Here is a 72,089-nt window from a genome sequence, read left to right on the forward strand (position 1 = left end):
TTTTTACCATAATATATTTGAGCACGTTACGCACTTTATGGGTACACCCATCTAGATAAGTGTTTCACCATATTGTTGTATTTGCATTGTATATTTTACACATTGAAGCACTTAAAAATCAACATAGTGCAACTAGCAGTGGGGTTATCCAACCCCCCACATACCAGAGGTTAGCGCAGTTATTTATCCTACCCATATGCATATAACCAAACCCATAGTTATTTGAACTTGTAGCTTACCAATTGAGTTAATATCCATACATAAAACAGTTAAGATTTGCTGAAAGTTTAGTAAAGAAGAGCACATACCTTGAGCAGGACTGTAAACAGAACAGGCTGGTTGGTACTTGTAGTGTACTACTGCAGATGGGTGTGGATCAGCAAGAGACTGGTGTGTAGCAGGAGCAGGTCTGGACAGCCTGTTGTAGTGATGTAGTGATGAGTCTGGAAAGATTGAGAGGTTAGGCGAAAGCATTGTGGAGACAAACCAGGTCACACACGCGTAGCTCAATGTTCAAACAGTACCGAATCAGCAACAAGGTACAGCAGAGTCAAGACAAGCTAGCTCACACACAAGTAGATCAGAGTTTAAGCAGTACTGAGTCGATAGCAAGGAATAGCAGGTCAGAACATGTCAGGTCATAGACAAGTAGATCAGAAAAGATATCAGCTTGGTCAAGCAGGTGCACACAAAGGTTGCTACGCTATCACAAGCACTGGTGGTGTGTTGGAACAGGTGATTTAAAGGTAGTGATGATCTCATTCACTGTCACTTCCCAGGTGCTATCTCAGGTGAGTTTTCTCAGTCTTAAAGGAACAACCCAAATCCTAGTACTGACACAGTCGTTGTCTTACCCTGTCAGTTAAACAACAATGATATTCTTTCTGTGCATGGCTTTAAAGTGGAACTTAAAGTGTTACTAAACCCACAACAGTAAAATCAGCCTGTATATGCAGCAAAGTGTGCTTCTTATTAGGGATGATCGAACGGTTCGGGTCCACCATCGGTTCGGCCCGAACATTGGGTGTTCGAGGTTCGGCCGAATTTAGAACTTTTTGCCCAAAAAGTTTGGAATTCGGCAACCAGAACCGACCAAAATGCAATGCTTCAGGAAATGGGCTTTAAAGGGCCGTGATTGGACCAGAACCATTAGAAAAAGATAATTGAGGGGGCAGGAGAATGCTAGGAATGTGATTGGAGTGACTAGGGGGTCCCTAGATCAATCATTAGTGAATACGCCCCCCAGTATATAAGATAGCCCCCGCCATATTCCTAGCATTGTTATACTGGACATGGAAGAGAGTGGAAGCAGTTCTGTTAATTTTACTTTAAAAGTGTCATTTAGCATTTATTAGTGTGAGGAAAGGGATATCTAGTGTAGTTAGAGTGCTCCTTTACACTTAAGTTAGCTTCAAAAATTTAGTTTCTGTAGGGAAAGTGTTAAGTGTAAGGGGACCGTAGTGTAGTGTAGGGTTAACTGACAGTGACTGCTATGGAAGGGTGACAAAACCCTTCCATAGCAGGGTGACCGCTATAGAGAAATTATCATTTCTCTGAGTTGCTTCGGGACAGGAATATGGCTTCTCACCAGCAAGCATTTTTCATGCTGCAGGGGTTGCCACTGCTAGTGCTTTTTTGAGGACATGTTTGATGTCAGACATGACATCTGAACATGTGTATAGGGGGTATATATACACATATATGTCTGTATATATACCCCTAGACATATATAGGTGTGATAGTAGCAGAAATATATGCTTGCGCTAATGAAATCATTTACAGTAATATATTTCTGCTACTATCACACCTATATATGGCTAGGTGTCTATATACATATAATTATGTGTGTATATATACCACTATACACAAGTTCAGATGTTTTGCCTGCCTCAAAAGAACCCAAAAAAATGCCAAAAAAACGCTAGCATCAAAAAAAATGCCCAGGTGTGTTTTTGCTGGCATTTTTTGGGGGGTTTTGGAGGCAGGCAAAACATCTGAACTTGTGTATAGTGGTGTATATACACACATACATATATTTATATACACACCTAGACATAAAATAGGTGTGATAGTAGCAGAAATATATGCTTGCGCTAATGAAATCATTTACAGTACTATATTTCTGCTACTATCACACCTATATATGGCTAGGTGTCTATATACATATAATTATGTGTGTATATATACCACTATACACAAGTTCAGATGTTTTGCCTGCCTCAAAAGAACCCAAAAAAATGCCAAAAAAACGCTAGCGTCAAAAAAAAAATGCCCAGGTGTGTTTTTGCTGGCATTTTTTGGGGTGTTTTGGAGGCAGGCAAAACATCTGAACTTGTGTATAGTGGTGTATATACACACATACATATATTTATATACACACCTAGACATATATAGGTGTGATAGTAGCAGAAATATATGCTTGCGCTAATGAAATCATTTACAGTAATATATTTCTGCTATTATCACACCTATATATGGCTAGGTGTCTATATACATATAATTATGTGTGTATATATACCACTATACACAAGTTCAGATGTTTTGCCTGCCTCAAAAGAACCCCAAAAAATGCCAAAAAAAACGCTAGCGTCAAAAAAAAATGCCCAGGTGTGTTTTTGCTGGCATTTTTTGGGGGTTTTTGGAGGCAGGCAAAACATCTGAACTTGTGCACAGTACCACTATACACAAGTTCAGATGTTTTTCCTGACTGCAAAAAATCTCTTTTTTTTTTTTTTAATTTTTCAATAATTGGCTTTTTTATCAAAAATGACAATGTTTAAGAACTTTTTTTGTGTGATTTTGTGTCTGGGGGGTCTAAAAGGTGTACTTGTGAAGTTTCAGCTCTGTAGCATGTCCAGAACCAGAAAAAAAAGATCATAAAAGTTTAAAAGGAGGGTCCCACATCCCTGTTCTACTGAAAAATTATCTTTTTTTTTCATGGTTCTGGACATGCTACAGAGCTGAAACTTCACATGCACACCTTTTAGACCCCCCAGATACTAAATCCAAAGTCAAAATAAAAAAATCTCTCTTTTTTTTCAATAATTGGCTTTTTTATCCAAAATGACAATTTTTAAGAACTTTTTTTGTGTGATTAATAGTTAATGGGGCATGACCCAGAACCCTAGGGACTTTTTAGGGGCATTTATTGGGTTTTAGGGCTTAAAAATTGTGTTTTTTGATTACCGAAGTTCGGGTCTCATTGATTTCAATGTGGTTCTGAAATCCGGGCCGAACTTTCGGGAAGTTCGGATGTTCTGGCCGAACCGAACTTTTCAAAAGTTCGATCATCCCTACTTCTTATACTCACTGGGGAACCAAAGGTGTTAATCCTCTGCATTGTGTATAAAGGCTGTGTGATCCTGTTTCTGATCCTTCTCTTCTTTAACTGATTACAACCCACTCCTGATAGAACAGAGCATTAGGAGCCAGGCTGCACATGCTCAGTTTGGTGTGTATTGCTAGAAAGTGTTTTTTTTTTGTCTTGGGAGAGTGCATGTGATCAGCACATGGCCAATCAGCACTGTCCAGACAGAGCATCGGGGAAGAATGAAAACTCCTCCTACAAGCTTTACTAGGAACTGATACAAGTCACAAGGCTGCTATTTACTGCTGATGAGAAAAGGTATTTAGCAGTTTATATTTACTAAGATAATTGCATTTCCATATTCTGTGTACTGTGGGAGCCCAGATATAGTGAATGCAGGTTCTGGGTTTAGTAACACTTTAACTCTATCTGGGAACCACAAACCAAAAACAATATTTAATTTATTTTTTAATATTCAAAGCAAACTAGCCCATCCATCCCTGTCTCCATGCTTTATTTTGTTAAGAAATGACTTTGAAAAACACCTCCCTAACATTTCCAGCCAGAGTAAGGGCGGATGATTCATGTATCATTTACTTCCTGGAATCTATCTGCCCTTACCTCAAGCATGCAGACAGGAGGGTGTGCTTACTTGAGAAAGCCCATCATCTCATCCTCCAGATGAATGGAAAAAAATGCCCATGAAGTCTCCTGGGATTTTGGCCAGAAACCAGGAAGTAAGTGAATAAATGCACAAAAAAGGAAATATAATGTACCTTCCTATCTATTTATTGATGCTAGCAGCAGCATAAGGATTAAAAATTGTAAATGTTGATCAAGAGAGTTTAGTTCTGCTTTAAAGGAAACCTTTTAGTTAAATAAATATGTATATCAAAGTCACTGTAATCTGACTTCACTTAAAGGACTTTATAACATTTTTATTTGACTTATTTAGAAGAAGAATGCAGATCAGGAGAATGACAGTGAAGTCAGAATAAATTCATTATTCTTATCTGTGTTCCTGATTTAAATAAGTCAATGAAATATATTGCATAATTAAATAAATATGTAGACTGCCATTGTTGTTTTCATTTTGATGATACTTGTTTTCTAGATGTCAAACTAATCTAATTATTTTAATACTTTCTGAGTCACAGACCCAACAAAGTTGCATAAGTGAAGTCAGATTAAAGTCAATCTTCTGATCTGCATTCTTCTTCTAAATAAGTGATTAAGTTGTTGGAAAATATTAGATTAGTAAAGCGGCCAGGAAAGTAGCATTTTAGGCGGATGGCTCAGCTTTAGCAGCTTATATTTTTATGCATATAGCTTTCCTTTAAACCTAAAGCACTTTCATTTTTTATGAGTCACTCTATTGCTGTCAAGTGAGTCTGAGTAGTACTAAGCCATTTAGAAGTGCTTACAATATTGTAATATCTCAATGATGAATTGCATTTAACTATATAGATTGTTGTTGCTACAACCTTTGATTACATTGAAAATCTATCCCAGCTTCATCCATACAATTTGAATGAAGTTATTTGGAGTGAAATACATGATATATTTGTATGAACAATCATGTCAAAGTGATATATGTTGCATAATAAATATTTTATTTTCAATTCCATTGCAGGGCAATATACCAGAAAAGCAATGGATTGAACATAAAATGCAATAGGGTAAAATGGAAAAAAAAATATAAACATAGCTGAGTTAGTGTAACCGCATATGTTGTTTTGTGGTTTTCTTGCGCTGCTATAAATCAGTGCGACTTAATACATTCATTTTGTATATGCTTGCTAAAAAGTTACTGATTAAAAAAAATAAGCCTGGTTTTCCCTTCACATCTGAATTAGAAGCCTGAGTCAGCTGAAATCCTGCTTTGCAAGCAATTTAGAAATTGGAATACATAGCGGTCATCTGTAGAGGTATGTTTACATTTTTACTTTAATCTTTCATGCTAATTTACATTTTTAGAATCCGGACATTAAGCAAAGTTTCATACTCAGCATTTGCATCATTTTATTGGGTTGACACTAACACATATCTTTCAATAAGGTGTTACCTATTACAGTAATTTCCTTATTGAATTTGTTGATGGGTCCAATCAATTTTTTTCTTTCAAGTCAATACTGTATATATATATATTTATATATATACATATACATAAATATATATATATATATATATATATATATATATATATATATATATATATATATATATTATAACAATATAGAAATATATTTAAAAAAAATTGAATATCATCAAAAAGTTAAATGTATTTCAGTAATTCAATTCAATAAGTGAAACACATATACACTACTCAAAAAAATGAATGGAACACTTTTTAGTCAAAGCATAGCATCAAGTCAATTAAACTCCTGGGATATTGATCTGGTCAGTTAAGTAGCAGAGGGGGTTGTTAATCATTTTCAGCTGCTTTGGTGTTAATTAAATAAACAACAGGTGCACTAGATGGGCAACAATGAGACGACTTCCAAAACAGAAATGGTTTTACAGGTGTAAAATGTGCCAATATGTGCCATTGCAAGAAGGTTTGCTGTGTCTCCCAGCACAGTCTCAAAAGGATGGAGGAGATTCCAGGAGACAAGCAGTTACTCTAGGAATGCTGAACAGGGCCATAGAAGGTCCTTAACCCATCAGCAGGACCAGTATCTGCTCCTTTGTGCAAGGAGGAACAGGATGAGCACTGCCAGAGTCCTACAAAATGACCTCCAGCAGGCCACTGGTGTGAGTCTCTCTGACCAAACAATCAGAAACAGACTTCATGATGGTGGCCTAAGGGCCCGAAATCCTCTAGTGGGCCCTGTGTTCACTGCCTGATACCATGGCGCTCGACTGGCGTTTGCCATTGAACACCATAATTGGCAGGTCCGCCACTGGCGCCCTGTGCTTTTCACAGATGAGAGCAGGTTCACTCTGAGCACATGTGACAGACATGAAAGGGTCTGGAGAAGCTGCTGAGAATGTTGTGCTGTCTGTAACATTGTTCAGCATGATAAGTTTGGTGGTGGGTCAGTGATGGTCAGGGGAGGCATATCCATGGAGGGATGCACAGACCTTTACAGTCTACAATGGCACCCTGACTGCAATTAGGTATCAGGATGAAATCCTTGGACCCATTGTCAGATTTTACACTGGTGTAGTGGGTCCTGGGCTCCTCCTGGTGCACAACAATGCCCGGCCTCATGTGGCGAGAATATGCAGGTAGTTCCTGGAGGATGAAGGAATTGACACCATTGAATGGCCCCCACGCTCGCCTGACCTAAATCTAATAGTACACCTCTGCGATATTATGTTTTGGTCCATCTGACGCTACCAGGTTGCACCTCATTCTGTTCAGGAGCTCACTGATGCCCTGATCCAGATCTCGGAGGAAATATCCCAGGACATCATCCGTCATCTCATTAGGAGCATGCCCCAATGTTGTCAGGCATGCATACAAGCATGGCGGGGCCATACAAACTACTGAGCACCATTTTGAGTTGCTGCAATGAAATTTCAGCAAAATGGACTAGCCTGCTGCATCATTTTTTCACTTTGATTTTCAGGGTGTCTTTGAATTCAGCCCTCTGTAGGTTGATACATTTAATTTCCATTAAACGATGTGGCATCCTTTCATTCCTAACACATTACTTAGTCCATATCAGTATAGATATCCAGCATGATATTTTTCCCTATTGAGATCTAATGTGTTTTCAAAGTGTTCCTTTACATTTTTGAGGCACTGTATTGTATAGCTTAATTACTGACAGAGTGATATATTACAAGCATTTCTTTCTTTAAATTTAGATAATTATGGCTTACAGCTAGTGAAAACCCAAAATTCAGTATCTCAGAAAATTAGAATATTACATAAGACCAATTATAAAAAAAGGATTTTTAATAGAGAAATGTTGACAACTATGCATATGGACAGTGTAGTATGCACTCAATACTTGGTCGGGGCTCCTTTTGCATGAATTACTGCATCAATGTGGCGTAGCACGTAGGCGATCAGCCTGTGGCACTGCTGAGGTGTTATGGAAGCCCAGGTTGCTTTCAGCTCGTCTGCATTGTTTGGTCTGGTGTCTCTCATCCTCCTCTTGAAAATACCCCACAGATTCTCTATGGGGTTTAGGTCAGGTGAGTTTGCTGGCCAATCAAGCACAGTGATGCCATGATCATTAAACCAGGTGTCAGTGTGGGCAGGTGCTAAGTCCTGCTGGAAAATGAAATCAGCATCTCCATAAAGCTGGTCAGCAGAGGGAAGCATGAAGTGCTCTGGAATTTCCTGGTAGAGGGCTGCGCTAACTTTGGACTTGATAAAACACAGTGGACCAACACCAGCAGATGACATGGCTCCCCAAATCATCACTGACTGTGGAAACTTCACACTGGACCTCGTGCAATTTGGATTCTGTGCCTCTCCACTCTTCTTTCAGACTCTGGGACCTTGATCTCCAAATGAAATGCAAAATTTACTTTCATCCGAAAGGTGGACTTCGGACCACTGAACAACAGTCCAGTCCTTTTTCTCCTTAGCCCAGGTAGGACGCTTCTTAAGTTGTCTCTTGTTCAGGAGTGGTTGAGACAAGGAATGCGACAGTTGTAGTCCATGTCCTGGATACCTCTGTCTGGTACCTCTTTGTGAATCTCCCGCTAAATGTTTGAATGGCCTTTGCCAATCCTCTCAAGGCTGTGGTTATCCCTGTTGCTTGTGCATCTTTTTCTACCACACCTTTTCCTTCCACTCAACCTTCCATTAATATGCTTGGATACAGCACTCTGTAAACAGCCAACTTCTTTAGCAATAACCTTTTGTGACTTACCCTTCTTGTGGAGGGTGTCAATGACTGTCTTCTGAACAACTGTCAAGTCTGCAGTCATTTCCACTATTGTATAACCTACTGAACCAGACTATGAGACCATTTAAAGGCCCAGGAAAACTTTACAAGTGTTTTGAGTTACTTTGCTGATCAGAGTGTGACACCATGAGTCTACAATACTGAACTTTTTCACAATATTCTAATTTTCTGAGATACTGAATTTTTGGGTTTTCACTAGCTGTAAGCCATAATCATCCAAATTAAAAGAAAGAAATGCTTGATATTTTTTATATATATATATATATATACACTTTATATATATATATATATATATATATATATATATATATATATATATATATATATATATATATATATATATATATATACTGTGTGTATATATTTATATATATATATATATATATATATATATATATATATATATATATATACAGTGGGTATAGATAAGAATCACCCCCCTTTAAAATGTTCACATTTTGATGCTTTGCAGCTTTAAATGAAGACAGACGCATTTTTTTGTTTTATCCAGCTGTATGTACTAGTGCAACTTAAAACATCCAAGTGAAAGATATAACACCGACATGTCAGGAGAAAAAAATAAAAAACAGAATAACGGAGTTGGAAAAAGGATTACTCCCCTTATGTCAGTCTTTTGTTGGACCACCTTTTGCTATAATTACAGCCTTTAGTCTGTTGGGATATGTCTCTACTAACTTTGCACATCTAGACTTTGCAATATTTGGCCACTCTTCTTTGCAGAACTGCTTAAGTTCAGTTAAATTTGATGGTGACCGTTTGTTGACTGCAGTCTTCAAGTCATTCCACAGATTTTCAATGGGGTTTAAGTCTTGGCTCTGGGTATGCCATGCAAGGAGATTCACCTTTTTCTCCTTCAACCACGGTGTGGTCTTTTTTGCTGTGTGCTTTGGGTCATTGTCATGTGGGAAGGTAAACCTTTTTCCCATTGACAACTTTCTGTCAGAGGGCAACAGATTTTCCTCAAGAATTTGACGGTATTTTGCCTCATCAATTTTTCCTTCTATTCTGACAAGTACTCCAGTCCCTGCTGCAGAGAAACACCCCCATAATAAGATAATACCATCTTCATGTTTTACTGTAGGGATTTTTAAAAACAAAAAAGCTTTTGAAAAAAATGTTTTTTACAGGAGCAGTGACTTTCATGATGCTTAATAAGAAACAATAAAAATGAAAAATTTCTTTAAACATCATGCCTGGGGAGTCCCCTTAATGTGCCTGTAAAGTGGTGCATCTGTACGATGTATGGAGCCTGCTGCAACAATACTGACATTACTAAAGGAAAAAATGTAATTTAAACTTGCTTGCGGCTGTAATGTATTGCCAGCTCCATGCAATACAGATAAAAAGAAAAAGAAAATAAAAGGAGGGAGCCCCTGATCCCACCCCCCATGTGAATGGGAATCGGGTACTTGGTACCCTTACCCATTCACCAAAAAAGTGTAAAAAAAAGTGACATCAGAATGGAGCGGTTTTTTTTTTCCTATTTTTCGGGTCCGGCGGGCGGCATCATTGACGATGGATTTACACCAAACTTGTCAAAAACCGTGTTCTGTGGTTTTTACTTTTTTACACTTTTTTGGTTAATGGGTAGGGGTACTATGTACCCAATACCCATTTACATAGGGAGGGTGCCTGGACCCCGATTCTGATAACCCTGCCTTTGGCCAAACATGGCTCTGACAGGACATTGTGTGTGATTGACCAAAGCATACAGGTCAGGTGCATGCTTTGGCCAATCAATGCACTGCAACAGTGCAGTACATTATGGGGCGCTCACCGGCGGGTGAACTCCCCACCAAGCGCCCTATTTGTTTGTGTGTTTTGCGAACACACGAACAGCTAATATTCGAGTTGAACATATATTCAACTCGAACACAGAGCCCATCCCTACTTGCATGGCCTAGTCAGAGCCCAGACTTAAACCCCATTGAAAATCTGTGAAACTACTTGAAGACTGCAGTCCACAAACGGTCACCATCAAATCTAACTTAACTTTAACAGTTCTGCAAAGAAGAGTGGGCAAATATAGCAAAGTCTAGATGTACAAAGTTAGTAGAGACATATCCCAACAAACTAAAGACTGTAATTAAAACAAAGGGTGGACTACCAAAAATGACATAAGGGGATGATTCTTTTTCCAACTCAGTGATTTTGTTTTTTATTTTATTTATTTTTTCTGACATGTTGGTGTTATATCTTTCACTTGGATGTTAACCACTTTACTACCGGAGGATTTTGCTGTCTTACGTCTGGGCCACTGTTTGCGATTTGGCACTGTGCTACTTTAACTGACAATTGCACGGTCGTGCGACGCCGTACCCAAATGAAATTGAGGTCCTTTTTTTCCCACAAACAGAGCTTTCTTTTGGTGGTATTTGATCACCTGTGCGATTTTTACTTTTTGCGCTATAAACAAAAAAAGAGCATACATTTTGAAAAAATAATATTTTTCACATTTTTTATATGAAATTCCCCCCAAAAAAATGTAAAAATCAAATTTTTTTTACATTTTTAGCCAATTTTTTTTCTGCTACCTATGTTTGGTAAAAAAAAATCGCAATAAGCGTATTTTGATTGGTTTGCGCAAAAGTTATTGCGTTTACTAACTAAGGGAAAGATTTATGTCATTTTTGGTGATGGCGGCGATCTGCGATTTTTTTTGCGGGACTGCGACATTGCGGCGGACAGATCGGACCCCTGACTGACATTTTTGACACTTTTGGGGGTACCAGTGACATTACTACAGTAATCAGTGCTATAAATATGCACTTTTACTGTAAAAATTACACTGGCAGTGAAGGGGTTAATTTTATTGGAGAGGGAGGGGTTAATGTATGCCTGGTGCTTACTGACGTGTGTGGGGGGAGGTGACTGTGTGACACAAGGACAGATCGAGGGTTCAGCTATGCTGAACCCTGCAATCTGACCCTGCCTGTCACTTCGGAGATCCGCCCGCTTGTGTTTACACAAGCGGGCAGATCTCCACACTCGATTCCCCGACGATCGGGGAAGAGCAGCGGCGATCGCCGCTGCTCCTCCCCTGGCCCGACTCCCGCTGTGACAGAATACAGCGGGATCGAGCCTCCGGCGGCGCGCGCGCGCCGCCTAGAAGAGGGGGGTCTGCTGATGTAGGTCTACGTCGTCAGACCTACAAGAGCCACTTTGCCGCAGTACAGCTCTAGTGAGCAGCGGCAAAGTGGTTAAAAGTTGCCCTAGAAAATAAAGCACTAAGTGTCTATTCTCTCTGCTGTTTCATTTCTCATGCTATCTGCATGAGTTACTTTTAACATGTTTTCCTGACACTGAGGGAAAAAAAGTCACAGGGAAGGGAGCTCAATATTTTATCCTGTGATTGACAGCCTCAGCTTTGTTCCTGTGTGTTGTGTGGGGGTGTGCCCCATCTCTCCAATCAGCTCTCACTGAGCTCTGCAGAATGTAACTTTAGCTGCCTGGCCCCTGCTTTCTATACAGACAAGCTGTATATATTCTGCACTTTGAAAGGCTGTAGAGGACAGGTGGAGGAAGATAAACAGGTATAACATATTAACTTATGTAGGAAGATTTGGTTCATCGAGGAGTCTAGTCACTTCACTGGGTATATGTGAGGTTTTACAATCACTGTAACATTAACCCTTGATCTTTATCCATACCTAGCCTTTAAAGAGGAAGTAAACTTCCTCGATATGCTTTTGTTACATGCCTCATGAGATTATTTTGAGAGAGGTCAAAAGTGGAAGTCTATATTATAATAAATATGATTTAAATATGAAAAAATATAACTTTTTTAAAATTATACAAGTTTATCAATCTCTCTTTCCTTCCCTCTAAATCTCCCTCTCCCCCCTCTCCCTCTCTTCCTATCCCCTTCTCTCCTCTCCTCTCTCTCTCCCTCTCTTCCTATTCCTCTCTCTCTCCCCCCTCTCTCCTCTCTCTCTCTCTCCCCTCTCTCTCCTCTCTCTTTCCCCCTCTCCCCTCTCTCTCTCCCCCCCTCTCCTCTCTCTCTCTCTCCCCCCTCTCATCTCTCTCTCTCCCCCCTCTCTCTCTCTCTTTCCCTCTCTCTCCCCTCTCTCTTCCCTCCTCTCTCTCTCCCCCCTCTCTCCCTCTCTTCCCCCTCTTTCTCTCTCTATCTCCCTCTCTCTCTCCCCCCTCTCTCTTTCCCTCTCTCTCTCCCCCACTCTCTTCATCTCCCTCCCCTCTCTCTCTCGCTCCCTCTCTCTCCCTCTCTCTCTCTTCCCTCTCTCCCCCCCCCCTCTCTCTCCCTCTTTCTCCCCCCCCCCTCTCTCTCTTTCTCTCCCCCCCTCTCTTTCTCTCTCTCTCCCCCCACTCTCTCCTCTCTCTCTCTCTCTCTCTCTCTCTCTCTCTCTCTCTCTCTCTCTCTCACACTTTCTCTCTGCTCTCTCTCTCTCTCTTCCTCTCTCTCCTTCTCTCTCTCTCATTCTTTCTCGATTTCTATCCCTTTTTTTATTGCATAAAACATTTGTGGTGCCTTTAAAGCAGTATAAAATCGCTATACTTAGGAATCTCCATGGGAAGGTACACACTGAGCCTGCAGCCACAACACTCTATACAGTGATAAATTGTTCCCTGTATTCTTTTCTGGCTGGAAGGAGATGTCAAGCCACTTAATGACTTTCATGAAAAATCAACACTAAATATAAGCCAATAAAATTAACCCTAAATTGTAACTTAACCAATATTGATTTATTTTAAGGTTACACTGCAGAAATCAATAGGTTTGTTGACAACATAAGTCTTGCAAAGAACATAGATGAAGCAAGCACAGCATGTGGCCTGTCGATGGACATTCTGACATGAGTACTGAACATCAGGTAGCTTCCTACCAGTTGAAAAAGTCATTAAAAAACTAAGAGATAAATAATGTTTACTCAAAACTGCTTTTAGAGGAAAGGAAAGAGAAAAGAAAAACTTTTCAAGGAATTTATACTGGGAAAAATGTGTAGATTGACATTGATGGCATCTTCTTTTGAAAATGCTAATTGTCAGGCTGTCAAGTTGACTTTAGTGTGGCTTCTGTTGCTAAGTCATTGTGAGTCAAAGTATCAAATTCACGGGATGAACCTGGCAACCAGGCAGCACCATACCCTTATATCAAGAATGCCAGAATGTGGATATATATATATATATATATATATATATATATACACACAGACACACGCTATATTATCAAAAGTATTGGAATGCCATAATCCCCCTTCCACCAAATGAGTTGGACCAGTGCAACAAGCAGGTCCATAAGGACATGGATGAGTTTGGGATGGAGAAACTTGACTGGCCTGCTTTGTGCACTGCTCCAAATCATTTGGTGGAGGGGGGATTATGGTGTGGGGTTTTTTTTTAGGAGTCAGGCTTGGCCCCTTAGTTTCAGTGAAGGGAACTCTTAAGGTGTCAGCATACCAAGGCATTTTGGACAATTTCATGTTCCCAACTTTGTGGGAACAGTTTGGGGATGGCCCTTCCTGTTCCAACGTGAACAGGTGTCTGGGCACCAGTGCAAAAAACCAAGGTCCATAAAGACATGGATGAGCGAGTTTGGGGTGGAGGAACTTGACTGACCTGCACAGAGTCCTGACCTCAACCCGATAGAACACCTTTGGGATAAATTAGAGAGAAGACTGCGAGCCAGGCCTTCTCATCCAACATCAGTGCCTGACCTCACAAATGCGCTTCTGCAAGAATGGTCAAACATTCCCATAGACACGCTCCTAAACCTTGTGGACAGCCTTCCCAGAAGAGTTGAAGCTGTTATAGCTGCAAAGTGTGTGCCAACTCAGTCTTAAACCCTACAAACTAAGACTGGGATGCCATTAAAGTTCAAGTGGGAAATAGAAAAAGATGGTAAAGTATGGCCTTTTGCTTATAGAATTTTGGCTAACCATGCGTAATCAGATATGTTACAGATTGTTTTTTGAACCCATAATCCTCTTTCTCGTTAGCACTGCAGCAGAAAACTAAGAATTCTTGCAAGAGTAGACATGGACATTGTGGGCTTAAGCAGCATCAGATGAGTCCTATTTTGGCTATCGTATTATGTATGCCTTTACCTGACAGTATGAAGTCATGGTAAGGTAAAATGAAATGTAATCTAAAGTAGGATTAATACACTTTGTTCTTTTACATTACAGCAGAGGGAATTGAATAGTTATAATTTCATGCCAGCTTAATTACATTTTCTTTTTACACATTTTTTTAAGGCCATAGAAACAGCGGATTGAAATCATGATAGTAACTATTATCACTCTTCAGGCCGAATATGAAATACATTTTAATAACAAAAAAAACATAATATAGTACTTCTACAGCACATTTAAATGCATTATCTGTGCATTATCAAGGCTGAAATGCTTATAACTTGCAATTATACTCTCAAATAATATACAATAATGAATATATATATATATATATATATATACTGATTGTCTATACTAATATTTTTAAAGTGGAACTCCAGCAAAAGCATCTTATATAGTTTTGAATAAAGAGATTCAAATCTTTATTAAGTTTTGATTACTTTCTATACCCAATATTAGGGAGATTTCTTCTTGCTTCCTGTCCCAGTTACTGGTGCCTTCCTATGGTTCCTAGGACTCTCATTCACAGTAATTAAATTGGGTAAAAAATTAAAGTATTTGTTATGCCACTTTATACCATCCTGTCTGTTTCATAATCATGTGTGCCCCTGTATCTGTGTTTTATAAAAATAAGCCCTTCCTTCGAGACACACCCCTATCAGACCACTCCATGCTGACACTTTCCCTCCGACGCCCTTTACGGGACGAAGGCCCACTCAAATGGCGTCTCAATGAGGCCCTCCTGAGTGACCCTATACAATGTACAATCCTACAATCCTGGAAAAAGCCCTTAAGGAATACTTTACAGACAATGACAATAACAGCATTTCTGACAACACTTTGGGCAGCCCACAAAGCAGTGCTGAGAGGGAAACTCGTTCAAATTTCTTTCCAGCTGAAATGTGAACGCAAAGCCGAAATCTAGAAACTGAATGAGGAATTCCTTGATCTGAGCAAATGTCACAAAGGTAATCCTACCCCTTCTACCCTGGCTCAGCTAGACTCTGCCAAGGTGAAATTAAATCTAGCTCTGACTACAGCAGAAGAAAAGCACATTAGATGGACTGGTGCTAAATTCTACTCAACGAAGGACAAGATACAAACTACGCCTTAGACCATAAACCTTATCCTTCCCCAAAATTTGCATTTCATCAGGGGACTTAACCAGTGGTGGGATTCAAAAATTTTAGTAACCAGTTCCGACTTTCCCAGCAGAATGACCAGCGTGCCCCCTTTCAATGCACAGTGACCAGCGTTCCCCCTTTCAATGCAGAGATACCAGCGTGCCCCCTTTCAATGCACAGTGACCAGCGTTCCCCCTTTCAATGCAGAGAGACCAGCGTGCCCCCTTTCAATGCACAGTGACCAGCGTGCCCCCTTTCAATGCACAGTGACCAGTGTACATGCCCCCTTTAATGCACAGTGACCAGCGTGCCCCCCTTTCAATGCAGAGAGACCAGCGTGCCCCCTTTCAATGCACAGTGACCAGCATGCCCCCCTTTCAATGCAGAGAGACCAGCGTGCCCCCTTTCAATGCACAGTGACCAGCGTGCCCCCCTTTCAATGCACAGTGACCAGCGTGCCCCCCTTTCAATGCACAGTGACCAGCATGCCCCCTTTCAATGCACAGTGACCAGCGCTGCGTGCCCCCCTTTCAATGCACAGTGACCAGTGCTGCGTGCCCCCCTTTCAATGCACAGTGACCAGCGTGCCCCCCTTTCAATGCAGAGAGACCAGCGTGCCCCCCTTTCAATGCACAGTGACCACAGCATTGCCCCCAATCATTGCAGAGCGCCAGCCACAACATTGCCCCAATTGCAGAGTGCCAGCCACAACATTGCCCCCAATTGCAGAGCGCCAGCCACAACATTGCCCCCAATTGCAGAGCGCCAGCCACAGCATTGCCCCCAATTGCAGAGCGCCAGCCACAACATTGCCCCCAATTGCAGAGCGCCAGCCACAGCATTGCCCCCAATTGCAGAGCGCCAGCCACAACATTGCCCCCAATTGCAGAGCGCCAGCCACAACATTGCCCCCAATTGCAGAGCGCCAGCCACAACATTGCCCCCAATTGCAGAGCGCCAACCACAACATTGCCCCCAATTGCAGAGTGCCAGCCACAACATTGCCCCCAATTGCAGAGCGCCAGCCACAGCATTGCCCCCAATTGCAGAGTGCCAGCCACAACATTGCCCCCAATTGCAGAGCGCCAGCCACAACATTGCCCCCAATTGCAGAGCGCCAACCACAACATTGCCCCCAATTGCAGAGTGCCAGCCACAACATTGCCCCCAATTGCAGAGCGCCAGCCACAGCATTGCCCCCAATTGCAGAGTGCCAGCCACAACATTGCCCCCAATTGCAGAGCGCCAGCCACAGCATTGCTCCCAATTGCAGAGCGCCAGCCACAACATTGCCCCCAATTGCAGAGCGCCAGCCACAACATTGCCCCCAATTGCAGAGCGCCAGCCACAGCATTGCCCCCAATTGCAGAGCGCCAGCCACAGCATTGCCCCCAATTGCAGAGTGCCAGCCACAACATTGCCCCCAATTGCAGAGCGCCAGCCACAACATTGCCCCCAATTGCAGAGCGCCAGCCACAACATTGCCCCCAATTGCAGAGTGCCAGCGATCCCCCCCGCGAGACCCATGCACTTACCTCACGGAAGGTCTCGCAGTCGGCTCCCCGCGTCTCCGAGTCCTCCCGCGGAGCCTCCTTCTCGTCCAACGGCACGGTGTTTGTCTTTCGGCCAATCAGGAAGCGGGAGGACCCGCTCCCTGATTGGCCAGGAGGAGGATCATGTGACAATAGCGAATTCTCATTCGCTATTGTCACAGAATGGGCGGGCCGTGGCCCGAGGGATTCAGCCGGTTCTGCAAACTTGCAGAAAGTTAGCAACTGGTTCTATGGAACCGGTGCGAACCGGCTGAATCCCACCACTGGACTTAACCCAAAACCCTTTCCGTATAATGGAAAACTTTCAGACTTTCTAATCTAATTTGTGTAACTCGCAATCTTCTCTTGCCCCATATAAATTGGAGACTTTCCTTAGGGATCTCCCCCTACCCAAAATCACATAAACCCATAGGAAACTCCTCAATAAACCTTTCACACCAGAGGAGACATTGGAGGCCATTAGATCGCTCAAACAATGCTCAGTGCCTGGGCCTGACGTTTTTTTGGTCGCCTATTATAAGAAATTTGGCTCCTCCTTGTCCCCCTACATGGCTCGATTCCTTTTTATATCCCTCTGAGATGGAAACCCCCTAGGCAGTGATTTAACCACTTTAAGACTGGAAGGATTTGCCCCTTAATGACCAGGCCACTTTTTTCAACTTGGCACTGCGTGATTTTAACTGACAATTGCGCAGTCATGCAATGAGGTACCCAAACGAACTTTACGTACTTTTTTTTCACAAATAGAACTTTCTTTTGGTGGTATTTGATCACCTGTGCGATTTAAATTTTTTGTGATATACACAAAAAAAGAGAGACAAGTCTGAAAAAATCAATATTTTTCACATTTTGCTATACAACATTCCCAAAAAAAGAAAATTAAAAATCTAAATGCTTTAACATTTTATGCCAATTTGTTTTCTGCTACATATTTTTGGTAAAAAAAAATAACAATAAGCATATTTTGATTGATTTGCTCAAAAGTTATTGCATCTACTAACTACGGTAAAGATTTATGTCATTTTTATTGTTTTTCTTTTACTAGTAATGGCGGCGAGCTGCGATTTTTAGCGGGACTGCGACATTGCGGCAGACAGATTGGACCCCTGACTGACATTTTTTACACTTTTGGGGGGAACAGTGACATTACTACAGTAATCAGTGCTAAAAATATGCACTGTTACTGTAATAATGACACTTTCAGGGAAAGGGTTAACATTGTGGGTGATCAAGGGGTTAAATGTGAGCCCAGGGGAGTGATTCTAACTGTGGTTGGGTGTGGCTGGTGGAATGACTATAGAGACCTGCAATGCTAAATAGAAGGATTACAGAGGCTCTATGATCATTTCAGGGAGAAGAATGGTCAGCTATGTTTACAACATCTCTCTCAGCGGGGAACGATTGTGGGTGTCAGGCGGCAATCAGAGCCACCTGCCCACTGCATCGGCTTCCCCACTGGTGGCACGCGCTCGCCCCCTAGCTTCCTACTCGCAAACCGCCGTACAGTTACGGCGATTCGTGCAGGAGCGGCTGCCTGCCGCAGTACATCTGCGGCGGGCGGTCGTAAAGAGGTTAAACTTAGCATATATCGCTTATTCCCAAACCTGGGAAAGATGTAAGTAATGTTAGTAACTATCATCCAATATCACTTATTAATAATGACCTCAAACTTATGATGAAAATTCTTGCATCGAGAAGGTTGAGCGTTATAGCTAAACATATTTACAAGAACCATGTGGGTTTCATCCCTGGGAGGCAGGCTCCAGACCAAGTTAGGAGAGCCATAGATATAATTTAATTGCTACACTCATTGGGATGAGGGGCCCCGCAGGATGCCTTTCTTTTGTCCATTAACCTCCAGAAGGCCTGGGCCCTACCTTTTTGAAATTCTAGGAAGTTTTGACTTTACTTTCGACTTTTGACTCTAAATTCTTGGGAATCATTCAGTCTCTTTACTCTGCTCTGAAAGCACAGGTCCATTTGATGGGACATTATTCTAACTCCCATTGATATCAGAAAAGGGACCAGACAGGGCTGTTCCTTATCTCCTCTAATTTTCACAATAGCTATTGAAACCTTAGCAATCGACATTAGATCGCACCCTGATATTATGGGGGTCTTGTGTTGTCCCCAGGAACATAAATGCACGTTGTTCACGGATGACCTACTGCTCTTCATCACACCCCCCCCCCCCCCTGATCTCCCCTCTAATGTATTTCAACTACTCCAATACATTGGTTCCATCCCTGGCTTAAAAGTAAATGTCTCCAAGTCTGTAGCACTGAACATCTCGGTTCCTCTGCAGCTAGTAGAACAATTGAGGCACCACTTCCCCTTCTTCTGGTCCTCTGACTCCATTCCCTATTTGGGTATTAATCTACCCCACAACATTGACAAACTGTTCTCTGTTAATTTTACCCCCATGAAACTAGAGGAGGATTTAAAACAATGGACAAAATGTAATCTATCCTGGCTGGGAAGGATCAACTCCCTATCTTGAAATACTACTTCTCAAATTTCAATTGAAAATCATCCTGCTTTCGGATGTAGGAAGGGTTACCGCTGCCCTAAAAGAAGTCCTCTACCGACTGAAAAGTCATGCCCCTGTGTCTGTGTTTTATAAAAATAAGCCGTTCTTTACCAGTTTTCAGAGTGCCGATTGCCGATCTGCCTCTCTCCTCCCCTCCCGACTGACGTCAATGGGGAATTCTTGGCCCCGCCCGCTGCAGCTTGTCAGATGGGGAGAGGAGAGAGTCGGCTGGTCACATGAGCGGTGATTGGCACTCTGAAAAATGGTAAAGAATGGCTTATTTTTATAAAACACAGACACACAGGCATGCACACAGACAGGATGGTATAAAGTGCATAAAGTGGCTTAACAACCAGGCCAGTCAAGTTCCTCCACCCCAAACTCGTTCATCCATGTCTTTATGGACCTTGCTTTGTTGAATGGTTCAAAAAAGTATTGGGACCCCATAATCCCCCCTCCACCAAATGAGTTGGACTAGTGCAATAAGCAGAAGGGTTGAAGCTGTTATAGCTGCAAAGGGTGGGCTTACTCAATCTTGAACCCTACGGACTAAGACTGGGATGCCCTTAAAGTTCATGTGCGTGTAAAGGCAGGCATCCCAATACTTTTGGTAATATAGTGTATATTACAAGGAGGTATATGTATACATAATTTACCCATTTGTATGGCCATACATGTATCTGTATTTTCTCATATACATCATTCATTTTATATATTGCTAGTCCTATAAGCCCGGTGCAGCCAGTATTTGGCAGCCAGAAACAACATTTAAGGACTGGCAAAACTCAAAGTATGACTAACACTCTTAGAGAAATATTTGTTAGTCATTGTAACCTGCATGAAGCAGGTTCTCAAAATATTTTATCTACAGCAAGTTGAAAGTTTCATGAAAATTAGGTTTCTCAATTGCTCCTCTGAGATCTACTTCATATACAGGTCTAGCATCCTCCTAGGTAGGTGCTAGTGAGAGAGTATATTTTTGAGCTCTGTCTGCTTACCAGAGGGGCTGCAGGTAAATCTATATTGCTTTCTGCCTACCATAGAGCAGGATCTGTTAGTGAGTTCTGCTGGTTGTGCTCAGTATGCGATTCATTCAGTCTAGAGAGTGTTTCACGCTGGTCCAATAGGGAGGCATGTTGGACCGTGGGAGGAAACCTTACAAATGGGTGCATAGGCTTTTGATACAGTCCTAGTGATTGGCAGAGGGCAGGTCGGTGTATTCTGGGATACTGTATAAAAGCCAGGAGCACATGTGCTGCAGGGTCTTTTGCTGGAGAGCAGAGTCCTGGAGGGAGAGACTGCTTCCTCCTCTGAAGAGGTGCCATGCGGTCGCAGGACGTCATCCTGAGGGCCTGAGGAATGGATGAGAGGAGCTGTACCTTGAGGTCCAGGAGAGCTGACTGAGAGTTGAGACACTGGAGACACAGTATCATGAGTACAGGGACTCATGTCAAGGGGCCTGACCTGAGGGGGGCCACCCCTAAGTGTAGGATAGTCAGTGGACGGGTGTCAGCAGTGGAGACAAAAATAGGATGCTAGTGATAGTGTCCTGAAGATAATTATCAGTTCACCAAGTCGTCTTAAGGAAAGAGACTCAATCCAAGTCCATCCATAGTGGCAGGGTGAATCAACAGCCTGGCTGTATCGTACGATAGGAGTCCTCAAGCATTGTCTGTCTATAGTTCATATTGGAGTATCCCACTATTCCTTTCTATCCCCATTTAAAATAAAACAAAAACAACAACCAAATACCCCATGGACTGATTATTGGAGCGAGCCAAGGAAGGAGAAAGTAAGAACTTGAAACTGTCCAATTGTTTGCTGGAACTCAGGGGGACCCGTAGTTCTTTGGGTTGAAGTCAGTAAGTGCTCTTGAGAATTCAGTCTCCAACTAAGATATACTTACACCAATTACAGATCTTACCTTTGTGGTATGAGTTCCAATTCCACAGAAGGCTGACTGGCCAAATAAAAAGCTATGCATATTTGCAAAGGTCTAAATAAACACAATGGGGTTAATTTACTAAAGGCAAAGAGATTGTGCACTTTTCAAGTGCAGTTGCTTCAGAGTTTAGTAAATGAGGTAAAGCTTCACTTTGCAAAGAATACCCAATCACAAGCAAGTTGAATAAAAAAAAAAAAAACATTTTTGCTTGCACATGATTGGATGATGGAAGTCAGCAGAGCTTTTGCTCATTTACTAAGCTCTGGAGCAACTGCTCTTGCTGAGTGCAGCTGCATTTTGCAAAGTGCACAGTATATTTGCCTTTAGTAAATCAATCCCAAAGTAACACTGATCATAGTTTGCCCCATGCACGCTGGACGTTATAAAGACGCCAGTAGTGTTAGTTGTAGAAAGCTGTAGCTCTAGAATAAGTTTTGCAGCATTTTTGCAGTAGCATTTTCTAGTGGTTGAGTTTTTTGACAGATTTTCAGGGCCTTTTTTGTGGGACTCTGCATCACCCTTGAAGTGGAAGTTGACAATTAAGTTGTCACAAACCCCAAAACATAACTATAAAGTGCTGCACAGAAATTGGTGCATCTAATTTTTAAATTTAGAACAATCAGATATAATTGCTTAAAAATAATCATTGGGAGCCTGTAGTGCGGGAAGCGGAGATCATCCACCATAGCCTTGTGGGGGGCTAACAAGCTGTATAAGACCAAGCTTAAATGCAATGTCACACTCATTGAGGTGAGTGGAGGTGGTACATCTGAAAAGCCTTTACACTTTCTTCAATAATGGACTGTTTATTAGCACTAGTGATTGGGAATATTAATCATTTTACCATTCTTCCACAAATTACTGTACTCATATATTATTTGTCATCTACTGTTCACAGTTCATCTCATTTATCAGTTGTATTATAATTAGTTTTTTATTATTTAATTTTATTTTTATGATGAGAGATCATGCACGTTTTTCAATATTTTATTGAATGATTATTTTTAAGCTAATTATATCTGATTGTTCTAAATTTAAAAATTAGACGCACCAATTTCTGTTCAGTACTTTATATTTTAGCTATCCAAACTGACCGATTGGGGGGTGATTAGTGCAAGCTGCAGTATTCATTAACCCTTACTCCATAGTAGCTCACAGGATCACCACTTAATGTCTCTAACCCCAGTTTACTGTTTGTGCAGGATTATTTAGCATGAAAATGATGTTAGATTGCAAATCTCTTTGAAGGCCTTTCAAATTTTGCAAAGACACTTGTGCATTGGTTGCATGAAAGTAGTAGAAGACTATTTTGACCCTATTCACAACTCACTGCAGGCTCACATACATATTCAGTAATTTTAAACAATTCAATTTTCCACATGAGGAAAACAGGTAACATGCCTGATGTCCCCTAAAAGAAGAGCAAGTGAACAGGTTTTCATGGTGGAAACTGAACAGCTCACATGGCTTTTTAATCTCAATCCTCTGTAAAGCAATATAACAGTATATAGAAGAATGGTCATTATTTAGTGGTATAATGTAATCTTTTCAGCAGGAGGTGGAGGAAGAAGACAAACTTCCACTTCGTGAGCCTGACATGGCCACTGGTGCTGCCAGTTGCATCAGTTGTTCTGAAGACATGTTCAGAAACACTTTATAGTGAATTGCCAAGGGCTCTTTCACTTGGGCAGCCGGGGTGGTAAAAACAGGTAGCTGAGCCACCTTTTTACTGTCCACTGACCGCCACCTGAACTTTACCATTAACCTCCTTAGCGGTATTCCGGAGTGTGGCTCGGGGTGAAATTTCAGAGCCATTAGCAGTAACCCCGAGCCACACTCGGGGTACTGCCAGGGAGATCGCTGGATCTTGTAAGAGAGGGTACTCACCTTGTCCCCGGGATCCAGCGATTTATCCCGGCAGTGTGCAGTGACCGGATCTTCCGCCCGATGCTCTGTGCCCCGGCTTCCGTCTCCTGCGACGTGTCGCTTGCAGGGGGGTGGAACCGGCGGCAAATTTGAATAGTAAAACACACAAACACACTTATAACATTACAAAATAAAATAAATTCACATTAGTTTGCCCCCCCAGTGCCCTTTCCTGCAGTTTTACTGTACTTTATATATATATATATATATATACATATATTTGTATTTATATATATATATATATATATATATATATATATATATATATATATATATATATATACACACATATACACACTTTAACTTATTTATAGTTATTTATTATATTATAATTTATGATTTTGTGTTTCAAACTTTATCATACCCAAGATGTTATAAAGAAGAACTCACAGTAAAAAATAAATCATATGTAAATAGTTGGTTTGGGCTGCTCGTTCTTAAGAATTATATGCAAAATAATGGTACTGCTTTCAGCACCTAAAATCGGAAACAATCATACCGCCAGGGAGGTTAAGCCAGACAGGGAGGTACACAAGCCGCAATCGCTAAGCTTTGCGTTTTGGTTGTCAAATTTGTTTATTGAGGTTTAACAAAATACACAGGCAAGTTCAAATGCAGTAACAGAAAAATAACATGCCGAGTTATAATAGAAGATTAAGCTCCAAAATATAACATAGAATGGTATATATAGTATAACCTAATCATAAGTCTAGTAACTCAGAAGACATTTCCTGACTGTATCCAAGAAAGACTAAAACCCAAAGTGATCAAGAAAAATATAACAAAATATCAAGCAGTCATTTAGCAGAGATTATTGGGAATATAAACCTTAAAGCAGTATTAAGGAATTAGCCATATTCACAAAGTAAATTGGAGCCTATGGTTGTAATGTTGTAAAGTCATGGCCCAGGCTTTTTTAACTCAGGCTACAACATCTGACAGGTGTCACCACCCAATTAGTTCAAAGGGGCTGCACCACAAAAATGCAAAATACTCAGCTCACAGTAGTAAAATAAAAGTAAAAAAAAAAAAACACATGTGTAAAGGAGGTGGCAGCAGTGTCTCCTGATTGCCTGTCAGCTGCGGCTATACTGCCCTCTGAAAAGCAATCTACAGTGGATCACTTTTCTGGGGGTGGTTAGCTTACCCCAAACGCGAAAGAAGCCTAACAATATCATCTACTTCATTCGGATTATAAGGGCTGCTACTACGCCAAGAGGAAACTTTCTTTGGCTTTTGCTGCTACAATCATTTTCACACTGCACATTGGGTCACATATGCACTCAGTATGCATTGGAAAGACCTGAAGAAAATAGGCATAGATCAAAGAGTGTTTGCAAGAAAAAAAAGTTTCTGTCATCCTGTATAGTAAAATTTCATATATTTTACGATTTGGAAATACCTTTTTTGTGTGTGTCAACAAAAACCCCAGTTGCTACTTAGAGCCTCCCTTTTATTTTATTTATTTTATTTATTCTTTTTTCATTTCACATTTGATTATTGTTTTTTTGCTTTCAGTAAGGCTTAACTACTTCAATTTAGGGCACTTTCACCCCCTTCCTGACCAGGCCAACTTTTCAGATTTCAGCGCTGTCACACTTTGAATGACAATTACGACAATTACAATCATGCAACACTGTACCCATATGACATTTTTATTGTTTTCTTCACACAAAAAGAGCTTTCTATTGGTGTTATTTAATCATAACTTGCTTTAAAAAAAAAAAATTGCTAAAAAAAGACCAACCATTGGGAAAAAAAAAAAAAGTTTTTCTTCTGTTTTACAACTTTGCAAATAAATCATCCTTTTTTCATAAATTTAGGCCAAAATGTATTCTTTTACATTGGTGAAAATAACCCAAATCAGTGCTTATTGTTTAGTCTGTAGGAAAGAGTCCACAAACTATGGTATATATATATATATATATATATATATATGTGTATATATATAATATATATATATATATATATATATATATATATATATATATATATATATAATACAGTGCCTTGCGAAAGTATTCGGCCCCCTTAAACTTTGCGACCTTTTGCCACATTTCAGGCTTCAAACATAAAGATATAAAACTGTAATTATTTGTGAAGAATCAACAACAAGTGGGACACAATCATGAAGTGGAACGAAATTTATTGGATATTTCAAACTTTTTTAACAAATAAAAAACTGAAAAAGTGGGCGTGCAAAATTATTCAGCCCCCTTAAGTTAATACTTTGTAGCACCACCTTTTGCTGCGATTACAGCTGTAAGTCGTTTGGGGTATGTCTCTATCAGTTTTGCACATCGAGAGACTGAAATTTTTGCCCATTCCTCCTTGCAAAACAGCTCGAGCTCAGTGAGGTTGGATGGAGAGCGTTTGTGAACAGCAGTTTTCAGTTCTTTCCACAGATTCTCGATTGGATTCAGGTCTGAACTTTGACTTTGCTATTCTAACACCTGGATATGTTTATTTGTGAACCATTCCATTGTAGATTTTGCTTTATGTTTTGGATCATTGTCTTGTTGGAAGACAAATCTCCGTCCCAGTCTCAGGTCTTTTGCAGACTCCATCAGGTTTTCTTCCAGAATGGTCCTGTATTTGGCTCCATCAATCTTCCCATCAATTTTAACCATCTTCCCTGTCCCTGCCCTGCTGAAGAAAAGCAGGCCCAAGCCATGATGCTGCAACCACCATGTTTGACAGTGGGGATGGTGTGTTCAGGGTGATGAGCTGTGTTGCTTTTACGCCAAACATAACGTTTTGCATTGTTGCCAAAAAGTTCGATTTTGGTTTCATCTGACCAGAGCACCTTCTTCCACATGTTTGGTGTGTCTCCCAGGTGGCTTGTGGCAAACTTTAAACTACACTTTTTATGGATATCTTTAAGAAATGGCTTTCTTCTTGCCACTCTTCCATAAAGGCCAGATTTGTGCAGTATACGACTGATTGCTGTCCTATGGATAGAGTCTCCCACCTCTGTAGATCTCTGCAGTACATCCAGAGTGATCATGGGCCTCTTGGCTGCATCTGTGATCAGTCTTCTCCTTGTATGAGCTGAAAGTTTAGAGGGGCGGCCAGGTTTTCGTAGATTTGCAGTGGTCTGATACTCCTTCCATTTCAATATTATCGCTTGCACAGTGCTCCTTGGAAAGTTTAAAGCTTGGGAAATCTTTTTGTATCCAAATCCGGCTTTAAACTTCTCCACAACAGTATCTCGGACCTGCCTGGTGTGTTCCTTGTTCTTCATGATGCTCTCTGCGCTTTAAACGGACCTCGGAGACTATCACAGTGCAGGTGCATTTATACGGAGACTTGATTACACACAGGTGGATTCTATTTATCATCATTAGTCATTTAGGTCAATAATGGATCATTCAGAGATCCTCACTGAACTTCTGAAGAGAGTTTGCTGCACTGAAAGTAAAGGGGCTGAATAATTTTGCACGCCCAATTTTTCAGTTTTTTATTTGTTAACAAAGTTTGAAATATCCAATAAATTTCGTTCCACTTCATGATTGTGTCCCACTTGGTGTTGATTCTTCACAAAAAAATACAGTTTTATATCTTTACTAGACATTAAGCCTGTTAAATTAACGGGCGCTAGATATATGTGGTCAAACATTTGTAAAAACAGACTTGTTCCAGTAAGGCGTACTTTGCTACTAAAGTCAGTTTGCTTATAAATGTCCCTTTAATAGCGTGTCTATGTTCTGCATTTTTTTTTTTTTTACAGTAATGCACTTACAGTGGTAGATTGCAATCAGGCAATTTCCCTTTAACAGCATTTCTACAGTCGCAGATTTGCTTTGCTGAGTGTGACAAGTTTTTTCCTTGTTGAAATGATCCTTTTCCTTACAGCAACAGCTTTTTTCCTTTAAAAATTAATCATGGCTCTATTCGCTTTTTCCACAACAATAATTACAGTCAAAGGGTTTGCCAAGTATAAGTTTCCTCATGCAATTCCAACTATAAGTTTCCTCATACAATGTCCTTTTAATATCTTTAAGTCTCTCCCTCATCAGCCTCCTTGTCCGACCTGTCACGCACTGTGCACTACGTCCCTGTTGCTCTAGCAATCCAATCTAGTGTCCCCATCGGAGTGCCTCCTTACATCAGTGTCCCCATCGGAGTGCCTCCTTACATCAGTGTCCCCATCGGAGTGCCTCCTTACATCAATGTCCCCATCAGAGTGCCTCCTTACATCAGTGTCCTCATCGGAGTGCCTCCTTACATCAGTGTCCCCACTGGAGAGTGCTCCCTTACATCAGTGTCCCCACTGGAGAGTGCTCCCTTACATCAGTGTCCCAATCGGAGTGCTCCCTTACATCAGTGTCCCCATCGGAGTGCTCCCTTACATCAGTGTCCCCATCGGAGTGCTCCCTTACATCAGTGTCCCCATCGGAGGTCCTACTTACATCAGTGTCCCCACCTGAGTGCTCCCTTACATCAGTGTCCCCATCGGAGTGCCTCCGTACATCAGTGTCCCCATCGGAGTGCCTCCTTACATCAGTGTCCCTTTATGTGTCCAGGTCAGAGTTCCCCTGTATCAGCCCTGGTTAAAGTGCCCCTGGTCAAAGTCCCCCTTTAATAATGCGGTCAGAGTCCCCCTTAATAATGCCGTCAGAGTCCCCCTTAATAATGCCGTCAGAGTCCCCGTTAATAATGCCGTCAGAGTCCCCCTTAATAATGCCGTCAGAGTCCCCCTTAATAATGCCGTCAGAGTCCCCCTTAATACTGCCGTCAGAGTCCCCCTTAATATTGCCATCAGAGTCCCCCTTAATATTGCCGTCAGAGTCCCCCTTAATATTGCCGTCAGAGTCCCCCTTAATATTGCAGTCAGAGTCCCCCTTAATATTGCAGTCCGAGTCCCCCTTAATAATGCCGTCAGAGTCCCCCTTTAATGTGCCTCGATAAGAGCTGTGTTTGTGTTCTCTAATCAGACAATATTCCCATATATATATATATATTCGCTTTTTCCACCACAATAATAAAAAGTCAAAGGGTTTGCCAAGTATAAGTTTCCTCATGCAATTCCAAGTATAAGTTTCCTTATACAATGTCCTTTTAATATCTTTAAGTCTCTCCCTCATCAGCCTCCTTGTCCGACCTGTCACGCACTGTGCACTGCGTCCCTGTTGCTCTAGCAATTCAATCTAGTGTCCCCATCGGAGTGCCTCCTTACATCAGTGTCCCCATCTTAGTGCCTCCTTACATCAGTGTCCCCATCGGAGTGCTCCCTTACATTAGTGTCCCCATCGGAGTGCCTCCTTACATCAGTGTCCCCATCTGAGTGCCTCCTTACATCAGTGTCCCCATCGGAGTGCCTCCTTACATCAATGTCCCCATCAGAGTGCCTCCTTACATCAGTGTCCCCATCGGAGTGACTCCTTACATCAGTGTCCCCACTGGAGAGTGCTCCCTTACATCAGTGTCCCAATCGGAGTGCTCCATTACATCAGTGTCCCCATCGGAGTGCTATCCTTACTATCTGGGGTGGTGCGATTTTCACCACACTGCACCCCAGATCATGTAGCATCTACATTCTCACTGGACACTGTTTTAAAACTGACCAATTTCTAACTGCAACCTTTTTGCCATCCAAAGAAGTCTATCAGATGAAATACATAAGATGTTAGCATAGGTTCCTGAGATTGTTTCCTGGAAGTTTATGCTTCACCCATACCTTTTGTTGCTGCTTTGTATGAACTTTGGACGTTTATCCTGTAAATCCACCATGCTATCAATCTAAGCACTTCCAGGACTTTGGTAAGATCCACCATTATCTCACTCTTCACTAGGACAATGATTGCCTTATGAATGGAATTTTTTGGGGAAAAAAATAGGTTATATACAAGCAGTAACAATTTTTGAGTAACTATATAATTTATTGCAATTGAAACTTGCTTGGATATATTGTCATCTTATCAGTGGATATCCAAGTACTTTGGGGATCTCAATAAGATTAACTTCTAATTGATTTAATTGCTATTAGAATGCACACTGCCTGATTAATGGACCTTTTTTGTAACGATTAGAGCATGCTTTTCCATCTCCACACTATAAAAGAAACAACATTACACATCTTAAAAGTTTATGTTAAACCAGGTGATGCAGGATTGCAAGGATGAGAGCAGTAGAAAATGAAGACATCTAAGCAAAATAAATAAATAAATAAATAAAAAGATATTTTTATAAAAAATATCAGGGTCTGCTAAAAATTTGGAAAAATGTATTGAAACCAAAGACTCTTTTCCTCTGTGTTAGAGGTTTTTAAATCACTTAACAATTATATGCAAGTATATAAACGTATCATTGGATTCCCACCATGTAAACCAAGTGGAGAGAGCTAACACTTTCTTTGAGCTGTTTTTTTCTTGTAAAAACTCCCAGCATGTGTCTATTTCTGGAAGCCTATTGCATATATACCAGCATTTGTAATCTCTGAGAAATCACACACTGCATGGATATTGATTGTTGCTGACACATATGCAAGTGTGCGAAAGCTATTATCTCATCAGTGGATATCTATTTAAGTTCTAGGATTGCATGTCTTTAGGGACTTATGAATATTTTACTCTTATTTCTCCTCTTATGATATAATTATGGCATACATTTACAAAGTTGTGTAATAAAAACATAAGAGCTGTCAAGTGTGTGTGGATAATGTTACGGAGTATTTGACTGTGATAAATATAACAGGATTGAAAGTGATTGATGCTGGTATTAATGACCATTATATTGCAATAGGGTGGATCTAACATATCATCAAGAACTCCTTTATGAATCAATATTTATAATGAGTATTGAGCAATTGTTCCCAGAGGGATCCTTCGAACACTTCAAACACTTGGATTACCATCACATGAACTTTGATATATGGTATTTATATAGGAATACTGAGCACTGTACTCTGAGGTGGTGTGCTAAGAAAATCTCGTAATGTAATATCCCTTCGTACAAATTGTACAAACATACTTGTGGTAAGAAAATCACATTGCAGAAACCCTTGTTGTTTCTTGTGAAGGTATCATTTTTTTTTTTTTATAAACTGATATTTGGCATTTAATTGATATTTATTATTGATATATGAAAGTATACAGTGCATATAACCTTGGGGATTGTGGGTAGCATATAATGTGCAGTTGTCCTTTCCAAAAGTCCATAACTCTTTAATAGGTGGGAAATTGTTTAAGTATAATGCTGTCAGTGTCCTCAGTGGGGAGCTATACCCTCTGTATTTGTACTAATGACCATTGTCACCAGGAAACAAAGTGAGGGAAATACAAAATTTTAGTATTTACACAGCTCCGTCTCACAGCACAGACCTGTCCTTCAAGAGAAGAGACCCAATATTTCTCTGCGGTAGTTTCCTTTCACATATAGGTCCCCACCATGTCCTTACCCTGCAACTAGAGGGTGAATGCAGAAGCAGCACACTGATGAGCTTATCTTTCTGTCATTCTGCTTTCTCATAGAATGTGTCGGCAGATAAGAACCATTTGGCCCATCTAGTCTGCCCAATATATCTGAATCCTATGAATAGTCCCTGGCCCTATCTTATATGAAGGATAGCCTTATGCCTATCCCATGCATGCTTAAACTCCTTCACTGTATTTGCAGCTACCACTTCTGCAGAAAGGTTATTCCATGCATCCACTACTCTAACTTTCTCCTTCTATCAGTAGGGCTCTTTATACTGCAGCACATGTGACTGGCTTTGCATGCTGCTTCTTTAAGGTTTGCTGTACAGACTGTAGAGTGGACTGCAAGAGACTGATATCAAGCCCATTTTAAGTATGTGCACAGCTTGCATTTAGGAAAGTACATTTAATGATGCATTAAAGGGGTTGTAAACCCTGACATATAGCCAGTGAAGTGAATGGCCTCAGATGATACACAGAGATAAAACAAATCCTCCATGTGTTTAAATAAGTACTAATGCAGGATAAAATCACTAAAACTTACATAATATTGGCTTTTGTATATTTTGAGGTTTTTTTTTTTCTGATTATGAGCTGCAGCACTATTTTCCCTGATTGTTACAATTCTTCCCCAGCAGCCAAGGTCAAGTTTTTTTTATCAATTTTAGAGAATCATTGTTTCTACTTCACATAAGCAGAACAGGGGGTGGGGGGAATAATCAAATAAATTGAGACTACTGACTTACAAATATGAATGTAAACTTTGCAAAGTCAATGTTCACATTACATACTGTAGGTCAGCGGTCACTAAATGGCGGCCCGCGGTCCATTGGCGGACCGCACGATGCTTCCGCCCGGACTGCTTCCTGTATTCAGCCCCCTCCTCACTGTGGCTCCCGGCTCACTCGCAGCCGGTGTCCTGTCGGGTCACAAGTAGGAGCGTGATGTCACGCGCGCCCCTGCTCCTGACTGATGGACATCGCGGTGTCCTGATGGGCCGCGAGTAGGGGCGTGACATCACGTGTGCGCCCCGCCCCCTGCTCCTGACTGCGGCTCCCTCTCAGCCGGGCAGCGAGCTAGGGCGTGACACTATGTGCACGCCCCGCCCCCCTGTTCGCGGCTTTTGGCTCAGCTCCTGGCTCCAGGTATGCGGAGCACATTTATAGGGGAGAATAGCTGCATTTTAAAAAAAACCTCTCAAGCTTTAACAAGTGTGCAGACTGGCATATTTTGTTGTGCTCATTAGAGTGCCCCCTAAAAAAAATGTGCCCATCAGAGTTCTCCCTTGACATAAAATGTGCCCATCAGCATGCCCCTTATTTTATGCTAAGGGACACGCTGATGGGCATATTTTATGTTAAGGGACACTCTGATGGGCATATTTTATGTTAAGGGGCACGCTGATGGGCATATTTTATGTTAAGGGGCACGCTAATGGGCATATTTTATGTTGAGCGCAACGCTGATTTACACGTTTTGTTTTGCCCATCAGAGTGCCCCCTAACATAAAATGTGCCCATCAGCGTGCCCCTTATTTTATGTTAATGGTCACGCTGATGGGAATATTTTATGTTAAGGGGCACTCTGATGGGCATATTTTATGTTAAGGGGCACTCTGATGGACATATTTATGCTATGGGGCACACTGATGGGCATTTTTTATGTTAAGGGGCACTCTAATGGGCATATTTTATGTTAAGAGCAACGCTGATTTACACGTTTTGTTTTGCCCATCAGCGATCCCACCATCATAAAATGTGCCCATCAGGGTGCCCCCTAACATAAAATGTGCCCATCAGCGTGACCCTTAACATATAATATGCCCATCAGCGTGCCCCTTATTTTATGTTAAGGGTCACGCTGATGGGCAAATGTTATGCTAAGGGGCACCCTGATGGGCATATTTTATGTTAAGGGTCACGCTGGTGGGCACATTTTGTTCTGCCCATAAGAGTGCCCCTAACATAAAATGCGCCCATCAGCTTACATGTCTCATTTTTTGATAAGACATATGGTGACTACAATCTTTCTGAGTCAGCACAGACTTGAGATTCGGACCTCGGCCCAATGAAAATTTTAGCGACCGGACCTCCTTGAATTTTAATTCATTACCCCTGCTGTAGGTAAAGATTAACAGAGTTTAATAAATAAGAAAAAGCTATGTAGATTTCAGTCAACTAATCGCACATTTTTAATTTTACATTTCTTCCACACATGATTGGGTATTAACCACTTGACCTCCAGAAGGTTTACCCCCACCCTTCCTGACCGGGCCATTTTTTGTGATACGGCACTGCGTTACTTTAACTGACAACTGCGTGGTCATGTGACACTGTACCCAAATAACATTTATGTCTTTTTTTCCACAAATAGAGCTTTCTGTAAAAACACAGCCGGAGAGAGCCGTCGGTGGTGCGCACACGCTTCCGAAACCCGGAAGTGCAGTAAATCTGCTATGGGGCGGTGGGCAAGTGGTTAAAGGTGCGCTTGCCCTTTTTAAAAAGAACCTTAACTTTGATAAAAAGCCTCTAATCTTTTATTAATTCAACCCAGAGGTCAGACAGAGGTAAAGAGCTTAACATTTTATATTTATAATTGAACTGTGATTATATTTAAAGCTTATAAACGTACCAGACAAGTAGGAAAATCAAGACACTTTTAGGCAGTTATGCTTTATGTCTATATTTTGCTCAATGCAGAGGAAGCATGATATTTGCCTAGTTAATGTGACATACTTATGTTGTTGGGTCTCTACCCTGGCTACTAAAGCTTATTTAATGTACACAACTACTGGCTTGGGAGCATGGACAAAAAAGTGGACATGGTCAAAAAAAGTAGATGTTGCTTTACATTCACATTGTATTATTGTAGTGTGCTACCTTTTCTCATGCTTTGCTATGTTTTGACAAAATAGGGCCTGGGGATACACTGGAGAGACTGTGGGAGAAAATTAAGTTCTAATGTTGGTGTCAGTGACATCAAGGATAACTCCCAGGATGTGTTAGGGGCCAGAAATAACCCCCAGAAATGTCAGTGGCAGCAAAGATTAACTCTAGTAAAAACACACAGCAAGTGTCCGGGCCAACAATAATTATCCACAGCAGTAATCCCCAGTAACTGTCATGATCAGGAATTGTAACCCTCACAGCAATAATGCTAAGCAAGTGTAAAGTAGGCCCTTGCTCCACACTCCTCGCTAAAGGTGATTATACAAACAGACTGTACCATGCATGGTCAGCTTAACAAAAAAAATTATCAGAACTGGGCATTCATATTAGTCCTCAGCTAACCTAAAGTACAAATACATATTTGTACTATTTTCATTTGTTGTTCCTATCACTGTCCCCATTTGTATAGTGTTCCTACCACTTCTCTGAACATCCCTAATTGGGACAGAAAGTAAGGGAGAAATCTCTTTAACAGAGATAGAAATAAAAACCCAACAGAGGTTCTAGCCCTTCTCCATGTAACCAAAAAACAAAAAAAGTTTCACCTAGACTTTTCCAAGTCTTTATTTTGCAGCGTTCTTCTGGTCCTGCCCCTATCCAATTTTGCTGCCTGCCATGGGGGATCTACAGACATAAGCCAGTAATAAAATATCTGCTCTACCAGTGAATAAAAAGAGTGAAGTTTAATACCCATTGGGTAAATGTTTGAGTCACACAAAGTGTTAGTGAAATGGTAAATAGCAAGGACAGTTTGCCAGTTCAATAAGAACTGGCACAGAGTAGAAAAGACAGAGTAAAAAACAACAGCTCAAAAAAAGTGTTAGCTCCCTCCCCTTGGTTTACCTGGTGGGAATCCAATGATACATTTATATTGCATATAATTATTTAGTGAGTTAATAATCTCTAACACAGAGGAAAAGAGAAATTTTCCAAATTTTTAGCAGACCCTGATTTTTTTTATAAAAATATCAAATTGTATTTACTGTATTTCATTATTTTGCTTAGACACATCTTCATTTTCTACTGCTCTCATCCTTCCAATCCTGCATTATCTGTTTTAACATGAACTTTTAAGATGTGGATTGTTGTTTCTTTTATAGTGTGAAGATGGAAAGACATGCTCTAATTGTTACAAATATAACACAAGCAACTGTAATACTAAATAGTCACTAAAAACTCCAGGAAGGAAAATCAGTCAAAAAATAGATATTTAAGGATGGGAAGTGTCATTATAATGGGGGATTTTATTTATCCAGATATAGACTGGGCAGAAGGAACCGCACATTCATCTTAGGCTCGCCATTTCCTAAATGTTTTGCCAGACAATTTTATGGGTCAAATGGTGAACGCAAAAACAAGAAACAATGCATTAATAGACCTACTGATTACTAACAATACAGACCTGATCACAGATGTAGAAATTTGGGGCAACTTAGGAAACAGTGACCACAGGTCAATTAGTTCCAGTAAAAATCATAGAAATAGGAAACACAAGGGTAATACAAGGACAATTAAATTTCAAAAGAGCCAACTTCCCTAAACTGCACCGTTTGTTAGACAATATAAAATGGGATAGAATCCTAGGAACAAAAAACACAGAGGAAAAATGGGAGTGCTTTAAGAACATACTAAATAAAGGTATTGGCCAGTGCATTCCAATAGGGAATACATTTTAAAGAGCTAAAATAAACACTGGGTGGCTAAACTCCAATGTAAAAATGCATATAAAAACTAAAGGAAAGGCCTTTACAAAATGCAAGGCTAAGGGGTCATTGCCAGCTTCCAACATTACAAAGAATGCAATAAGAAATGTAAGAGCATGATCAAGGCAGCTAAGATAGAACACAAAAGGCACATAGTGGTAGAGAGTAGAAAAAACCCAAAGAAATACCTTAAGTATATAAATGGTAAGAAAGTAAGGCCAGAACATATTGACCCCATAAAGGACGACAAAGGGAATCTGGCTATGAAGGACAGAGAGAAGGGGAAGGTTCTAAATAAATTATTTTCCTCAGTCTTCACAAAAGAATTTGGGGGGTACAGTAACCTAGACTGTAATGTTAAATTTAATAATATGTCAGAGGAAGCATCCTCATGGTTAACAGAAGACAGACTCAGAACTAGACTTGAAAAACTTAACATAAATAAGTCACCGGGACCAGATGGCTTATACCCGAGGGTCCTTTAACAAACTCAACCAGGTGATAGCCAGACCATTGTTCTTAATTTTTATGTGATAGTCTACTGACGGGAATTGTACCAGCTGATTGGAGAAAAGCCAACATGGTACCAATTTTTAAAGAAGGACCGAGATATATCCCTGGGAAAGACAGCCTGGTAAGCTTATCATCAATAGTCTGCAAGATATTGGAGGGGATAATAAGGGACTATATTCAAGACTTTAGTCATAAAAACTATATTATTAGTAGTAATCAGCATGGATTCATGAAAAATCACTCTTGCCAGACCAATCTATTAACCTTCTATAAAGAAGTGAGCTGCCATATAGATAAAGGAAGGCATGTTTACTGTACAAACTAAGGTACGTAGGTATGGACCATAGGGTGAGTACCTGGATTAAAAGCTGGCTTCAGGGACGAGTCCAAAGGGTGGTGATAAACGGGGGGTACTCGGAATGGTCTGGTGTGGAAAGTGGGGTCCCCCAAGTATCTGTCCTAGGACCAATCCTGTTTAATTTATTCATAAACAAACTAGAGGATGGGATAAACAACTCAATCTCCGTATTTGTGGACGATGCTAAATTTAAGCAGGGCTATAACTTCTACGCAGGATGTGGAAACGTTACAAGAAGATCTGAACAAAATAATGAGGTAGGGAAATGAGGTTTAATGTTGGAAAATGTAAGGTAAAGCATTTGGGTGCCAGAAATATGAATGCAAGTTACTCACCAGAGGGAGAGCCTTTGGGGAAATCTAAGATGGAAAAGGACCTAGGAGTCCTAGTAGACAACAAGCTCAGCATGGGCATGCAATGCCAAGCTGCTGCAAGCAAAGCCAACAGAATACTGGCATGTATAAAAAAGGGATTTACTCCAGAGATAAAATTATTATTCTCCCACTCTACAAGACATCTTAAATATGCCATCCAGTTCTGGGCACCGGTCCTCAAGAAGAATGTGCTGGAACTGGAGAGAGTCCAGAGAAGGGCAAGAAAGCTAATAAAGAGACTGGAGGACTTCAGCTATGAGGAAAGATTACATGCATTGAACTTATTCTCTCTGGAGAAGAGATGCTTGAGAGGGGGATAGGATATCAATGTACAAATACCGTACTGGTGACCCTAGTATAGGGAACAAACTTTTCAGTGAAAGGGAATATAAAAGGACTTGCGACCAATCGCTAAAATTAGAAGAGAAGTGGTTTAACCTTAAACATCAGAGCGGTAAGGATGTGGAATTCTCTTCCACAGGCAGTGGTATCAGCAGGGAGCATCAATAGTTTCAAAAACCTGTTAGAGGGGCACCTACTATTGACATAAACACTTATACACACACTCATCATAGGTTGATCTGGATGGACTGGTGTCTTTTTTCAACCTCACTAACTATGTAACTATTAAACTCTAAAGGGAGGCAGCACAGTTACAATACAATTCATTACAAGAGGGTAATGAAGCATCTGCTTACAATAACTTAAAATCAAATAAGTTATTACTTTTTTTTGTATCATTTGTCTCTTGTTTTTAAATTGTTAGCACTCATGAGCAGGGCCCCCAATCCTCTTGTCTTCTATTGTATTGTAAACTGAACTGTCTCCGTTTATAGTGAAAAGCACTGCACAAACTTGTGGTGTGATATACAGTAATGTTATGTAATAATAACAATAACAATAATAATGTGTCACTGCAAAAACTACATTAACCGCTTCAATACCAAACACATTTACTGCCTTCCTGCCTAGGCCAGTTTTCAGCTTTCAGCGCTGTCACACTTTGAATGACAACTGCTAATCATATGGTACAGATGAGCTTTTATTGGCCCTGTCTGTACCATGTGATGACTGTGACCAATCACAGAGCTCATTACAATAGTACACAATGAAATTACTGAGTCAAAGCCTTTCATTGTGTACAACTGTCATGTGATCTTCTGTGATTGGCCACAGTGGTCACATGGTACCAGCAGCGGGCCAGTACAATGATTTATCATCACCCGTGTTTGGTGGACATAGTGGGTGACAAATAAAATGGTCCCTGCTCTAAACTATAACTGGCCTTCACAGAAAGGAGCACATGGAAGGGCGACACATGAAAAAAAAGCTAGAGAAAATTCCCAGCTCAACTCACCAACCAATCTGCTTAGCAATTAAAAGTTACCCTGTCTAACAGTATGCATTAAAAACACACATTTGCAAACATATGCGTAAGCTGCAAGGTCACTTCACTGCACCCTGTATTACCTGCAGTCCTAACTCCTGAGAAGTTTATGAGAGACTCCACAGTGGAAGCACATGCATTCTAGTGGATAGATGAGGGTCAGGTGGGCCTGGAGGTAGCCCAAACCTCCTTACAGGTACAGGGGCACACTGGACACCCATACGGTGGGAGTTGGAGTGAAGCCCATGGGGGGGGGGTGATTAAAGAGAGGATAACATATGATATTCTCCCAGAACAACAATGCTCCCACTCAGCCTATTGTAAATCGACAATGGGTTAAGAAAGTAGGGCTTACAGCCATCCTCCATGCATGTTATTTAAAGTATTTGTGTGTTGTTAAAGTTGTCCTCAATGCCACATGAAAAAGGAAATAAAAACACTCCATGCTGTACAGTATTGTTTAAATGACAGTTCCCAGCTTCCCATTCTTTTAGTTTTATCGTAGTTTGCCTATAAGCCCTAATAATGGCCAGAAGTTAACAACAAGTTTCCCCACCTATAGATTTTAGTGAGATGTTCCTCCAAATTCAGGTTTGCCAAATTTCAAACAAGATTTTCTAGATTCTTGACAATTTGAACCTTGGCAGATTTGCCTATCACTACTCATAATAAGTTGCAACTAATTTCCTTTAACCAGTTGCCGACCGCCGCACGACTATATACTGCGGCGGTCAGCCCCGGCCAGGCAGAGTGACGTATGGATACGTCACTCGCCTGTCACTGACTTGAGAGGCAATTGCGGGCGGGCGCGCGCCCGCCACGGCTCGTTCACTGACAAGTCAGTGCGTGTGACCGGCGGACCCGATGTCCGCCGGTCACACTACGATCGCTCCGGTGAAGGGAGAAAGGTGGAGCGGCTTATGTAAACAAGCCGCCCGTCATTCTCCCTGGTGTAAAAATGAAGATCAGACGGTTCTACTATGTAGGACCGTTGATCTTTGTTTTTACACCAATAGCAATGTCCCTATACAGTTAGAATCACGCCCCTAGGACACACTTAACCCCTCCCTCTCCAATACAGTTAACCCCTTCCCTGCCAGTGTCATTTTTGCAGTAATGCATGTGTATAGCACTGATTACTGCAGTAATGTCACTGGTACCCTCAAAAGTGTCAAAAATGTCAGTCAAGGGTCCGATCTGTCCGCCGCAATGTCGCAGTACCGAAAAAAAAATCGCAGATCGCCGCCATTACGCGTTAAAAAAAAAAACACCAAAAATGACAAAAATCTTTCCCTTTTTAGTAAACGCGATAACTTTTGCGCAAACCAATCAAAATACGCTTTTTGCAATTTTTTTTTACCAAACATATGTAGCATAAAACAAATTGGCCGAAAATGTTAAAAAATTTTGATTTTTACATTTTTTTTCATATAAAAAAATGTGAAAAATATTGTTATTTTTGCAAAATTGACGCTCTTTTTTTGTTTATAGCGCATGATCAAAAAATCGCACAGGTGATCAAATACCACCAAAAGAAAGCTCTGTTTGTGTGGAAAAAAAGGACATCAAATTCGTTTAGGTACAGCGTCGCACGACCGCGCAATTGTCCATTAAAGTCACGCAGTAAAAAATCGCAAAAAAACCCTGGTCTTTTAGCAGCCAAATCCTCCGGGGCTTAAGTGGTTAATATAGTATACTTATACAGAAACTGATTTTCTTTTTCTATCCCACCTTACCTCATCTGGTGAATTGTCTTTAAAAACATACTCAACTGCCCTACAAATCCAACATTGCGGGCTGTAATCCATCTTTCCACTTCCGCACACTGAGGCCAGTTTATTATCTTAATTTGTTTTGTTTACAAACTTTTATTGAAAAAAGCTGTGAAACAAGTACAAAATCTAACATTCAATGCATGCATCCCTAATAGTTCATCAGAAAAATAACAATAAACAGTGCACTGTTGTTCAATCAGTCGAATATACAGGATACAAAGAAAAAAAAACATGAAACTACAAAAATAAGTTAACAAAAAGGCGTTTTTAAAGTACATTAAGGAGAGTAAGTAAGTTCAAGTGCATACAAAGTGTCAGAATAGTTAAACAAACTAAAGGTAACTTAATGTGAGGTAGGGCAGGTAAAAAACCTACTACAGAACAACTAAATAGTATCACTGAGTTGAAGGTAAACAAAATAAAAACCATGGATCCCATTTAGCATCAAAACAGCATTTTGATACCTGAATCGTTTAAAAAATGTTGTTCTATCTACATATTTTGTCCATTCTGGAGACGATTTGCATAAAGGGTACAGACAATGACTTCCATTAGTATGCAATGACCTAGTGCATGAGACACATAAGGCATGTATTACCCTCTCCAAGGGCCTTAAAGAATAACAGACACTGGGTCTGAGATAAAGCGATTTGTTTGCCAGCTAATTTGAAAGCCAGATCAAAAAGCTCAGTCCAAATCGTGACCATCCTTTCACATGACCAAAGATGATCCTACTTGGGAGCAGCCACGGGAACAGTGAGATGGGACTATGTTTTTTTCTTTTCTTGATGGCCTTTTGTTGATGCTCCACCAGGCATGCACAATGTGTTGGATACTTTAATGCATATATGCAGAAATTCTGGAGACATTTAGTGACATTTAGTGCCCAAAGCCTCCTGGAATTGGTAATATTGTTATCCCAGGGTGCTGCAGCCTGCTGGAGCTGTGTCATACTTCTCTAGGCATAGGAAGCTGAAGGAAAGGTCTGTTTTAAGATAACCTGTTTCTACAACTTTTATAGCATACTTTTAAAGCTTTGAATTTGTAATCCAGCAAACAACTCCTTGGAGTCCCAACTGTGCCTTCTGACACGTTTGTAATCTGCTTAATCACCGTGTGCTGTCTCATCTCCCAGTCCACCAAAAACCATATGGTGTGTTGTATGTCCCATGCCTTTTCTTTGCTGACTGAACATCAGCCAGTGAGTTTATTCATAAGCAATCATGTATATTATTGATAAAGTGGCACAAGGCCTTATAGTGCCATCTTGACATGAATGTCTTCTATTTGGACCTAACCAACAAATCAATCTGCCACCTTCATAAATAGATATACTCTTTTAAAGAAAGATCTCTTACTCAATATGGATAGACAAACACCTAAACAGAAAAAATACATTTTGAGATTTATGGATCCTCTCACCTATGTGCCTCTGCAATATATTCTTCAAAAGCCAACCTCAGCAGTTTTTACAAGAGGACAGAATAAAATTTTAGTGACTTTGTGTGCCACTTCCAAAAATGTTATATTGCCTCTATAACCATGTAATTCTAAAGTTTTAACAATCATAAAAGTTTTTTTTTATTTTTTTACACTTGTTAATAGAACATATACGGTAGTTTGCTTTTAACAATTATTTGTGTGTTATTTTTAACACCAAAAGACCTTAAAATACTATTGATGAATACTTTTTCAAGTTAATGTGTGTGTTCACTACACAGTTTGACTTTTCTTTTTATGCAGTATGTTTTATTAAAAGTTTGTTTTTTGTTTTTTCCTTGAGCATTTACTTGTTTGACATGCATGTACAAAAAATATACATGGATCCGATTTTGTCAGTCCCGCTCAGCTGTCCTAAAGTTATTTTCGGAGCTTATTATATTTCCTAATTTGTCTATGCTTGTCAAACAAAACAATTTGAAATATTCATTATTCACCACACAGGAGTCTGCAAAGCATTCATGACCTTACAGAGGTTTAATTATAAATGTTTTGCTCAAGATTCAAACAACTTTCACACAGGATGCACACCTTTTTTTTTTAATTTAATCCAATTAGAAAAATGTATGAATTTTGGGTGAAAGTGCAGTCTTCTATACAAAAAAAGATCATCTTTTTTTAATCATTAAAACATGTTTACAATGCTAACAATTTTTTAAATATTTTAATGGTGTGATATTAAAAAAAAAAAAAAGAAACAATATTGTTTTCAGAGAAATATACTGCATAGGTGCTGTTTGCACAAGGTCATTAATGCATTCTAAAGGCCTAAGCTGTTAATGGTAAGTGTTCCCATTAGTTTGGCTTGAGATGCACAAAAACATATACTTCAGATGCTAATGTTCACAACACATGTTTACATTGCTTTCAATTTTGCTTTCAGCGTTAACATAAAAGGTTTTTCTACAGTCTTTTTAGAACCTGTTCTAACACCTATTATTGGAATTGTGTTATCTAGATCGTATTATAGACCAACATGTACAATACATAGAGTGCTTCTTCTGAAATGTTACTAATAGTCACTTTAGTACCTGAAGGTATGAAAACCTGCACCAGGGAAAGTATCAATCAAACGCTTATCCTGGCAGGGCTTTTCATACCTGCTACCCTGCTGAGATTTTCTTTCAAAACAGATATACATACATGTTCGCCGGAACACCATGGATCTTGCACAGCAGTCCAAAGAAATGTTTTATTGCAAAGGGATTCTTTTATTTCTTTCAAAACAGTCTTTCAATGACTTGTTCGAGAGGCAAAAAAATGGTCAGATTCCGGTATGGTCATCAATTAAGGCAAAATGAGAATTTGAAATGCCACCAGCTTGCCTGATCAGGAGCTTCTGTATAAAAGGTAGATCATTTTCTTTGAAAAGTAAGTCAACCGATCAAGTGAGCACTACCCCTAAATAGACGATTATGGTATGTTTAACACGGGGGGGTTGACTTAAATACAATAGATAAGGATTACCTTGTAAAAGCACACAGCATTAAAACATTGTAAAGCTTTTTGTACCGCCACCTGGAAATTTTCAACTTTAGTAAGCATTAGAATGATGCCATTGACAAAGAGGCTGATGACATGATTGCAATTGCCAATCTATATGCCAAAGATATCTGGATGGGACCTAATGTATGTGGCCAAAGGTTCCATAGGTAAATTGAAAATTAAGGGCAATCCTGATGTGCTATTGGTCATCGAAAAGGGCTTTGCCAACATACCTAAGTATAAACTTGGGCAGAAGGACAGGTATAAAGAACTAAAAGAGCAGAGAATATACAGCTATCAAAACTAAATTTCAGTAATACTCTAATGAGGTAAGTCCAGTGAATCTTATCGAACCCCTTCTTGGCATCCAGTGCAAGGAACAGAGAAGGTGTTCCTGTGTGCCTAATGAAATGGGGGACATTCATAACTCTTTAAGTGGCATCAAATGTTTGTCTGCCTTTAGTGAATCCCAAATGATCAGGATGTAACAAAGTAGGTAAGACTTTAAGTAGGTAAGACATGAAGTACTAGGATTATTATAATCCATAAATCCCTAGTTACCAATCACAATAAATCCTAGAAACATGTCATATAACAATGTCCATAGATCATAGATGAGTACAGCCCTTAAAAAATATGTGCAATAAAAAAACAAAAGAAAACAAGTGCTCAAAAATCTTCACAATTATATCTTCTCCTAATTAATTTGTGCTGTGCTCCTAATCCTGTGCTTTTGGTGCTCCCCCTCCACTGAGTGTATGCTCATCTGAAAATTTGTGATCTCACAATTAAGATTTGGTTGAAAAGTGCTTTTGTCCCTCTGGAACCGAGGTAGATGTCTGCATAGATGAAATCCTTCACTCCTTCTTCCTCCTCTCTGCTCCAGTGTATGAGTATCCTCAATCCATATGTCATTCATCCATTTTCATAAAGGGAGGAAAAATTGCCAGGCAGCAGTGCTTATATTGTTTTGTTAAAAAAGTATACTTTATTCCCACTCCGCCAAATATACATTTACAATAAAACAGTTCTTATAGCGCACTGCACTATAAATACATAATAGCAAAAACAAATAATTGAACTTCAATTCCCTGAAATACAATTGTTATCGATGTAGACATTAAAAAAATGTTATGATGTTTTTTTTTTTTTTTAAATAGTTTTACATGCTGACTTGATAAAAAAAATATGCTTCCATTTAAAAACAGACATAGACCTTTAACTAAAGGAAAGAATTTGGGCACATGCAAGTTGACAACACAGGCATACCCCCCTTTACGTACCCTCACTTTACGTACACTCGCGAGTATGGACATACAGTACCCGCGAGTGTATGTAAAGTGCCTCACAAGTACGGACATTCCCGCGCTGCGCAGCTGTAGTTTGGCCTGGAGGAGGCGGAGCTGCTGCCCAGAGTTGCAAGGCTGCAAGTGAAGAGGCGAAGTTTCAGCCCAGAGTTGCCACCTGCCAGCCAGCTCAGAGCTATCAGCCAACCAGCCCGGAGTTGCTGTCCGCCAGCCAGCTCGGTGTTGCCATCCGCCAGCCAGTTCAGAGTTGCCCTCCAGCCAGCCTAGAGTTGCTGTCTGCCTGTCGGCCCAGAGCTGCCGTTTGTCTACCCAAAAATCTGTCTAAATGTAAGTGGAATACAGTACTGTACAGTATAAACTTTGGATTTTACTCAAGGCTGTAAAGTGTAAGGTACTGTAGACAAGGGGTTGCCCACAGGAGCAGTCAGGGAATGGGCCTATAGAGGATGGGAATAAACGTAATGCACAGAACAAATGTACCTGTATATTTTATTTGGTGAAACCTGTACAGTGCAGTATTTTACCCTTCACTTCCTGACCCCCTCCACTACAGCCCATGGCCCCCCACTATAAGCCCTGACCCCACCCACTACAGGAGCTGACCCCCCCACTATAGGCCCTGACCTCACCCACTACAGGCCCTGACCCCCCCACACTACAGGCCCTAACCCCCCACTACAGCCCATGGCCCCCTAATATAGGCCCTTATCCCCCCACCACAGCCCCTGCCCCCCCCACAGCCCCTGACACCCCCACTTCAGCCCCTGACCCCCCACTACAGCCCCTGACCCTCTGAAATAGTAAATAATGTTCAAGTTTGTTAATGTAAGCCTAATAATTTAGGGATCATTTTGAAATACAGTTACAGTACATATTTTAGGAGCATATATTTGTTCTTTTGATTGTTACAGGTATACAGGTATCTATCGTGTACTGTACTGTACTGTACATTAATAATGGCAGATTCAAAAAAAAGCAGTGAATCTATTACCTTGGTTGTGAAGGCTAAAATTATTAAATTGTATGATGAAGGTGTAACTCAAGCTGAAATAGGCCAAAGGCTAGGCTTCACTCGGACTACAGTTAATAACGTCATGAAAAACAGAGAAAAAATTCTTGCAGAAATTAAGAGTGCTGCACACGTTAACACAACAACAATTTCGAAAAAGGGATAGCATTGTTGCAGACATGGAGAGACTCTTAATACTTTGGATAGAAAATCAGACTACACGCCAGTGGCGGCCTGTGCATAGGGGGCGCCAGGGCGCCGCCCCCCCTAAAAAGAAGGAGAAAAAAAATTACAAAAAGAACAATAAAGTTTTTAAGAAAAAAATTGTGTTCGCCGGCCTGTGGTGGCTATGGGGGGGGTGGGGTTTACGACCCAGAAGAGGTGCCGATTGGCTGCCTTCTGGGGGCGTAACCTGGGTGCAGGTCATTGCGCCAGGACACCCCCACTTTCGTGATATCCTGGCTGTGATTGGTCCAGTCTCCAGCCTGGACCAATCATCATCCAGGACATCCGATTGTGACGCCGCTGACGTCGCAATGGGGGCAGTGCCGGTACGTGCATCAGTCACTCACCGTCACCGCCCGGTCAGCTTCCCACCACCGAAGAGGAGTCCAGTCCGGAGAAGAAGCCGGCGTCGGTCACCTTCCCGCCGCCCGTCACCCGCCGCAGAAGAGGCCGAGAGGGAGAAGCGCTTCCTCACCTTCCCGCCACCGAACAAAGAAGAGGAGAGGAAGAAGCCGCCGTGACTCACAGGTAAGTGCGCTGCTCTCAGTCTGGCACGCACGCATAGCTCTGCATTGGGGAACATGTATACTGGTGGTCACTGGCTGCACTGGAGGCACGCACACATAGCTCTGCATTGGGGAAATGTATACTGGTGGTCACTGGCTGCACTGGATGCACGCACGCATAGCTCTGCATTGGGGACATGTATACTGGTGGTCACTGGCTGCACTGGAGGCACGCACGCATAGCTCTGCATTGGGGGACATGCATACTGGTGGTCACTGGCTGCACTGGAGGCACGCACGCATAGCTCTGCATTGGGGGACATGTATACTGGTGGTCACTGGAGGAACGCACGCATAGCTCTTCATTGGGGACATGTATACTGGTGGTCACTGGCTGCACTGGAGGCACGCACGCATAGCTCTGCATTGGGGACATGTATGCTGGTGGTCACTGGCTGCACTGGAGGCACGCACGCATAGCTCTGCATTGGGGGACATGTATACTGGTGGTCACTGGCTGCACTGGAGGCACGCACGCATAGCTCTGCATTGGGGGACATGTATACTGGTGGTCACTGGAGGAACGCACGCATAGCTCTTCATTGGGGACATGTATACTGGTGGTCACTGGCTGCACTGGAGGCACGCACGCATAGCTCTGCATTGGGGACATGTATGCTGGTGGTCACTGGCTGCACTGGAGGCACGCACGCATAGCTCTGCATTGGGGACATGTACGCTGGTGGTCACTGCATTGGAGGCATGCACGCATATCTCTGCATTGGGGACATGTACATTGGTGGTCACTGCATTGGAGGCACGCACGCATAGCTCTGCATTGGGGACATGTATACTGGTCACTGCATTGGGGACATGTATGCTGGTCACTACATTAAAAGGGGGCATTTATACTGGTCACTATATTGAAGGGGGCATGTACTGTGGGGTTTGTGCTAGGGGCCTGTACTGTGAGGTTTATGCTAGAGGGCCTGTACTGTGGGGTTTGTGCTTGAGTTGTTTGTGCGGGGTTTGTGCTTGAGGGGTTTGTGCTGGGGGGGGTCTGTACTGTGGGGTTTGTGCCACTCTCAGTCCATGTATCCCATAATAGGATGTATCTCACAGTATATCCCATAATAGGGCCCCTGTTCCCTATTATGGTATATACTAGTACTGATGGACCCCTTAATATGTGATATATTGGGAGAATTGGTTCACGCAAGCAAAATACAGGGGGCAAAATGGGTGGAGTCTATAAGGGGTGGGACTTCTGAGAAATGGGAGGGGTCAAAATGGAAGGGCGGGGTCTTGCGCCCCCCATCTTAAAACTTCACCAGCCGCCACTGCTACACGCCATGTTACTATCAACCAGGCAAAAGTAAAGCCTTACGCCTATTCAATGACCTGAAGACTAAGAAAGGTGAGGCAGCAAAGGATGCAGACTTTTTTGCAAGCTGTGGATGGTTTGATAGGTTCAAGAAGAGGTCTAACCTACATAACATTAAAGTACAAGGAGAGGCAGCTGCTGCAGATACTAAGGCTGCAGAAAGCTATCAAAATGATCTTGCCAAAGTTATTCAAGATAGAAGCTACTCCATGGATCAGATTTTTAATGTGGATGCGACTGGGCTATTCTGGAAGAAGATGCCTGCAAGAACCTTCATCGCAAGACAGGAAAAATAAATGCCAGGCTACAATACAGCTAAAGATAGAATAACCCTTCTGTTAGGTGGCAATGCTTCTGGTACTTTAACCTGCTTAGCGGTATCCCCGAGCGTGACTCGGGGTGGATTTTCCATGCTGTTATCGGTATCCCCGAGTCACGCTCGGGGTGGATGTGCAGAGCGCGCAGCGGTGTCTCTTACCTTCTCCTGGCGATCCAGCGATGATCTCCCATTGCTGTGATCACCAGCCGAGATCCCCGCCGCTCGTCCGTCGGTATGAGGACTTCCTGGTTCCGTTCCCTGCAGCAGCAATGCTGCATGGGAGCGGAACTAGGGAGGGAAATTCAAACGTTTAACATTGCACAAAACACAAACACATAACATTTATATTATATATATATATATATATATATATATATATATATATATATATACATATATACACACACACACACACATATATATATATATACATACACACACACACACATATATATATATACAGTATATATAACACATGAATTATAATCTAATCAATAATATAATTTTATTATATAATATATATATATATATATATATTATATTATATTATATTATATATTATATAATAAAATTATATTATTGATTAGATTATAATTCATGCGTTTGTGTTTCAAATTTATCACATCTGGGATGTCTACTAGAGTCTTGTTTTGGTCAGGTTTAAGTCAGTAATTACTAAGAATTGTAGGCCTACAATACATAACGCCAAATTTCCATGCAAAAATTGTACCGGTTTTGGTACAGAATTCCTGACATAATCATACCGCCAGGGAGGTTAAAGCTAAAGCATTTGCTAATTTACTGATGCAAAAACTAAGAGCTTTGAAGAACTACATTCAATTTAGACTTCCAGTGCATTGGAGAGCTAACAAAAAAGCATAGGCAACTGCAGCCCTTTTTGAAGATTGGTTTGACACCTGCTTTGTTCCAGAGGTGAAAGCCTATTACAAGGACAACAATACCCCTTTCCACATTTTGCTTCTTGTCAATAATGCCCCTGGACACCCTCGAACACTAGATGAGCTGAACGCTAATATTCAAGTGCAATTCCAACCACCAAATACCACCCCACTACTGCAGCCAATGGATCAATGTGTCATTGTCAATAGAATCAAGCACCGGAAGTGACGTAGCGGAATTCGGACCCACATTTGATACACGCTATTTACAAAGAAAGATAAATGGAAGTGTTACTCTATTGTTTATGAATAAATAACTTGGCGTTACTTCACTATATTGGCCCGTTTATTGTTTTGGAGAGTGAGAGGTCTTTTCTATGACCCTGTCATACCGATCCCCATTGCAAGAAGAAAGTGATTTCCAATAGATCTAACGGACCCCAGAGGCACAGAGGAGCAAGAAATACACAATTGAGATATAAAGCCCTATATTAAAGGAATGGAGGTGAGCGCATAGGACACCTAGTGGTCACGACACTGAAGAGCACCTGCATGCATGTGTATTTAGAAGGAAGATTCCTTTGAGCACTATATGCACTTTTTGGGACACTTGAGCACTTTAAATATAACAATAGAATTGAACCATTTGTGGACTTATACAGAGACTTAAAGTATTGGTTGAATATAGTGTAACAATATAAGCACAGATCACTTTTTTGGAATCTATTTATTCTTATTAAGATGGTTTATTAAATATATGTATATGATTTTATGCACTAGCACAAGCAAGGTAATATTAATATGAATTGTTCACAGTAATCATACATTTTATATTTATTTATTTGACACTTAGACACTTTTACACAGATATTCCCACAATTATTTATAGTGATATTTTATATATATTGAAAAGAGCACAGATGCACCTTTGCAGCGCGGTACTCCTCCTCCCTTTTATAGTTACTTGAAAAGAACATTCAGTAAGTGTATTGAAGCAATAGACAAAGAAGAAGGAGCAGGTAAAGAAGTCCTATCCAAATTCTGGAAAAGCTACAACATCTTGGACTGCATTAAAAAACTGTAAGAGATGCTTGGAACGACATAAAGGAAACCACAATGAGAAGGGCCTGGAAAAAAAATGATGCCCACAGTTAGTTGATGGTTTTGAAGGCTTTGAAGATCATGTAGCTAATGTTACTGAAATAATGTAGAGATGGCAAGGTAGTTAGAGCTGGAAGAGGAGCCAGAAGATGTTGCTGAACTCCTTGCATCCCACAGTGAGCCCCTCAACAATTTAGATATTTTAGAACCTGGAGAGAGAAGAAGATGTGAAGGATGGGGTTGAGATAATTGAACAGCCTGAAGGCTTAACTACAATAATTCTCTTTGAAGCTTTCCACCATCTTCATAGCGCCATGGCTCTTTTTTAAAAGCATGATAGGGATTTTGTGCATAAAGGTGTAGCGCTAACAATAAAATAACTGAAATCAAAATGGTGAGCATAACAATGTATCAAAAAAGGTCCATATAAAAGTCCTTAAATCAGAAAGGAATTCACAGGAAAAGTGTGTAGAATTGTAGAGGAACCACAAGTCCCAGCATGTAGAAGCTGTCCAAACTCTTCACACAGTGGATGGAAAGGAGATCACCCGTTGGATGAAAAACACACCAAATGGCAGCTTACAAGAAAAACATGGCCATCCAACCTAATGGAGAGGCCACAAAATGCTTGACAAAGGAGTATATAGGAACGCCAGGTGTCAATCCTCAGGGAATCAGATAGAATTTACTCATGCAAGGATGCATGAAGGCCTTCTCTATGTGTCATTGTCACTGGGACTCAAAGTGCAGAGCAGACATCAATGAGTAATTTTCCAATGGAGACACTTGTTCCTGTGACCACTGTTCAAGAGGGGATTTCTAGTTTGGAGGGATTTCTTTTCACTTCCTGTTGAGCCAACCTTAGACTTAAGGACTTTTATATGGACCTTTTTTCATACATTGTTATGCACATCATATTGATTTCAGTTATTTTATTGTTAGCACTACACGTTTATGCACATTTGGTTTGGATTTTTCTATAGATCTGTGTATGCAGCTTTCTCTTTTGTCACAGAAATCCATCTGATTTAATCATTACTAAGCTTTTATTCATAGCGCATAAATTCCTTCTTGTTATAATGAAAGGGATTTTGAAAGAAGTTCTAAAGTCAATGCTAACATTTCAGGGGCTTATGCCTGTTACAAAGAAATCTACAGGGAAAAGAAGAGAGCTACATTTCAAACCTCCATAGACACTTACTTTTCTAAAAGTCCATCAGCATGCAGATCATCAACATTGACTGACAGTCATTTTGATCCCAGATCATCATCAACTGACAGTCTATTTCTAGCTCTGACATCACCAGCACGCCCTGTTCCTACTCAAATTGCTACTTGTAGTGCACCCAATTCTCCAGCAAGAAAGCCTCTTGTCTTTGAAGACTTGACTTGTGAAACAGAAGATACCTGTATGTTTGACAGTCCATTTCCAGCCCTGACATCACCATCAAGTCCTGCTCCTACTCTGACTGCTACTTGTAGTACACCCAATTCACCAGCAACAAAGCGTCTCGCCTTTGAAGACTTGACTTGTGAAACAGAAGATACCTGTATGCCTTCATTCTTCCTACTACAATAAATTCTCTCAGCTGTTCTTTCCTTGCGACAACAATCAGATATAGGGTAAGCTTGCAATTTTGTTTAATATTGTGCTTATTTTAGTTATCAACGCATTATTTATATCAGTTATGCCTGTAAATGACTATTGGAATGCAGTATGTAGCACCCTACAGGTAGGTGTTAGGTAAAGTATAGTGGGCCTTGGCTGCTTAACAGCAGGGCCATGATTTCAGCTGGACTGTCATGTCTCCCAGGTGAGGTTACTGAGAGGGGAGTCTCCCCACTGGCTCTGTGAGAGGATTCCCATAGGGCAGTGGAGGAAACCCAATCAGTGGCTCAGTCAGGCTTGTATCTACCCCAGAAGGCAGATTCTGCCGCAGAGGATTCTGGGGTGGGGTATACGTTTGAAGGGAACGCATGATGCAGTGTTTTTGGTGGGAAGCAGAGTCCCAGGAGGGAGAGTATGGCTGTCTCCCCTCCTGTCAGAGGAAGCAGGTGTTCCGGGTAGCGGCCTGGGAATCCAAAGAGAGTGAGGCTGAGCTGCAGAGGGATCTGGTGGAGAGAGAGGGGTCCAGTTCCAAAAAAGCCTACAAAGGTCGTGAGTACTGTGGACTGCCCCTGGGGGTCTGCCTAGTGTCAGAGGGGGCGACTCCGGAGAAGGTTCTGGGGATCCAGGAGTCAGCTAGCAGTTAAAGGGGGTGCCTAGTAAGAGGACCCTGAAGTATTAGAGGGGGTACCTAGGTAGAGGACCCTGAAGTATTAAAGGGTGCGCCTGTAGTTTGGGCCCTGAAGAGTCAGTGTACAGTGGGAAGTGTACAAGTTAAGAGTTGCAGCAGCACAAGTATCTACACAGAGCTTCCTCAGCCAGCGCAGGGCTGGAGGGAGCTGTTCAGTGACTTTTGAGCCAAAGCAGTGTCAGGACAGGAGTCAAATGTTATACAGTCCTGGATCTTCTGAATTAAAGTTGAGGTTCCAGCACAGTTTTAGTACTACAATATCTATAAGCGTCAGAAAGGGCTGGTCAGCATTCAGCTGGCACCAAGACAGCGCCAACAGGCATTTTTCTTCAAGTGTCCCAAAGTGTACCTAGTTGAGCCAGAGGAGTATCCCACTCATTCCCTTCTCCCATCCCCTAAATACAATAAAACAAACAATCCAAAGATGCCGGAATGGTCATTGTCTCAGCTCTCACACCTGGGTTCGCAGCTCAAATGTGCTGAAAGTGTTACCGGTAACAATGACAGACCCACCTTAGGCTCAAGGCCTAGAAATCCTGCTACAAGTACATGCATTGAGAAGTGAAAAAAGGTATTGCTTCACCTTAAGTATATTTGCATTTTACATACATGCTCTGGTCCCATTGTGTACTTAAAAGTGGGGTATGCATGTAGTAATATTACAAGATCACTCCATCTGTACTTTTATTTTGGTTATGAATTTGTAATACTGGTTTGATTCACCAAGTGGCTTTCTAAAACTGAAATTGTGTTTTTGCCCATCTCTGTGCCCCTAAACTATGGAGTCTGACTTATCTTGTTCCCACAATGCTACATTGAAATAGATCTACAATGGTTTGGGTCAATATTATTTTAATTGGTTTAAAGCTGATATTTAATTTAATTATTCCTATTATATCTATAAAAGCTTTACCTTGCAAATTCAGATTTATTACAATGGACACCCATAACAGTAGATATCCAGGGTACAATGTTTTTTCTTTTAAAAGCAAGAAACAGAAGTATTTTTTTTCAGGCTGTTGGAAAATCCATATGAAGCCAAATGCAGCAGTCACTGCTCTGGTTCAGAAACTTACAAATATGTGAACTTTTTAGATTGAATTTGGAAGATCTGTAAAAAACTGAAAAACATGGGGAAAAAGACTAAGAGCTTCACCTTCTGGACACATATGAAAAGGCAATGATTAGCATGCAATAATGTAAATGTTTTTTATGTATGTTATATTCAGGAGCATAATAAACAGAGAGAGAAAATATATACAAGACCACCAGATATTCTTTTTATTAAAATCCTGACAGGGAAAGGGAGAATCCCCCTACCAATGAAATCATGAGTGAAACTGTAAAATTAGGACATATACAGTATCTCTTCACACACCTCAAAGAAATATACTGTATGTAACCAAATATTTAATTCAATCTTCCAGAATGTAGTTAAAATAGAAAAACCACTTATCAGTGGACTGACCCATTAATGCTTCAAAAAAGTATGGTAGTTGTTTGCTGATCTGGTTTATTTAAATACTTCTCAGTATTACACAGAGCAATACACATGCAGTAGGAATGGCCTATGACTATGTAACTCCTGAATTTTTGTTTGCAATGATTTTTATTGAAAGTTTTGTGAAAAAAGAACTTTAAAGGCAGAGGCGTAACTAGAACCTTCAGGGCCCCGATGCAAGAAACCATGAAGGGCCCCCCAGACCCCTGGCCGGGGCCCTTCCCTTCAAGCCCGGGGCTCTTCCCACTAATCCTGGGGCTCTTTACTCTCATTGCATGGCCTTTTATTATGGTCCCGCATCAGGATCCTTTCACAAGTTCTGCAGTGGGCCCCCTTCCTGCAATCTTGGGGCCTCCCCACAGTGGTGAAATACCAGGGCCTGGTCGCAAGTGTGACCTTTGAGATCCTAGAAGTTTACCCACTGGTTTGCTACCGGGCCCCCTGGAGCATGGGGCCCGGTAGCGATTGCAACCCCTGCAACCCCTGTAGTTACGCCCCTGTTTAAAGGTACAGAAAGTAATACCGTTAACACAGGCATAACAGTCACAATTGTCCTACTGCAATTACGGAATAAAAAAGTAGAAAATAGACTCAAGCAGCGTAAGCAGCCTCTATGCACCGCAGCCTGGGGAGAGTGAGAAGTCTTCAAACAGTTCAACATGAAACAGAACAATATCAAGCAAGAACAAGCATTGGGAATGCAGGCAACAAATTACAATGAGCAATAAGGGCTAAAAATGTGGGAAGTAATAAAAAAGGAAAAAAAAAGAAAAAACCCCCCGCAATATCAGCCCCCCATTCAGCCCACTGCTGTGTCCCAGCTCCAGTGCTGCTAATGTAATCACATGTAGGTTTCGTATGTGAGAATACTCAATTGGGCTAACGGTACATATCCATGAGGTCAAAGAGATGGGAGCAAAGTAGAAAAGCGAGAGAGAGAAGAAAGAGAAAAAGTAGTAGGAAGAGAAGTAGGACCCCGCCCCGCACCCCACATCCCCAAAATCCCGGCGCTCCAGGCTCCACTAATTGCTACCAGTAAGATAGCGGAGCCACGGCTCCCATACTTTATCAAACAGTTTCATTTTATCATTCAGCATAGCCGACATACGTTCATTGAGCATAATCCAGGTAAGTTTATGTCGGAGCTGCTCGAACAGCAGGACAGAAGATCTCCAAGATCGTGCTAGCGTTATTTTCGCAGCCGTAAAAATAAATGTAATAAGCCTTCTCTGCGCCCCCGCGGTGGCAGCCACCTTCAGACCTAACAAAACCTGTTGTGGGGATTTAGTCAGGTTAATTTGCGTAAGGGTGTATATAAAATTATACACCCTTATCCAGTAGCGGCGTGCCTTAGGGCATTGCCACCAGATGTGGAACATAGTTCCTTCCTGACCGCAGCCACGGAAGCACAAGGAAGATGCTCCAGGTACATATTTTGAAATTTGCATCGGTACCATATACCAGCGCAACAATACTTTGTAGTTCGCTTCAATAATTGAGGTATTAATTAGCGATCTGGAGGCGTCCTGAGCCATAAGTCGCCAGTCGACCAGCTCAATACTATCTTGTATGTCGGCCTCCCACTGAACCATATACGACAACTTCACAGAAGAATCAGACAATAGGTTATACAGTACGGAGATATAGCCGTGAAGCTTGTCGTATTTCCGACAGGGTTATTCCATGGGAGTCATAGTCGTGATATCAGAAAGCTGGGATAAAGTGCGTAGGTAGTGCACAATCTGGTTAAAGCGATAAAATTCAGACATAGGTAAGGCGTATTTCTCAATCAGTGTCTGTCTTGTCAGAATACCCCTATGATCGCAAAAGTCAGCTATTCGTATGAGCCCCTTATTCGTCCACCACATGAAAGATCTGGGAGAGAGACCCAGGGGGAACCCGCTATTGTTGAGCACAGGAGCTAGGGGAGTGTGGAGCAATTTAAAGTTGTGAGCCTTGGACAACCTGTCCCAAACTGCCAAAGAATGGGATAGGGCCGGGCATAATATGGGGGGGGGGGGCCCTCTTTAGGCGGTTGCCACAATAAATGAGAAATCTGTTTGTCTGAAACAGCGCGCGCCTCCAGCTGCATCCAGATAGGATGGGGGCAGTTTGAGTGAAATTTCGCTAGTTGGGCCAGTTGTGCAGCATAGTAATACTTCATCAAATCTGGCACCCCCAGGCCACCCCTGTTTCTGGGAGTTAAAAGCGTTCTTCTGTTCACCCTAGGTCTCTTGTTCCCCCAAATAAAAGACAACATTTTGCCCTGAAATCTCTGTATATCATTTCTATGCAAAGCAATAGGCAATGTGCAAAGCAAATATAGAACTTTAGGTAGGATATTCATTTTCACTGAGTGTAGTCTGCCAAACCACGATGGAGGGTGTAGCAGCCATCTGTCCATGTCAGCCAGTAGGGATGGTCGACCCGAACATTGACTGTTCGAAATTCGGCCGAATTTCAAGCTTTTTGCTGAAAAAGTTTGGAATTCGGCAACCAGAACCGACCAAAATGCAATGGGACAGGAACTGGCCTTTAAAAGCCCGTGATTGGACCAGAACCATCAGTAAAAGCCAATTGAGGGGGCAGGAGAATGCTAGGAATGTGATTGGAGTGACTAGGGGGTCCAGAGGCCAATCATTAGTGAATACACCCCTCAGTATATAAGATAACCCCACCAAATCTCTAGCATTGTAATACAGGGATGTGGAAGAGAGTGGAAGCAGTTCTGTTACTTTTGCTTTAAAAGTGTCATTTAGCAATTATTAGTGTGAGGAAAGGGATATCTAGTGTAGTTAGGGTACTATTTTCCACTATAGTTAGAATTAATAATCTAGTTTCTGTAGGGAAAGTGTTAAGTGTCAGGGGACCGTAGTGTAGTGTAGGGTTAACTGACTCTGACTGCTATGGCAGGGTGACAAAACCCTTCCATGTCAGGGTGACCGCTATAGAGAAAAGATTGTTGTTTAGAACTGCTAAAGAACATGATAGTGGCTCCGCCCCTGTGACACCCAGCTTTTTGTTGCAGGCGTTTTATTGGGCTTTTTTGTGGACGTGTTTGGAGGCAGGCATGACATCAGAACTTCTGTGTAGGGATATATATACACACACACACATGTATGTATATATACACATACACATATATAGGTGGGAAAGTAGCAGAATCCTATGCTTGCACTAATGAAATAATTAACATGCATATGGCTTCTCTCCTATCACACCTATATGTGTGTATGTGTATAAATACATATAAGCGTGTGTGTATATATACCCCTATACAGAAGTTCAGATGTTATGCCTGCCTCCAAAGACCCCCAAAAAATGCCCAAAAAAACGCCTGCAACAACACACCTGGGCGTTTTTGTAGCAGGTGTTTTTTTGGGCATTTTTGGGCGTCTTTGGAGGCAGGCATAACATCAGAACTTCTGTGTAGGTGTATATATACACACACACACACACACACATGTATGTATATATATACACATACACATATATAGGTGTGAAAGTAGCAGAACCCTATGCTTGCGCTAATGAAATAATTAACATGCATATGGCTTCTCTCCTATCACACCTATATATGTGTATGTGTATATATACATGCATGTGTGTGTATACATACCCCTACACAGAAGTTCAGATGTTATGCCTGCCTCCAAAGACGCCCAAAAAATGCCCAAAAAAATGCCTGCTACAAAAACGCCCAGGTGTGTGGTTGCAGGCGTTTTTTTGGGGCATTTTTTGGAGGTCTTTGGTGGCAGGCATAACATCTGAACTTCTGTATAGGTGTATATATACACACACACTTATATGTATTTATACACATACACACATATAGGTGTGATAGGAGCGAAGCCATATGCATGTTAATTCTTTCATTAACGCAAGCTAATTTCCCACCTATATATGTGTATGTGTATGTTACGAAACAGGGCACCCCTGAGCAGGTACCTCCGTTGACGGATGCTCCTAGTGCTTCCGAGGGCTCCAAGCACTCCACCAGACACCGTAAGCACTTCAGACTCCACGAACCGCCGCAGCTTGGTTAGGGTCTTGGCATCTCCTACCCACCCTGGACCAACGACAAGGCCCCAGGTTCCTGTGGGTGAACCTCTCTTTCCCCAGAGAGCGCAGCACGAACAAGCTCTTAAACAAGCTCTTACAAGAGCTTAGTGATTCTCTAAGGGAGTATGGAAGACCATAGCAATCCCTGCAGCAGATTCCCCCAATAACGAGACAAAGCTCCGAGATGAGGGCAAAACAGGAACAACATTTATTGGAAGAACAGAGCACACTTTTATACAGAAATTGGAACATCCTTCCCCCAACAACCGCTTTCCCATTGGTCAATTGTAAAGTACTTGCAGTTCTCACTAAGGTCCTCTCCAGCATATGCAAATGAGGGCTTAAAAATGAGTCAACAGGGATTGGTCAGATAGCTTTGACCAATGCAAGGAGACAGAAGCCCCAGGGGGCAATCAATGTACACAATAGTCAGACACAGAACAATGGTTCCCTAACGAGCCCTCAATACACATTACTCTGAGTGTCAATAGACCGCCCGTCTCCTCAGAACTTCCTGTAATGCCCATATTAGGAGTTGGCTTCCTGTTCCTTACAGTTTACAGGAATACGTTTTAGCTTCCAGAAGAGGCAAGACTCCATTAGCCACATGTTTAAAGAAACACAAAAAGACACAAAAATGCATGACTCCCAGTCTACTGAACAGAACCCCCACATTCAACCCATCCCCAGATAGCCTGGATCTGAGCGCTCAACATATCCAAACAGCGCTCAGATGCCACAAACACAGTCAAATTGCCATGGGGTTTACGTTTAGCCTGGGCTGATGAGAAGGTCCATAGTCCCATTGCAGGAGGCGAGCAACCAGGCTTCTCCAACGCCCAGTGGCGAGATTGGTCTCGTCACAGTGTATATATACATATATGTGTGTGTGTATATATACCCCTACACAGAAGTTCAGATGTCATGCCTGCCTCCAAACACGTCTACAAAAAAGCCCTATAAACGCCTGCAACAAAAAGCCGGGTGTAAAAGTAGCGAAGCCACTAACCTGTTCTATATTAATTCTAATACAAACAAACTTTTTTTTCTGGTTCTGGACATGCTACAGAGCTGAGACTTCACAGGTACACTTTTTAGACCCCCCCAGACACTAAATCCAAAGAAATCTCATTTTTTTTTCAATAATTTTTTCAATAATTGGCTCTCTATCAAAAATGACAATTTTTAAGAACTTTTTTTTCTGTGATTAATAGTCCCTAGGGCATGACTCAGAACCCTGGGCACTTTTTAGGGGCATTTATTGGGTTTTAGGGCTTCAAAATTGTGTTTTTTGATTACCGAAGTTCGGGTCCCTTTGATTTCAATGGGGTTCTGAACTTTCAGGAAGTTTGGCTGTTCTGGTCGAACCGAACTTTTGAAAAGTTCGATCATCCCTATCAGCCAGCAGTCGAGCAAAAAGGGGCGGATAGTTACTGGTGTATAGTGTATGTAAGGACGGTGTCAATTGTATGCCTAAGTAAGGTAACGTTTTAGTCTGCCAGATACATTTATAGGACTGTTGCAAGACGGCAACTGTTGAACCCTCTAGAGAAACATTAATCGACTGCGATTTAGCTTGATTGGTTTTCAAGCCCGATATACGCACAAATTGGTTGAGCAGTGCAAGAAGGCTCGGAAGAGTCGTGATGGGCGAGGAGATCAAGGCCAGGATGTCGTCCGCAAACAACATGCATTTGTGCTCCAATCCCCCTGCAGATCACACCCTTAATGTCCACTGATGTGCGGATCTTGATAGCCAGTGGTTCTAAGGCCAACACAAAAAGTAGGGGGAGACAAGGGACAACCCTGTCGTGTTCCCCTACCAATGGTTATTGGACCTGATGCGTAGCCCTTCAAAATATCTCGCTAATACATCAAATAGGTAATCCCACGAGAGGGAATTGAATGCCTTATGTTTTTCTCCTTCTCCTGTTGTTTTATTGTGCTTTCCCGATTCCGTTTCAACCTAGCCGCCACCTGTATGAGCTTGCCACGAATGGTGGCCTTGTGTGCCGCCCAGGTGATAGCAGGAGTCGTGTCCGTTGGACGGTTCTCCAGAAAAAAAGTGCTGATCTCTGTTTCCAGTTCCCTGAGAATATGCGGGTCATTTAAAAGTGTAGCGTTAAGCCACCACGGGGACGGGCGAGGTTTAGACCATAGCTCCGAAATATTAATTTGCACCGGAGAGTGATCAGACCACGGGGTTGCTAAAATCTTTGCCGAAGACACGTAGGGAGAGAGCGCAGAGCAAGCGAACACATGGTCTATGCGGGAATAGGTGCCATGGACGTGGGAGAAGTGAGTATAATCTCTCCAAGGGGGATTAAGCTCCCTCCAAAGATCTAGCAGGTCCCAGTCATGAAGAAGACGAGCCAGTTTATGCCCATGTCTTGGTAAATGTTTGAGTTTTGGTCTCCCCGGTACAGTCTTATCCAAAGCCTGCTCCAAGGGAAGGTTGCTATCACTACCCATGATCACCCTGCCCTGCACTTTGGGGAGTAGTGTACGCAACATGCTGTGGAAAATTGCGAGTTGTCCCATGTTAGGAGTGTAGTACGAGATAAGGGAAATTAGTTGATCATTAACAAGTCCCACAACCATAAGATAACGTCCCTCCCTGTCCCGAACAACAGTCACAGAAGTAAAGGGAACCCCGCGAGAGAAGTATATGGCCACACCTCGCTTCTTCTCAGTCCCTGATGACAAGTAAAATTGCGGGTAGCGGGCTGAGAGGTATCTAGGAGCCGAAGATTTGGAAAAGTGTGTTTCTTGCAATAGCAGAATATCCGCTTTCTGTTTATGATAATAGGTAAAAGCTTTCGTTCGCTTAACAGGGGAGTTGAATCCCTGTACATTATGTGAGATAAGAGAATATGTGGAGGAGCTAGTAGCTGACATGGTGGTTTGGCAGAGTACGCTCACCTGATTGAGTAGCTTCACGGTTCAGCTTCCCAAGAGCAGAAATCCAGGTGCGTCCGGGATCCAGGAACACCATAGTATGGCCGATGTGCAGGGTCAGGGTCAAAGAGAAAGGGAGGAAAAAAGAAAGAAAGTGAAAAAGAGAGCCAACACAAGCAAGAGGATAGGGTCCTCCCGCCAAAGAAGCATAATACCACAAAACAAAACAACAAAGAAGGGAGTTTATTTTCCCCAGTTCCCTCCTCTGGGGTTTACTTCGTGAGGTTGCCCCCATTGCAGGATAAGGGAAAGGTCACAAGAGTGACATGTGGTTACACCCCAGCCGACTATCAACTATCACATGCCAGCGGGGAGAGAGAAGGGGCATTGGCCCCAAAGTATGGGCCGAAGCCCGTCGAGCGAGAAAACCGCCATGGGTCCCATGCCTACCTGGAGCCAGGGTCCACGAGCCGCAAGCCACGGTCCTGGACCCTAGTATACAAATATCAACTACCCAAATTCATATTACACAAATAAAAGATTTAGCCTCCAAACTAACTAGAGGCCTCAGAAGGGGAGAACGAAAAGAAACCCCAGTGTTGTATCCTATTGTACCTTATTCATCCCCCCCGCAGTAGGGAGAAGCCAGACGCCCCAGAGCCCCCCCCCCCCCCAGCCCCCAACTGGGGGGTCCGGGGAGTGGCCACCTCCGGAGCGGCCGACCAACCCCAACCCAAGGATCAAGCAATTAGGCACTGCCCAGCCCCCCCCCCCCCAGAGGTGACCAGGGCTAAGGATGCTCACTGTTACCATCCCAACTGCCCCACCCCGTCCTCTGCCACCGAAGTGACAGTGAACGGGCATTACAAGGCCAATCTAAACAGAATTACCAGATCAAGTACATGACAGAGAGAAAGAAGAGAAAAAAAAACAAACAAAAAAAACAACAAGATGAAAAAAAAAAAACCTTCCTCCTCGTCCTCTCTCACTGTAGGGGTAAAAAATGACAGTTAGGAAAACAGTCACTTCAGGTGTTGCGCCTTTCTTTCCTCGCAGAGGGCGATCCCCTGCGGGTCCAAATGGGAGACAAGGGATGATTTGTCGGATTCACGGGTGGCGAAGAGTGTGGCGAAGGATGCGGTTCTCTTGAGATAATGCCCAATTCCAGGAGTAAATCCTCCCCATCGTGAAAGTTCGTAAAGGAGTAGTTCTTGCCATGATGCGTGAAGGAGAGCCGAAATGGGAAGGACCATCTGTACTTTATTTGGCGGTTCAACAGTTGTTGTAGCAAGGGTTTTAGGGTGCGCCGCTTCTGCACCGTGGACGGGGCCAAGTCAGTAAAAAGCTGTATGGGGGACCCAAGTAAAGTGAGGTCCTGACGATTTCTGGCCGCAGTCAACATTTTTTCCTTAATCTTAAAGTAATGAGGTTTAAGAATTTTGTCCCGTGGCAGTCCATCTTGTCTTGAAGCCGTCAGGGCTCTGTGAACCCTATCCACTTCCAGCTGATGAGGCTGGATGTCAGGTATTAAATCTTGCATGAGGGCATGGACCGCCGACTCCAAATCCTGGTGTGTTTCAGGTAGGCCTCTGATGCGCACATAGTAGCGCGCGATCTATTCTCAAGGTCTTCTATCTTAGAATAAGCCTCTTCCAGTCTCTCATGCAGTTCAGATACAAGTGCAGTATTTTGGTTAGCTCTGGCCAGAGATCCATCCACCTTAGTCTCAATGGTGTCCAGCCTAGCCCCAAAACTCTGTAGATCCCTTTTAATATCCGTGGTAATAATAGAACAAGCTTTAGAGAGTTCCTGTTGCAGTACCCTTGTCTCCATATTTCTCCTCTCCAAATTGCGTCCCATCTTGTGTAACAAGGAACGCATATACCTTTAAGACCGGATGACATCATTGCCGAGCGCCGCTATGAGCGGCTATTTCAATTGCCGGTTTGCTCTCACTCATCGCTCGTTCAAACCCACATGTTCATCGCACCTACGCCTGAGAAGTCGGAGCTGCTGACATACCTCCCTTGCTGAACTGAAGCCGGAAACCTCGCTGGTGATCCGTATCTCGCTACGGGATCACCCCTCTCCAATGGACACTGTTATTCCTAAACCTATCTAAGTGATAAGTACCCCGCAGGGGATTCTTGCTAATCAATCTCCTACTGTCATCTACTGCAATTACCAAGACTATCTGTATCTATCTATTCACTATCATCTGCATGGACTGTTAGCTCTTGGGACTACCTTCAACTATCCTTGCACTAGGTTACTCACTAAGTATACTCCATCTGTGTCCTCTTACCATCTGCACTATACTTGACATCAGAACCTATCTGCTTACCATCACCTGCAACTCTCCTAATACTACTTCCAGTGCTCACCATACAATAGCCTGTCTCTCATCTATATATCCTCATATACTCTATCCCTCCATTTAAACATCTATTAATATATATATAGTATATAACAGGCTGTACACGGTGATGAAGTCCTGAGAGTTGGATATGTTGTTCAACAGATTCTCTACAAGACTACTGAGTGTAATAATTCTGCAGCTGTAAATCCATCCACAAACAAAAACGCATGAACGTTACAGATTGAACGAGCCTTAAAAAAAATATGGATTCAGCAGAATTATCCACTCATGTACTACAATTAAAACAGCAAGTAGATGCATTGATCCATGCGCTTACAGAAGTAAAAAATGACAATCAAACCTTGAGACAGCAGCTTGGCCGTCTCACACAGCCTCCTGCTGCTCAGCCCCGTGAGCCTAAGATAAACCCTCCTATAGTGTTTTCTGGTGATCGGAGCAAATTCTGTGAATTTAAAAATTCATGTCAATTGTTTTTTTTGTTAAAACCTCTAACCTACACCACTGACCAAATTAAGGTTTGTACCATCATCTCCTATTTAACGGGTGAACCCCGGGCCTGGGCAGATGCTCTCTTTGAAAAGGATGATCCACTCCTTAATTCTTATCCCTTATTTCTAGCACAACTTGCTACTTTATATGAAGACCCCAACAAGCAGAATACCGCTGACACCCAATTACGGGCCTTAAAACAAGGAAGGAGACCTGTTGAAGATTTTGTGGCGAATTTTAAAAGATGGTCCCCTGATTCAGGGTGGAACGACACATCTTTGCGAACGCAGTTTAGACTCAGCCTATCTGAGGCCGTTAAAGACGAGCTCTCCCGAGCGGATTTACCTGGCACTCTAGAGGGACTGATCCAGACCAGTATCAATATTGACAGACGACTACGAGAAAGAAAGGCTGAGAAGATGGGCTCACCATTTTCCAGTCCTTCTCGGATGTTGCCTGCTGACCCTACTCCTATGGAAGTAGGAATGATACGTCCACCTCTGACCCTTTCTGAACGTGCCAGGAGGAAAACCGAACATCTCTGCATGTACTGCGCATCCCCGAATCATTTGGTAAACGACTGTCCTCTTGTCCGCAGAAAAGAGGGTGAGTGTTCAAATGTCTTGCTAGGGGGACTCACAACTTCCTTTTCTAATCCTTATCTTTTTGTTCAATTAACATTGCAGTGGGACCAAACTAGGATCACCACCAAGGCTATGATTGACACAGGATCTTGTGGAAACTACATTGACATTTGTTTTGTCTCCCTTAATAAAATACCTATTGTTTCAAAACCCAAACCTGTCTCCGTTAGTTTTATTAACGGTACCCCTTTATCCTCTGGTCCTATCACCAGTCAGACACAGGCACTTCTTGTAACTGCTGACGAGTCTCATGTGGAGACCACCACCTTTGATGTATTAACTTCACCACATTTTCCAATCATTTTGGGACTTCCCTGGTTACACATACATCAACCAATCATCGATTGGAAAACAAGAACGTTAGCCTTCTCTTCTCACTATTGTGAGACGACGTGTAACCTCCCCACACATGATAGGATCCTGTCTGTACTGCCGGATGACATTATTCCTAAGTGTTATCAAGATTTATCGGAGGTTTTCCTTGAGAAAAACGCTCAAATTCTACCTCCCCATAGGGACTATGATTGTTGTATCGATCTGCTCCCTAATAGCAAGTTGCCTTACGGACATGTATATCCTCTCTCACAGGATGAACTCTCTCACCTTAAGGAGTATCTGGATGAGAACTTGGCAAAAGGATTCATCCGACCTTCTACTTCCTCCACTGCTGCTGGGCTCTTCTTCGTCCGCAATAAGGACTCTAGCCTTAGGCCTATCATTGATTTCAGACAATTAAATGCCATCACTATAAAGGATCGTTATCCTTTACCTCTTATTCCTGAACTTATCGAACAGGTGCGTGGGGCTTCTTTCTTTTCAAAATTGGACCTAAAAGGGGCATACAATTTAATTCGAATCCGTAAAGGGGATGAATGGAAGACGGCATTCAGAACCAGATACGGACTGTTTGAGTACCTTGTAATGCCATTTGGGCTATGTAATGCTCCCGCAGCCTTCCAACGGTTTATAAATGAGATATTCCGAGACTTGCTTGATGTTTGTGTGGTAGTATATTTGGACGATATACTTATCTATTCTCATTCCTTACCTGAGCACATAAAACATGTGAGACTTGTGTTGTCAAGACTACTTGCACATAACTTATATGTTAAATCAAAGAAATGTTTGTTTCATAAAGAGGAAGTACTATTCCTAGGATATATTATATCTAAAAGTGGAATCAAAATGGACATGAGCAAAATATCCTGCATTCTGGATTGGCCTGTGCCAACCACTCGAAAAGCATTACAAAGGTTCCTAGGATTCTCTAATTACTACAGGAAATTCATTAAAAACTTCTCTGCGATTGTGAAACCTCTCACACAACTTACAAGCACGAAGAGACCATTTAATTGGACAAAAGAAGCAAATGGAGCATTCTCTCTGCTGAAATCAAGCTTTACTACTGCCCCCATACTATGCCATCCAGACCCATCCCTTCAATACATCTTGGAGGTAGATGTGTCTAATATGGCAGTAGGAGCAGTTCTCTCACAACGACCAACAAACACCTCACCTCTTCACCCAGTTGCTTTCTTTTCAAGGTCATTAAGTAGCCCCGAGGTGAACTACCCAGTAGGTGAGAAGGAGTTATTAGCCATAAAACTGGCATTAGAGAATTGGCGACATCTACTTGAGGGCACTCAATTGCCAATTCTGATATATACTGATCACAAAAACCTTCAATACCTTCAGACTAATAGAACTCTTTCCCACCGGCAGGTACGGTGGTCGTTATTCTTTCTGAGATTTAATTTTTTAGTAACTTACACCCCCGCAGACAAAAATAAAAAAGCGGATGCACTCTCACGACTAGCCGAGAAAGATTGCACTGAGGTTCCCTCAGTTCCTATAATACCACTTGAGCGTATTATCGGAGTCGTTCGCTCCCTGAAGGAGGAGATTTTGCACAGCATAGGGTTGGATTCACCTCCACCACAACTAACTACTGACGCAGAAGGCTTCCTCTACTACAACGATAAATTATACATACCCCCTACTATGCGAACCAAGATCTTAGAATTGTCGCATGATGTACCTATGGCAGGACATATGGGTATGACTAAAACTCTCAATCTACTCACTAGGCAATTTTGGTGGCCAGACATGAAGACAACCGTAAAAAAGTTTGTTTCATCTTGTGATATCTGTGCAAGGTCTAAAATTGACAACACGAAACCATCAGGGTTACTTTGTAGTTTACCGATACCCCAGGTTCTGTGGGAAGTGGTATCCTTAGACTTCATAGTGGAACTACCACCTTCCAAAGGATTCAACACCATCTTGGTGTCAGTGGACCATCTGACCAAGATGGCACATTTCACTCCTATCCGAAAATTACCTTCATCCAAACAAACAGCGGAATTACTTGTGAAACATGTCTTTAAGTTACATGGTATTCCAAAAACACTGCTGTCTGACCGTGGTTCACAATTTATCTCAAAGTTTTGGCTAGCTCTATGTCAGATACTGCAAATAGAGCGTAACCTTACTTCTCCATACCACCCTCAGACCAACGGACAGACAGAGAGAGTTAACCAGTGCATTGAACAGTACCTGCGTTGCTATACTTAGTATCTACAGGACGATTGGGCAGATCTCCTCCCGCTGGCGGAATTCGCCTATAACAACGCTACTCATAGCACTACTAAGCAAAGTCCGTTTTACCTGAATTATGGGTTTCATCCCACACTCCTTCCTCCACGTATCTTGCCATCAAGTAATCCAGTGGCATCTGATTATCTTGCCCAGATAAAGGATTCTCTGGGATTACTCAACAATACCATATCTCATGCTCATAGCCAACAAAAAAAGTACTACGACCTCTGTAGGAAACCCTCTCCCCAATATGCCATTGGGGATCTTGTTTGGCTTTCTACAAAAAATCTGAGACTAAAAATCCCTAGTAAAAAACTTGGACCTCTATTTCTGGGACCTTTTCCAATAGAGAAGCTTATTGGAAAAGCTGCAGTACAACTTACATTGCCAGTAGACCTCAAGATACATCCTGTCTTTCATGTGTCTCTACTGAAGCCCCATGTTCCTAACCAAGGAATAAGGCCTACTATCTCACCTCCACCTCCTGTACAAGTGGAAGGTGGAGAAGAATTTGAGATAAAAGAAATTTTGGATTCCCGTTTCAATAGAAGAAGACTCCAGTATCTTGTACGATGGAAGAATTATGGGCCCCAAGATGACACCTGGCTGGATACCTCCGATATACATGCCCCTAGACTGATTCGCAATTTCCACTCGAAATATCCGGAAAAACCAGTTCTAGAGGCCTTCCGGAGTCGGCCTTAAGGGGGGGTACTGTAATGTTCCGGTACCTCTGGTACCCTTGTCTCCATATTTCTCCTCTCCTAATTGCGTCCCATCTTGTGTAACAAGGGACGCATATACCTTTAAGACCGGATGACATCATTGCCGAGCGCCGCTATGAGCGGCTATTTCAATCGCCGGTTTGCTCTCACTCATCGCTCGTTCAAACTCACATGTTCATCGCACCTACGCCTGAGAAGTCGGAGCTGCTGACATACCTCCCTTGCTGAACTGAAGCCGGAAACCTCGCTGGTGATCCGTATCTCGCTACGGGATCACCCCTCTCCAATGGACACTGTTATTCCTAAACCTATCTAAGTGATAAGTACCCCGCATGGGATTCTTGCTAACCAATCTCCTACTGTCATCTACTGCAATTACCAAGACTATCTGTATCTATCTATTCACTATCATCTGCATAGACTGTTAGCTCTTGGGACTACCTTCAACTATCCTTGCACTAGGTTACTCTGTCTAAGTATACTCCATCTGTGTCCTTTTACCATCTGCACTATACTTGACATCAGAACCTATCTGCTTACCATCACCTGCAACTCTCCTAATACTACTTCCAGTGCTCACCATACAATAGCCTGTCTCTTATCTATATATCCTCATATACTCTATCCCTCCATTTAAACATCTATTAATATATATATATATAGTATATAACAGGCTGTACACGGTGATGAAGTCCTGAGAGTTGGATATGTTGTTCAACAGATTCTCTACAAGGCTACTGAGTGTAATAATTCTGCAGCTGTAAATCCATCCACAAACAAAAATGCATGAACGTTACACAGCACTGCATCCCTTGAGTATGGAGGAGCCGGGGGAGGTTCAGGATCCCTTCTTGCGGGACTGGACTGGCTGATAAGAGACTCAGTAATGTCTGCCATGTTCCTATCCATGGAGGACGCAGGACAGCCCGACATAGCAGGGCAATCATGGGGGTGGCGGGGGATGGGGGTGATCCCGCACCTCGTGGGCCCCCCTCCAGCTCCCCAGAGGATTGGGAAGAAAATGGGTCCCTCATGTCTTCCCCAGAGGGGGAGTGGGCAGCCTGGGTATCGTAGCTGGTGGAGGGTGGTTGTCCCTGTGCAGGATCCCGGCCGCTGCGTGCGGCCTGCTTACCCGGCACCATCTTGAGTGGTGGTGTCCTGCCTGACGGAGTAGGCCTCGCTGCTTCACGATTGCCTCCCTGCTTATATTGCCGCTTTCGGGTGGTCCTCCACTGCATGTCAGGTTCCCAAACCCCTAGATGATGTCTGCAGGTGTGCTATTTCCCTCCCGCCGCTGATTATTGCTGAAGTCTGGCCGGTGGTGTGCGGAGCTCGGTCAAAGCATTACCGCTCCCGTGCCCGCGCGCATGCGCACATAACTCCTGAATTTTTTTGGGATTAGAGACTTCCAGTTCTCAGATCCTCATTGTGTTGGAGCTTAGGAAAATGGGATTGTTTGTGTGTATACAGTACAGTATATCATTTGGGTCGCCATGTGAGCTGAAATTAGACTGGGCCTAAATGTTGTGAATTCAGGATGTAGAGGTATGTGAATCCTATTGTTTGTAGACATGAAAAGAAGTGGACATAGCAGTACATGGACAGAACCTTTATTCATCATATTCTTTAGGTTTTTTTTGTTAGACAGAGTAGATATCGGAGGGGAATACTACACAGCTGGAATGAAGTAAATATTCTTTATAATAGAAATTTTGAAAAGGATACACAAGCATATTTTTCAAGCAACTCAGTTTTCTAACTGCGCCGAATATTTTGTTCTGGTATTTGTAAACACTGAAAATGGTTCCTGTCTATGCCTAAATTATTCAAGGAAATTACAAAGATAAATCTTAGTATATCAATTGCATTTTACAGTATCTTGCAACTGCACATCCAACTATGGCTGCTGGAACAAGTCTGAAAATCAGAACAAAAATAAATACATCTAACTGCCTTTATTTTCAAATCTTAATTGACACTATGAATATAAATACTTTTATTAAAAGATAAATATATATTATACATCTATGAACAAAGGAGCACCAGACTTCTAATTTAAATGCCATTTACACCACTCACCTCATGATGAGTGGTGGAAGTACCTTCATACAGATATAAGATGATGGTCAGCTGTGTATGTAAGAACTTTGTACAGAAAGATAGTTGGACAAATGTGTAATTTTGCACAGATTTAACATGCATGTTTGTGCCTATGACAAGGGGAGGGTAAGCACATCAGCCACCAGTCGGTCAAGCGGGGAACCATTGCAATCAACTAAAAAAAAGAACTTCATCTCAATCAACAGATTATTCACTCTGAGATTTAAGCTACTAGCAAGGTACCTACATACAAGCATAAAAATATTCTCCAAAGCTGATAAACAAAGTATTTGAATATCTATGGCTTAAAGTCTTTTTAGGCCAGGCAGTTTGAAAGGCCACAAAAGGCCACCGTTGAATCATAACACTGAATATGTTAATGCCGTGCCATAAATGGCTACTTGCCTGTTTCTTTACTCAATATCCCACTTAATTTCTTAATGTACCTAACTATAATGTTTTTACATTATGTTGTACACATAAAAGTATACCAATAGTCCTTGTAAGAATACTGTACTTTCAAGGAGGTAAAACATACAGAGACGATTGTACTTTTGTTCTTGCATAAAATTAAAAAAAAAGTGTTATTTAAAATAGGCCAATGATTAGAGTAAAATAAAATTATTGATGCAACATATAAAAAGTCTAGTAAGTATGCTTTTTCACAGTCTGCTTTAATTCTGAACCTCTTTGTCCTCGGTGTCATCTAGAAGGTGTGACAAGTTGAATAATTTGTAGCTCATTGGTATCGCCAACCAGTGAATTCATTCCATAAGTATGCTTCAGGGCTTTTTCTGCCCATTTTTTTCCCCAAAAAGTAATATTTTCCTGACAGACTCCATGGCAACATACGTATCGGGTTTAGTCCCGCCTCCAAACCTACCCTATGGGACATCCACTCCCATAAATTTTTGCACCTGTTCAGCACACATGTTCCTTTTTTGTCCTTCCAAGGATTACCTGTATCCTACCCGTTGGATCCCAGGAGATGGATGACTCTACCAGCCTGGTATTGAGTGTCTCCAATAAGCCCCAGCTGCTGCGGGGTATGGAGTGGGGCTAGAACTTCTATATGCAGCCTTGGCCAGTGAACCCAGCTGCCGCGGGTGGCCTGTCCCCATATGAAAGTCCGGTGTGTACATATCCATCCATCCCTGGTGGTTAATAGATCCCTGGTGGCTAGTGGTCCGCAGTGAGTACTGTGTTTTCCTTTACTCCATGGCCGCTAATTTGTTATTTCAGGGCAGTGTTTTTCATGTTACCTGGTTTCTCCTGCTCTCCCTGGGGGCTAGTGGTCCGGGGCCGGTCAGCATTCACTTCCTGATCGGTCGCCGGTTTTCGGCCTACTGAGCATGCGCGAGCGCCTCGGAACGAGGCTTGGTTGCCGTGCATGCGCAGTAGCGGCTCGGCACATACGCAGTAGCTATTTGCGGCGCCGCTGGATGACATCAGCGGGCGCCATATTTAAAAACACTCCAAATGTCAGCAGAGTGTGTTTATACACATTCTGCTGCAGGAGGATTGTTTTGCTGCTGCTATATTTGTATCTTCTGCTGCTGCTGCTCTGCGTTCAAGTCTTTCTGGTCTTGGTGAGTACACTGACCCCAGGGTTATGGGAGTCCCCCCTCCTCCCTCTTCCTTCTCAGATCCCGTTGTCCGGCTCATCCCTGCAGGTCAGCGCCAGAATGGAAACTTCTACGCCTTCCTGTGGTCAGCCCTCCCTTAACAGGTACTCAGGGCTTTGGGGGTCTGGGGTGTGTTAAGGAGGGGATTGGAGCATTATTTATGTTCCTGGCTCCCTGTCTGTGTCCGCTTTGTTTCTTTTTGTTTTACAGCCCTTCCCGGTCTGATGCTCGACACTCCTCACACAGGAATGAGTGTCGGTCAAGTTCGCATCACCGGCACTCTTCTTCAAAATCAGCTCGGAGGTCCCCGTCAGGCTCCCAGCGTCATAAGAAGGCGTCTGCATCAGCCGGCCCCTCATGACACCCAGACAGAGCGAGTTGTTGGGGTTGTGGAGCCCGTGTCCCTGAAGGCAAGTACATGTGTGAAAAATGCTTCTCCCAGGCTGTGGGAGAGAGGAACAGCTCTGACCAACGTTTGGAAGCCCTTGTGAAGAGAGTCGTCAAGGACTCCCTAGCAGAATTGGGTGTCGGTCAGGCCCAAGGCTCTGAAGTGGTTCCTCCAAGTTCTCCTGCTGCAAGATTACAGCCTCAGGAAGATTTTGAATCCTCTCATCCCAGTCACCCGTCAGCTTTCTTCTCGGACAGTGACTCTGAGGTAGAGGATCCTTGTTTGGGCTTTGAGTTCGCCCTCGTAAATTGGGAAGACCCTAGGCAAAAAAAGTTCTTTAAACAACTTAGCAAGGAGTGTCTTAACTTCCCATTTCTGAGTGAGTTGGGGGAGATTATTTCAGATGAATGGAGTAAGGTGGAGAGGAAGAACTCAATGCTCTCCAAGATGTCCAGGTTGTACCCTTTCAATGATGAGGATGTGGAAAACCTAGAATCTCCTCCCTTGGTGGACGCAGCGGTAATGAGGCTGGTCAAACACGTGACCCTTCCGCTAGAAGAAACAGTCTCTTTCAAAGATCCTCTAGACAGAAGGATGGATTCAGATCTGAAGAGGATCTATTAAACGGCAGGTATGGCCTGTAAACCGGCCTTAGCCTTAGTAGCCTTTTCCAAGGCTATGGAGTTGTGGGCTGATTCTGTGGATGAATCCTTTAGGAGCGTGTCAGAGGAGGTGGCCAGAAGTTCCCCGATTCAGGAACTAAGGATAGCCTTGTCTTTTCTGGGGGAGGCTTCTATAGATCTGA

The 72,089-nt window shown here is 42.1% G+C and overlaps 1 pseudogene across 1 annotated transcript; it reads left to right on the forward strand.

Annotated features, from left to right (window-relative positions):
- Nucleotides 1–49,592: 49,592 nt before the first annotated feature.
- On the forward strand, nucleotides 49,593–51,156 carry LOC309563826 (tigger transposable element-derived protein 1-like; annotated as a pseudogene). Its single transcript has 2 exons — nucleotides 49,593–49,924; nucleotides 50,671–51,156. The product of its transcript is annotated as a tigger transposable element-derived protein 1-like (transcript).
- The last annotated feature ends 20,933 nt before the right edge of the window (nucleotides 51,157–72,089 follow it).

Source organism: Pelophylax lessonae (assembly GCF_965119305.1).
Source record: "Pelophylax lessonae genome assembly, chromosome: 9".
Lineage (NCBI taxonomy): Eukaryota > Metazoa > Chordata > Amphibia > Anura > Ranidae > Pelophylax > Pelophylax lessonae.